This window comes from Tenrec ecaudatus, chromosome 15 (assembly GCF_050624435.1).
Source record: "Tenrec ecaudatus isolate mTenEca1 chromosome 15, mTenEca1.hap1, whole genome shotgun sequence".
NCBI lineage: Eukaryota > Metazoa > Chordata > Mammalia > Afrosoricida > Tenrecidae > Tenrec > Tenrec ecaudatus.
The window spans coordinates 66,471,853-66,543,941 of NC_134544.1; the positions used below are offsets into that span (position 1 = coordinate 66,471,853).

Sequence of the window (72,089 nt, forward strand, 5' to 3'; positions counted from 1 at the left end):
TTATGTGGATAAGACATTACAGCGTGAAGGTAGTTCAGAGCCCAACCCATCAATTATGCCATAGCCTGATGGCACCTCCTTGAGGGTGTGGCCTTTTGTTTAAGAGAGATCCAGAACTAAGCTGAGTGCTCTCCTTATACTGGATCTGGATCCTGTCTTTAGTTTGTCAGTCTCCTGTTCGGTCACCTGATGATCCCAGGAGCTGTCAGCAGACTATCCGCCTCAGCTTCATTTACTCTGCATCCATCAGCCTGTGGCCTCCTGCTTCATCATTGTGCTTCCTGTTCAACAGCTTCCACAGCTTTATAGGTCAGGAGAAGCCTCTGTCTTACATCTGATCTATGTCTAGAACTGAACTGGCCTCACTGCCTTCTACAACTATGTAAGCCATTTCTTGATATAACTCTCTTCTGATGTACATACATACACACACAAGCACCGCTGGTTTGGCTTCTCTAGAGAACCCACCCTGACACATCTAAACTGTAAAAGAATACATTTCTATCTGTTAAAATGATCCAGTGGTAGTATTTCTGTCATACAAGCACTAGAAAACCAAGATACAATGTGTTGATCTCACTGCCATTGCTGAGGGCTTTGATTAGATATCTTAGTCGTTCCCCTGTTTCAGAGACTTGGAGTACCCAGATGCTATGTCAGGGACTGAACCCCTGGATTAGACATGGAGGGTGTCTAGGGAAGACGTGTTAGGGGAGAGGGAGGAAAGCAAGAAGAGGTGAAGGACAGACGGAGGAGGTGTTGAAGTAGAGACAGGTGTCAGGAAGGGGCAGCTTCACACATGCTAAGGAGTCCTGGTGATACAAATGGTTAACATACTCAGTTGCTAACAAAAAGGTAAGAGGTTTGAGTCCATCCAGAGATGGCCTTGGGAAAAAAAGGCCTGGTAATCTCCTTCCGAGATACCAGCATTGAAACCCTGTGGGCCCCCAAACAACCAGAAAATGTGTCTGGTTGCAGAAATTAGTATAAAAGTATATATGCATATAGGTATCAATATGTATGCACAGATAGATAGGCATATATATACAGGTATGTGTATGCATGGATATGTATGCACACATATATAATAAAGCACATTATTCATACTTTTGAGATATAATTAAATAGCTTGTAAGATTGGTTTTCTGGGTTTGCAGGGTTAGGACCATAGTCTTGTCAGACAACTCAGTTAATGGAAATCGTATGGATAGTGGCTACAAGTGAGGCTGCTAACTGCAAGGTCCACAGTTTGAAATCACTAGCTACTCTGCGGGAGAGAAGCTTTCTAGCCTAGTAAAGAGTTATTGTCTCAGAAACCCAAAGGGGCAGTTCTACCCCATCCTATATAGTTGCAATGAGTTGGCATCGACTCAGTGGCAGCGAGTGTGGTTTTTGGTTTTATTCACATATTAGATATTCTGTGTTATACCTCAATATAGTGAGCAGTGTCTGGGGTCTTAAAAGCTTGTGAGTGACCATATAAAATACAACTATTGGTTTCTATTCACCTGGAACAAGAGAGAAACAAGGAACCCAATGACTCAGAGGAGAAAGTCTACCGGACTTATAGTCTTTATGAAACACAGCCTCAACTATCCTGACCATAAAGACAACCACTTTGACCAGGGATGCAATAGATGGGTCAAATTAGGAACATGCAAAACAGAATTCAAATTCTTAAATAGAAAAAAAAAAGCCAGAGTTATTGAACTGGTTGGGACTAGAAGATTCCCAGATTCCCTGAGACACTCTTTAAACCATACGCCAAAACGATCATTTTAGGGTATCTTTCAGCTAAGTAACAGATTTGGTTCATAAAATAAAGAATATCACTTATGAGTAATGATTTTTTTAATTGTCTATAAGAGTCAAAAAATAATTTTCTCAAAATTTCTCTAATTTTCTCCACTCTTAGTAGGGGCTACTGTTGCCCTGCCTTCTCCTTCCAAGCCTCACCTGAGGAAAAGATAAGAAAAGTATTAATAGCTTTATTTCATATAAAAATAAGTAACTTTCCCAAACTTATGTAGAGGGATACAATATATATGGCATTCTGGCAATCTGAACCAGTTCTGCAAGTGACTGTTTTGTGTTACTGTAAAGATATGAAAATATAGCTAATTATAAGCTACATTTCTCTAAGGCAAAAATGAAATGTCAAAGTGGCAGGGAAACTAGAGTTCTAGAAATAGTAAAACCAGAGTGAAATAAGTAAGAATGATGGCACATTGAGAAAGTTTTAACAATACCACTGAATAATTCTTGTAGAAATTATTAAATAATTTAGGTTCTTAAATAAGAAACTAATTTGTGGTATAAACATTTACCCTAAATACAGTAAGACATTATTTCTCTTGTAAGTGAATTTTTGTTGGAAAGGGAAGTTATCAAAGTAAACAACCGCAAATAAAGAATAAGCAAGACCAAACACCTCTTGGTCCAGAAACACTCAATGCTTTTCCATTCAATCTAATACTTTTGGGCTCCAACCAAAAAGGAACACATTAAGAGCATAGAAAAGTTCCTTACTGAAGGGAAAGCCCAAAAGAGTAAGGGAAGTAATGTAGAAATTAAGAAACTATGCAGAACTCCCTTTTATGATAATTAGCTAATTTTCATATTTTTGGTGGTGGTGGTGTTTTTAATTTATTTTTTAAAATTTTATGTTTTTTTATTTTATTTTAATAGATCATTTTATTGGGGGCTCGTACAACTCTTATCACAATCCATCCATCCATCCATTGTGTCACGCACATTTGTACATTTGTTGCCATCATCATTTTCAGAACATTTGCTTTCTACTTGAGTCCTTGGCATCAGCTCCTCACTTTTTCTCCTCCCTCCCCGACCCTCCCTCCCTCATGAACCCTTGATAATTTATAAATTATTATTACTTTTTCACGTCTTACACCAACCGTTGTATCTTCACAATAATACAAAACACAGTCACTTGAAGAACTGGTTCAGATGGCTTAAATACCAGATACATTGTATCCCTCTACGTAAGTTTGGGGAGTTACTTATTTTTATAGGAAACAAAGGTATTAATACTTTTCTTATCTTTTCTTCAAGTGATGCTCAGAAGGAGAAGGCAGGCCAACAGTAGGCCCCACTAAGAGGGGAGTGGTCTCCATTAGGCCTGGTCAAAAGGCTCTCCACTGGGCCAGGCCTTGGTTAAGGTTTGGAACTGGGAATCTGGAATAGGACAGAACCCGGTCTGGCCCTAGGGTGTGGTGGGGTCTTAGCCCAGGGGTGGTTAGGAGTTCAGGTTGGCCCTGATGGTGGCCTTCGCCTGGGCGTCAAGGTGAGTAAAGGGCTGGGGGTGGGGGTGTCTCAGTCTTGGGCGCGGGTCTCTCTGTGTCCCTGCAGTCTCTTTGCCAGGGCAGGGCTCCTGGCTTCCAGGGTCTCCCAGACAGTACCGGGGCTCCACAGACACATTTGCTGCCCTGCACTGCTATTAATACTTTCCTACAGCCGCAACTGCACACCAGGAAGGCTGAGATAACACAAGTCAAGGAATGGAGTTTTCCCAAAACTGCAGTGTGAAAAAAAAAAACACACACCATTGTTTTAAAACATATACATATATTACATATCCATACCCAAGGGAGCAAAGTTGTACCCTGACCCCCATGGGGTAGCCATGAGTTGGAGTTGACTCCATGGCAACTAGTTTTCGTTTCCACTATTTCCCGATGTTGGCCAATGTTCAGCAGAAGTCTGCAGACATGGCAGAGAGCAGACAGCTTAGCTTTCCTGGTTAACCTTTACCCTGGGACTAAGGGCAGGCCGGCCAGAGTCTTCGCTTCCCCTGTGGAGAACTGGATGTTCTGCCATCATGAGCACTGAGGAAATCTTTGGAACCTGGGCTCACTGAGGGAACATTGGCTATTCATCTTGGGTGCACAGTTCAGGCTAGTCAAAGGGCAAATTGTGTGGCTCCAGACCTAGTAAAGTATAACCCAAAAGGGGAGGTTAATAAAAGGTCCCGACTGAATGCTGTATCTGCTAACACCTCAGGAATCAGTCACAAACAAGATGTGCCTTCCTGCTGATGCACAAGCCACAGCAGGCGTCTCTTGTCTCTGAGCCACTCTGAGCTAATGTTCACACTAACAGATCGCCAAATGGTGCTGGAACGCCAATTTGACCACGTTACTTTTGACCAGTCATTTCTGGTCCAGTTTCAAACACACATCCTTATCCTTGCAGCAGATGAACTAGTAGAAAACAAGCAACATTGCGGGACTGGCTACTCAAATGTTTCAGGCACAAGCTGAGCCTTGTTCCTGCACTGAGGCTGTTGGTAGTAGGGACGGGTTCCCCTTTGTTGCAGGATCAAATACGTGACAGCCACTAGAACGTCTTGATCATTTACAAGAGTTTTTATTCAGTTATAACTGAATTGCTAGAATCTAAAGAGATTCCTTTATTGCAGTCATGAGTGGACATTTCAGTCTATCTTTAAAGGCCCAAAACTCACTTATCATTTGTCTAAGGCGTAAGCAAGCATGGACTGAAGCAGAAAGCAAATTTAATGTTATTATTCTTTAGAGTTAGCATTAGAGGATAACGCATTGATTATAACATCCTGGTTAATAAAATAAAAATAGTAATGTCCTGGTTACAACATCGAAAGAAATAATATTATTAATTACAATGTTCTGATCTCGAGAACATCAGAGTACATTTTTTAAGGCTGTAAATCTTTTTTTTTTAACATTTTATTAGGGGTTCATACAACTCTTATCACAATCCATACATATACATACATCAATTGTATAAAGCACATCTGTACATTCTTTGCCCTAATCATTTTCAAAGTATTTGCTCTCCACTTAAGCCCTTTGCATCAGGTCCTCTTTTTTTCCCCTTCCCTCCCCGCTCCCCTCTCCCTCATGAGCCCTTGATAATTTATAGATTATTATTTTATCTTATCTTGCCTTATCCGGCATCTCCCTTCACCCCCTTCTCTGTTGTCCGTCCCCCAGGGAGGAGGTCACACGTAGATCCTTGTAATCGGTTCCCCCTTTCCAACCAACTCACTCTCTACTCTCCCAGTATCACCTGTCACACCCCTGGGAGTACATTTTAAAATCAATCACTACTGGGACTTTCTCAAATGGGAGGAGGAAGGAGGCAGGTCATTCAGCAGTCAAGATGAAATTCCACTGGCTAGTGCTAGTCTGTCATTCCCTGCTGTTTTTCTTTGGGAATCAAATCATTGATTAATCAGCATTTTTTTCCTGAGACTATGACTGTATGTTGAGATTTTAATATCTTAACAGTTCCTATCAGTTTTGGAGTAGAAAGCCCAGTGTTTCTTCTGAGGAGTGGCAGGTGGTTTCAAACTGCTGCCCTTGCACATAGAAGCCCAACCCATAGCCACTACACCACCAGGGATCCCCAACTCTATATCGTGTTGTATGAACCCTACTAATGCATTAATAATGAATAATGGGGACCAGTAAGACCAGTAATTAAGATAGTGACCCAAGGAGACCAATTAAACATTTTTTATACCTGTTGCCTGTAAATTTTTAAAAATCATACTTTTTACACTTTTTCTGACTAAAGCGAGAGTTTCTTATACAATCCCAGTTTTGTTTGAATAAAACGTTTTTTAAAAGTATGGTGCATAGTTTACCTTGTTTAAGGACTAACAAATTCAGACCTTGTTTTTTCTCCAAGGCTACTTCGGCTAAGGATTTAATTTTTCTGACAATTTTTAAATGGTGGCTTTTAACCCATTAATATTTACATTAATTATACTGCAGAGGCCATTCAAACCGTGACTCTGGGTGATGAGTGCAGAGATACCTGTGGCTGCAGAACCTGCACTACCTACTTGTTAAACATACAAGTAGCTTGACACACTGGATGCATGTATGGCTTGTGATAAGAGATGGAAGAGCCCCCAGTAAAAGTGTTTAATAATAAATAAATAACATACAAGTAGACAAGCAGGTGGTAAGGCCAAAAGAGCAAGAAAGCCATGTTTCTGGGAAAGCCTTAAAATACACTTGTCACCTATTGTAACACATTTTAATAGTTTGATTACACTTTGCAGAAAAGCTAGACTGAGATAGTTTTAGTTTAAGGAGTTGTTTTGTTTTTTTTTACCAGAAGAATGAACCTTTTATTCTGCATCAAGTCTGTTCACCTTGACTGTGGTCAGTCGGAGTTGTGAGCATGATAAAGAGCCTTTAAAAAAATCCTTTTATTGGGGGCTCTTACAATTCTTATCACAATCCATCCATCCATCCATCCATCCATCCATCCATCCATCCATCCATCCATCCATCCATCAATCCATCGTGTCAAGCACATTTGTACATTTGTTGCCTTCTTCGTTCTCAAAACATTTGCTTTCTACTTGAGCCCTTGGTATCAGTCCCTCATTTCCCCCTCCCTGCGCCCCTCATGGACCCTGGATAATTTATACATTATTATTATGTTGTCATGTAACGTGGCATAAGTCCAATGGACATGAACCGCTGTACCAGGGCATAGTCATCATGTTGCAATGGATGCACAGGTAGGCTGTTTGCTGGAGGCTGGAGTACTGCCTTCCTCAAGAATTTATGGAGTTGGTGCTGGGCAATCTGTCAGGTTGGCGAGGACTTCAGCAAATGATGATGATGAATCTGTGCCTGCAGCATCCTTGGAACAGTCAAGGGGTCGGTGTCCGATTAACATGACACCCTTACACAACTTTCTAGCCACATACAATTTTCAACACAAGACAATAGTTCTAACAAGATAAAGCTAAAACACATAGTTTGAAATGTAATAGCCTTATTTAAGCACAATATTTTTATAAATTAGCAAACCAAAATATTTTCTATTTTTATTTATGAAAGTCTGTAAAGTTACCTTATTATGCCTTTATCCCCCCCAATTTTGGGCATCCAATTTTTATACTGCCTACTCATATTAATCTAGGCATCTGAGGAGACAAGCATGTTCTTTGATGTGAAGAATCTTATTCTGATTGGTACCTTGTGGGTCTGCATCCATAAGGAAAGTCAAATCAGGACAGGCTGTCCATAAAGTCAGCAGCAATATGCACCAGTTCACAGGCTCAAACACCTTCTCTTCATCTGATCAGGTTTTGGTTAATTCAATGTGGGTTGCCTCACTTGGCTCCACCAGGGTGCCCATTGGTCACCTTGCCTTTTCACCATTGGCCCAGTCATAAATTTTTAAAATAACTTTTAGCCCCATTGGGCTAGGCCATGAACTTTAGCCACCCTTCTCCCTCTAGTCTTCTTTAGTTCCTATGAACCAAGTTCATGGGTGTTAGCGACCAGACTGAACATGTTTCTTATTGCTGCATTTCTTTCCATTTCCATGCAACAGTGGACCCAGGTGGTCACTTAGAACACATTTCAGGCTCCTTACAGGCTCCCTTTAACGTTAAGTCCTAGACATAGAGTTTCTTTATGGCTTTCAATTTTTTTCAGCCTTAGGCACAAACCACTAGTTTAAACTTTAAAAAACCAAAAGCAGTCCTTTTTGTTTTCAGCATTTTATTTATTTACTTATTTTAAAATCATTTTATTGGGGGCTCATACAGCTCTTATCGCAATACATACATACATTGTGTCAAGGACATTTGTACATTGGTTGCCATCATCATTTTCAAAGTATTTTCTTTCTACTTGAGCCCTTGGTATCAGCTCTTCATCTTGCCCCCTCCCTCCCCTTCCTTCCCTCCCTACTTCATGATCCCTTGATAATTTATAAATTATTATTTTGGCATGTCTTACACTGTCTGACATCTCCCTTCACCCACTTTTTTGTTGTCTGTCTTCCAGGGAGGGGGTTATATATAGATCACCGTGATCGGTTGCCCCTTTCTCCCCCATGTTCCCCTTCTCCTCCTGGTATCACCACTCTAAATATTGATTCTGAGGGGTTTATCTGCCCTAGATTCCCTGTATTGCGAGCTCTTATCTGTACCCATGTACACGCTCTGAATTGTAAGGTAGAATTGGATCATGTTCTTGCATTGAGGGAGTACTTGAGTAGAGGCTCAATGTCCATCTGCTACCTTGATACTTAACATATAACTATATGTATAAAAATCTATTTCCCTGTTGTTATATATAAATATATTTACATATGTACATGACTAAATTTAGACCTCTATAAGTGCCCTTTGCCTCCTAGTTCTTTCTTCTATTTCCTTTTACTTTCCTCCTGTCCCACTATTATGCTCAGTCTTCATTTGGGTTTCAGTAATTCCTCTCAGTTACATTGCTCTTGATCAATCCCTACCAGGCCTCTTACACCCTCCTTGCCACTGATTTTGGATCACTTGTTGTTCCCTTTGCCCTGGGTTTGTTAACACCACTTCCTTTCCCTGCCTCCCCTCTCCCATGTCCCCAAGCATTCCTTTTCCTTCAGCCAACAGTAATCCTCACCAGAATCTGCAAATGTCCAGAACACTCAAAGCACTGGGTGGGGCTTACCTTTGCAGAGCCTTCTTTGCAGGTGTGTCCTATACCCATTTTAAAGATTTAAATTGATGGCTGAAAGCAAATAGGCTTACAAACTCTCTATTTTTTACTTTTCAATCATTATTTTCATCAATCACTGTATTAATAACAATAGTCAGAAGAAAAAAAATATGAACCTAGTAAACCCAAATTCTAAACTTAATTTTAAACAGTTAAATTTAACTTTTTAAAATTTTACTTTTACCCTTACTTAAATAATTTTATTGATATGAAATATGGCTTTAGGCCTTTGCAAGATTTAAGCCAGGGCAGGGCCCCTCATCAGCTACATTGACTTTTCATCAGCCACTTTAACCAAGCAGCATGGTTTCTGCCAGAGTTTTAAGGGGCTTTTATGCCCCCCCCTAGCTTAAAATGTACATTTATTACCTTTTTTGTGACATTTTAGACAATATTAACCAGACATAACTTTTAAGAGTAAAAACTAATTTTTCATGTTCTTTCCAGAAAACAATTATGTAAATAGTGTGGCCTTATCTGACCTACAAGCAATTTTTATGAGTCCCACTGTTCAGGTTAACAAAAGATGGAAACAAAAGAAGAGGTTGAGGAGGGGCTAATCCACCTTCCCATTACGTTATTAATATTTTTAGTATTAGCACAATAAGAAGATTCTGTATAATCCCAAGTAGCATTGTTTACATAATTACAAATAGTTTCCTATACCTATAGAGCAATTTTTATGAGAATTCCAATTAACGATAGTGACAGAATTAGTAACAATTTTTTAAATGTAGCCTTAGTGTAATCAATGCCACTCCTTTTACACAATTTTATAAGTGAAAACTTTACAAAATTTATTATTTTCTTTGCCAAGCTGTGCAGTATTATTTTATATTTAGCAGAAGTTACTCCTGCTAAGCAGAGAAATCTATAATTAATCTGATTAGCAGATAACCAAGACATTTACACTTGTATTTTAGCTTTAAGACAAACTTTTGCAGATAAGAGTTATAACCCAAGTTAAGTTCAAGGCACACCCTTTCTTGTTGAGAAAGTGACCTTTTCCATCTGCTCATGGTCCTGGAGTCCACTGAGTACTGGTGAAAACCGCAGGTCCTGGTAAATGCTATCTAACCACTTGTATGAGGAATGTAAGCTCCATCAGAGGGATCTGCACATACTTTGGATGAACTAACGAGCACTGCCTGCTTGACCAGAAACATGTGTTCAGAAGTCTTAGTTGAAAATATTAGGTCTGTGACTGAGGCTGTCCTTGTAGGAATCTCTGGAGACAATCTACTTAAGGTAGACACACCAAAGAGAACCTCATGTTTTAAAATTATCATTTAAAAAAGTATTTATTTTAAAATTATTATTATTAAATTTTAAAATGATTTAAAATTATTATTTGTTAAAATATAAATGTTTTTCTTGATTGAGCAAAGGTTTTAATATTTAATTGTTACTGTTTGTTCTGCTTTTCTTCTTTATAATACATGCATTGGTTCCTTCCTAAAGGTCGCCTGTTCTGAATCTGAACTCTGTCTTGGCTTTTATAGGCTTCTGAGGGGTCTGCCCTGCTTCTCTGAAGGCTCTTATTGCAGTTTGGGTTACAGCCCTTTTTGCTTGTTTCTTCGGACATCATAAACCCTTGAGCAATTTCTCTTAACTTTGATTTTCAAACATTTAAAAAACTTTGTTTCCTTTCATGTTCCATCCCCCCTTTCCCCCTTCCCCCCTGCTTGGGCCTAACAGCTTTTTGGACCTCCTGGCAAATATGGCTGTGCTCCCTTGACATGAAAAGCACATGTCAAATGTGTCGTCATTTCAAGCAGGGTGATGAGTTTAGAAAAAGAAAAAGCAGGGGCTTTACCATAGTTCTGCAGAGCAGGGAGCCAGCATCTACTGACACTTTCTTGTCTTTGCAGGTGAGAGCAGGCAGGCAGTCGGCACTGTGACTGCTCTTTGCTCTCCATGGATGGGGTGTGTGTGTCAGGGTGGGGTGGGGGTAAGGGGGGGCTTGTTGCCTGTTGGGGAAACAGCAGCCCCAGCAGAACGACTTAAGCAAGGCAGGAGGAAACTTTGCCCAAGAAGCTGCAGTAGGCAGGAGGGGCTTGGGGCCAGCGCAGCGAATTTTTCATTTTACAAGGAGATCCTATAGTACAGGCTGCACTAGGGCTGTACGGAGAACACTTGCGCCAGCGCGGAGAGAGCGCGTTGCAGGGGCAGAAATCCCTTGCACAGAAAGTGTGACCCAAAACGTAACCTGAGAATTAACCAGATGGATGAGACCGCATTTCACGGAGAAGTAGGAGACAGACTCGTCAAAGCAGCGATTCTCAACCTGTGGGTCATGACCCCTTTGAGGGTCAAATGACCCTTTCATAGGGGTGGCCCGATTCATAATAGTAGCAAGATGAAAGTTATGAAGTAGCAACGAAAATAATTTCATGGTGGGGGGGGGTGTCAACACATCATGAGGAACTATCTTAAAGTTCCTAACTGCATTAGGAAGGTTGAGTTATTTGAGCTGATTTTTAACCTTCTCAGAATGATGCAGGCAAATAGGAGGGGAGGAGTTCCATTTAAAGTGAAACCATTCAGGTGCTGGCCTGACCGGCAGGTTAGAGCTTTAATTAGATGCAAACACACACCTACCCTGTTTTCCCGAAAGTAAGACATGCCCCGAAAATAAGACCCACTTAGTTTTGCCTCTCGCCGAAATATAAGGCACACCCGAAAATAAGACACCCCCTCAAAATAAGCCCTCCCCCAAGCTACCGTGACTCTGCACTCTCGACAGTAGAGGCGGGTGCTGCTGTGCTCACTCTGCAGCTTAGCTGGAGCAGACAGGAAGTGCGAAGTCTCAATAAAAACAATAAACAATAAATGTGTACTGTATTCTTCTTCATGGAAAATTAAGACATCCCCTGAAAATAAGACCTAGCGCATCTTTGGGAGCAAAAATTAATATGACACTGTCTTATTTTTGGGGAAACAGGGTACATACTTACAAAAAAATTTAATACCATTAATTCACTTCTGAAGAAGAGAAAATATAAATAGACAGTTACCAGAAGAAAAAAAATAACCAAAAGAAAGAAAAACTTTTATGGTCTAAACTTACAGAGTGTTCTTGGAAGCAAAGATTAATCACCCATTCAAAAACACATTCCGGTTCCCACACCTCTGGGTGAAACTACTTAAAGTCCTGCAACAGAGACACAGAGCTAGCCAGGTCATCTATTTTAAACAATACTGCAAAGCAGATAAAACAAAAATTCTAAAAAGGCAAAAGATCTTCGGAGGCAACAGGTAGAGTACAAAAAAATTAAACCAGGAGAACTGAAAACGAAATCAGACCTTTTCTATATGAGTGGCTTAAAATGGTTATTCATTTTTACAATAAAAACACAAACGCAAACAAATCTACCTCCCAAGGCTTAAACTTCTGCCAAGGGCTCTGTCAGGTTAGATTAATAATCAATTCACTCCGTCTATCCAAATCCCAGGTTTGTGGCTAAAGCCTCTCAATGGTCTTTAAAAAATACCACCCAAAGGTTTTAAATTTCTAAAACAAAAATGTTATTTCCTGATTAAAATTTACTCTTGCCACCAATTTAAACCTACCAATTGAAAGTACAAAAATAACAACTAAAAGAAGTTGGGTTTTTTTTTTTTTTTGTCCAGACGTCCAGTCAGCCTGGTCAGTGACTGCGAGGCTGACAGCCAGCAACTGGGAGGGAGGAGAGGAAGGAAAATTAAATGACAGAACCAATGGGGAAAACATAAGGACACCCCCCCCCCAACACACACACATACACACTCACTCAGATTGGCCGAGTTACACAAAAGACAATCAGCCCTGGTTAACCAAACCAAGTTCCCAGATTTGTTAAGTGAAGGTCTAAAAAGACAAGCCACCAACTTAACAAGCCACTAAGCTTGCTGCCCATACAACAAGCAACCAAACTTCTCAGGCAGCGTCCTGGTGAGAAGCGTCCGGTCCCCTTCCCTAGTCAAACCAAAGGGCCAGTCCCACAGACCTCCAAAGGAATGGGAGACTCAGGCTGAATTCCAAAGTCGAATCCCAGGCAGCTGCTCCACTGGGAAGGTGGGGGCCCTGGTGACACCAGGGGGCGCCTCCCCTAGAGGTCCTACACTTCCAGGAGCAGATGCCAGATGGAGGCATCAAGACACAGTGACTTCCCACCAGATGTTGCCGGTTCAAGTAAATGACAGCCATGATGATGTCTTGATAATTTAGAAGAGTCTTTATTCGGTTATAATCTGACTGCTAGAATCTAAAATTGATTCTTTGATTGCAGTCCCAAGTGGACATTTCAGTCCTTCTTGAAAGGTCAAAAACTCATGTATCATTTGTCTAGGACTTAGGTAAGTGTGGACAGAAGCAGAAAGCAAAATTAATGCGATTATTCTTTAGAGTTAGTGAGCTATTGATTATAGCATCCTGGTTGATAAAATAAAAAAATAATATCCTGGTTACAACATCAAAAGGAACAATATTATTAATTACAATGTTTTGTCTGGAGAACATCAGCATACATTTAAAAATAATCACTAGTGGGACTTTCCAAGATGGGAGGAGGAAGGAGGCAGATCCTTCAACAGTCAACAAGATGGTGTTACAGTAGCTAGTGCTGGTCTGGCTCACTTGCGAGCTGGACAGAAGGCCTCCTAGAAGCCAAGTTTTGTGTTGCAAACACTTTTGATGCCCCTCCATTCCCTGCCTCCCTCACTCTGGTCATTTCCCATTCCCAGGATCTTGTGACTTTGGGTCCTTCTTCCATGTGAGGGGCAGGGGCAGGTCTAAGACCACTGGATAAATGGGAAATGAGAAGAGAAATTGAATGACCTTGAATCCCAGATGCTTTTCTGTGCACTACTCCAGACAAGAAAGCACTGAGAAGTAGACAGCAGAGAGTAGTGTGTTTTCAAGAGAGCTCTGTGGGCCAAGCACCCACTCTGGAGCCAGTATCCAACAGGAGGGTCCCCCAAACCTCTAAACTGTCCCTTGATACTGAGCTCAGGAGCTTTATCTCCTCTGCCCTTTTTTGGTGTGGGGGATAAGAGGAAAAAATAGAGGTGGGGATCCTCAACCAAATAAAATTTGGCTTAGATTTAAATGATAATTCCCTGAATTACTGAATGTCTGCTTCTCTTTTTGTCCTTAATCTCATTAGCATTACTTCTGACTATGGGAGTAATTTCACTGTAAGGCAATAGACCAATGTCAAGGGGATCACTGTCCTTCTCATGTGTTCCATCATCTAGAAACAGTCAGCTTTACACAATAGAGTTGGTTTTCTGTAAAAGGCGTTTTGGTCACTTGTTCTGGGAGAGAAAGCTAACGACTGGCCAAAACTGAGAACACCGAAAAAATATCGGAAAAACAAAGTACCATATATACTTTAGTATAAGCCGACCCAAATATCAGCCAAGGCACCTAATTTTACCACAAAACTGCATTAAAAATGTGCTGACAGCAACCTTTGTGATTATGAGGTGTTGAAGGGAATCAGGTGTCAGGCATCAAATAATAAAAAATCATACAATTGTGAAGGAGGGGGAGTGCAGATTGGGGAGTGCAGATTGGGGACGCAAAGCCCATCTGTAGGCAACTGGACATCCCCTTACAGAAGGGTCACGGGGAGGAGAGGAGCCAGTCAGGGGGCAATGCAGCAATGATGAAACATATAACTTTCCTCTAGTTCTTTAAGGCTTCCTCCCCCTTATAATGACCCCCATTCTACCTTACAAATTTGGCTAGACCAGAGGATGTACAGATAGGAACAGAAACACAAGGAATCCAGGACTGATGATCCCTTCAAGGCCAGTGGTGAAACTGGCGATACTGGGAGGATGGAGGGAAGGTGGGGTACAAAGGGGGAACTGATTACCAGGATCTACATATAACCTCCTCCCTGGGGGACAAACAACAGAAAAGTGGGTGAAGGGAGATATCAGACAGTGTCAGGTATGACAAAAAAATAATTTATAAATGATCAAGGTTTCATGAGGGAAGGGGAGCAGCGAGGGAGGGGAAATATGAGGAACTGATACCAAGGGCTCAAGTAGAAAGCAAATGTTTTGAGAATGATGAGGGCAACAAATGTACAAATGTGCTTGATATACAATGGATGTATGCATGGATTGTGATAAGAGTTGTGCGAGCCCCCAATAAAATGATTATTTTGAAAAATGTGTTGAAAAACCACCTGGCTTATACACGAGTATATACAGTTTAAGTTCTAGTGAATGGCTTTGTAACTAGAATACTGCAGTTTTAAAGATTTACTGGCTCCCTTTTATTGTTGTCAGGTGCCATCAAGTCGGTTCCAACCCATTAGTGACCCTGCACTCAATGGCATGAAACACAGCCCAGCTCTGAGCCATCCTCCCCACGGTTCCTGTGCCAGCCCCAGCGGTACAGCCACAGTGCCAATCCACTGTATCTGGAGCCTTCTTCTTTTTCTTTGCCCCTCTGTTTTACCAAACATGATGTCCTTCTCCAAGGACTCGTCTCTTCTGACGTGTCCAAAGCATGTCAGATGAAGTCTTGCCATCCTTGCCTCTGAGGAGCACTCTGGCCGTATTTCTATCAAGACAGACCAGTTTGTTCTTGGAGTAACTCATGGTTCTTTCTGTAGTCCTTCTTCGGCACCGCAATCCAAGTGTATCGATTCTTCTTCAGTCTTTTTATGGTGTATACTAATAATGATTACAAAGGTAAGAACATTTCTTTGTTAGTGTTAGCTAAATTGGCCAATATTGGTTTTAAATAGTTGAATGTATTATTTATATATTGCAGATTAGTGGCACAGTGGTTAAATGTTGGGCTGCGGTCTACAGAGTTGGCAGTTTAAACCCACCAGCAGCTCCATCAGAGAAAGGTAGGACTTTCTACTCCTGTAAACAGTGACACTGTCCGAAGCTCCGAAGAAGCAGTTCTACCATGTCCTATAGGGTCGCTATGAGTCTGTATTGACTCGATGGCAGTGGGATTTTTAAAAGAACTCAACAGGAGAGGAGGAAGATCCCTTGCTTAGATAAGATACCTTATTTCAGATGTGAGGGCGATCTGGCTGCAACATCTGTCACCCCATTGATTGCCAGGGTTGATTCGGCTGATCTGGCTGGCTAGGCGGGTGTCCCCTTCCTCCCTCACCGCTCCATGTGCGTCCCTCCCCCGCGCTCCGTTGAAGAGGACGACCTTCCCCGATAGAAGGAAGACCGTCCTTCTGGTCAAGGGTATACGAGTAGCTGCGCTCCCCTGCTAGAACCTCCAACCAAGTCTCAAGATACCTTATTTCAGTATTCATTCAATAGAAGTTGATTGTGTCTTTGGTTGTCTCCTTACTGAGGAGAAGGTAAGTATGTTTACAAGTACATTCATGGGTGAGGTGGAAGCAATTTGGAATTCTGTGTAGAGAAAGAAGGCTGAGTGTTTTTGTGGGGGAAGGGTGTGTTTGTTCTCAGCAGCCAAGGTAGATATCGCATTTATGAATTTCCCCAGAATCTTTCCATTTGCAGGCCAGCTTATCCCTTTCTCTATGTGGTTCTGGGGGCTGCCAGTGATGGACTCCGGATTGCTACTCCTCCATTGTAGGGGAATATATGAGAACTATGCTGGCTACAGAAAGTGAGGGGAGGGATCTGGTACTGCCTGTTGCTTGTCACTGTCCCTCTTACTGCCTCCTCTCCTGAAGTGAGCACATACCTGAACCCTGATCCAGACCTGGGCCAAGGATGGAAATAGTTAGTCTCCCATGTTCACCACTGCCCTGCTATCTGTCTCTGTGGCATAGACGTGGAACAGTGAGGAGCCTGCTGGGGTGTGAAAACGATAGATTGCTTCACTGGGAAAAATGAAGGACAAGGGCTCTCCCAAGCCAAGTCATTCCAGCCCTTCAGGCATCTGTTAAAAGGGTTGGTGGCTAGTTCAAGGGCAAGGGGAATTCTCTCAGATAGTTCAGCTTCTGTCCCAAACCTGAAACCCATCCAGCAGGGAAAAGCCAACAGACATGCTACCACCAGCAAGTACACTATCCCCTCACTCCTCACAGGACAGGGACTTGGAATGCGACTGTCTGCATGGAGCCCCAGCTCTGCCCGTTCTGCGACACTGGCAAGCCATCTCCCTATTGAGACCTTCATCTTTGAATCAGAACCATTTTTGTGTTAAAAATCTGGGCACACTGATTTGGAGACCCATCTTAGTCTGTCCCAGCCCTCCCCATCTCAGGTTCTACCATACTCTCTCACTGCCATGTTTGTTAGGCTGGGCTCTCTAGAGAAGCAAAAACCAGGGAAGCTTATAAAAGTACATATGTATTTTAAAAAGAAAGCAAGAAAACCTCACTGCCATCCAGTCAGCACTGATGCACAGGACAGGGTCGAACTGCTCCTGTGAGTTCCTGAGATTGTAACTCTTTATGGGAACAGAAAGCCCATCTTTCCCCCAAAGTATATATTTAGAAAAACTTACATCACGACATGGCCCACACTGTTGTAGAAGCAGAGCAAGCCCAAAGTTGGGCAGGTTCCCAGCTGGAAGGTAACAAGCTGGTAGCACCAGAAGTGAATGAATACAAGGTAGGCAGGTAGGTAAGATGTCATGCTCCTGATGTTTCCCAATATCAGTAGGAATGTGGCAGGCCATTGGCTCAAGTCCAAAGATTGGGAGGTCAATTAACATCTTGTAGGATCCAGACACATCACAAAGCAAGGAAGCCTTTTGAAAATATCCACTTATATTTGACACAAGCCACAGCCCTAAAGACAATTCTTTTCAATGGACTGCATCAAGGTTGTGATCTAAGTAAGGGCATAGCATCTCACTCTAATCTTATAGTTAATTGCTTCTTACAATTAATTGAATATCTCATTATAGAAGTAATTACATTGTGTTAGGTAATATGATGAACATCGAATAAGGAAGACCTAACAACTCCATGCATTTGAATTATGGAACTGGTGAAGAATATTGAAAATACCATGGACTTCCAAAAGAACAAACAAATCTGTTTTGGAAGAAGAACAACCAGATTCTTTAGAGGCAAGAATGGTGAGTCTTCATCTCACATACTCTGGACATGTTGTCAGGAAAGACTAGTCCCTGGAGAAGAATAGCAAACGACCTGGATGAGATGGATGGATTGACATGTGATTACAACAACTGGCTCACACATAAGAACAATTGTGAGAGGGTGCAGGACTGGTTTGTGTCTTGTTCTGTTGGACACAGGATTGCTTTCGACTGAAAGTGATCCCACAGCACCTTGGAACCTGTTGCAGCACAGGAGATTACTGTGTTTTAGCTGCCAAAGCACTGACAATCTTCCTGACCCAACCCAGTGGACACAAAATCTAAATGTCTGTGCAGGAAAGAAAGTCTAACTCCTCTCCTAAGGACTGCCAGCTATGGGTGAGCAGATGGAATCACAGTACACACTTGTGCCCCCTCAAGGTCATCTCACTCTGTGGTTGGGGTCACAATGTGCTCCCAAGAGGCAGGGCAAGTCCCACGAGCTATCATAGCTACCCTCTGTGACCTCCTCTTCCCTTCCCTTCCCCACTTTCTGCCTCTCCACCTCCTTCCACCCTTTACTCATTAACCAGGCTGCAAGATGACATGGGTTGGTGGTCAGAGAAGCCTTGGCTAGCTGCTCAAAACTGACTGGGAGAGAGTTCCAGCACACAGGGTGGTCCAACCCAGCTTGAGATGGACAACTTGCAGGAGACAGGGCCCTCAGCCCACAGGCACTGGTGCCCTGCCTTCCGCGTGCTGTTCCCTGTGGGTTTTGTGGCTGAGGCAAGGTCACTCTTTGTCCTTTCCGGACCCTTGGTAAGGAGGTGGGGTTGGAGAAGCAGCAGGGGTATTGGGCAGGAGGGCAGCCGCTGCCCAGGCAAGAGACAGGAATGTGCCAGGGACTGCTCACAACTTTCCCTAGAGACTGCCAATGCTGGTGTCTGACCAGCACCTGGCCGCCCCGATCCTTGAGCTGGGGATAGAAATATGGCCCCTATGGGCCAAGGACAGTGCCTTGGTGGCGGAGTGTCAGATGTCCTGAGCCTCGCTCAGAAGGAGCTAGAAATCCATGAAAACTCTCGTACAAAATATTCCAAGAGGGTGAATGGGATCCACTGATGCCCTAAGCGTGTGGACCTCTCCATCAGGGGGGAAAGAGACTCTGTCCATCCCATTTCCAAGAGAAAATTGTCGTGTATGTATATTTTTGATCATAAGGGTAATAAATATATGTTCGCTATAAAAATTTTAGACAACATCCAAAGTTAGAAGAAAGAAATCCATCTCTACTCTAACAGTCTGGAAATCATCATTGCTAAGATTTTGATGTATTTTGTGGCACTCTTTATTAAGAATCCAATCAAATTCTCCACTTTGCTATAGTCATAATAGCGACAGTAGTGCAAAATGCTCGTAGTAAAATGTGTGCTGAGTACCGAGCAGAGCGCTTCCCAAGGGCTGTCGCGGTTCGAGAGGAGGAAGCAGCAGCCCAGGGTGTCAAGATAACTTCAGAGCACACTGATGCTGGAAGGGGACGAGAGCAGGGCCGAGGTCTCCTGGCTTCAGCCCTTGCCCCTTGCAAGGCTGAGCCGCACCGCTCGGTTTCCAGGTCTGCCTCTGGGTAGAGGAATGTTTGCCCGGCGAGTGGTAATGTTTGTGAGCGAACCCTGCAATGACAACCCTTGGGAAAATCTTGGAAGCACAGAGAAGCTTCTTGCCCACTAGCCTTGAGGAGGGGCCTGGGCTATGAAAGCTGAGTGTGATGGGTTCTTTGCTGGGCCGAGAAGCAGGACTGAGCAGGGTGAAGTTTGGGGGTCTCCCTTGAACAGCAGGAATGTCACATGCAGGGGCTGACATGTGGGGCCAACTGGCTGATGTGCTCCCTCGGCTGCACCCTAGTTCCTGTTCCAGATGCTGACCTTTCTGATCTACGTGGTGAGCACGGTGTTCTGCGGGCACCTGGGCAAGGTGGAGTTGGCGTCTGTGACCCTTGCCGTGGCCGTGAGTATCTGCCAGCCCCAAAGAGGGCCTGCTGCTGAGCCATGGAGCGAGGCAAGTCGTGTGGCTCAGACAGACGCAGTCCAGAAGCAGGGAGAGTTTTGTCTAAGGCATAGCACATTACAGCAGTCAGAGGGAAGGTGCCAGGCTCGGTTGCATTCAGATGTTCCTCAGACACAATCTATCCTCCTGTGACTCAAAACCAAACAAACCGCACTGCCATCAAGTTCATGCCAACTTGGCGAGTCCTCTGCAGGTTTCCAAAACTGTAACTGTTTATGAGAGTAGAAAGCCCTTTTTCCCAAGGAGCAACTGGTAGTCTCAAACTGCCGACCTTGTGTATCACAGCCCAACACGTAACCACTCCACCTCCTGTGATAATTTCCCCAATGTCCATTCAACCCGATGTCACCCCTGATAATGGGTCTTTTCTTAAGTTTGAACCTGACAAACCCTTCTTTTTCCTCCCGTGAATGGCTCCAGTTTGTCAATGTCTGCGGCGTTTCCGTGGGATTTGGCTTGGCGTCAGCGTGTGACACCTTGATGTCGCAGGTAGGAGAACATCCCGGAGACAGGCAAATGGTTCGGTAAGGCAAGAGCAGTGCCTGCAAATACTGCAAGAATCATGGGAGGAGGGTCCCCGGAACGCCTCTCTTTCCCCTTCTGCACCTTGAATCTTAGTATTGCAGATGGATCCTGGGGTCAGCTGCCCCATCTCCATCCAGGCAATGATCAAGGGTTGGCTTGATCTCTCAAAGACCAGTTGGCTGGGAAGAGGAGTTGTGGAGAAGAAAGGCATAGAAACAGTTACCTGGACTGTTGTCTCAGTGGAAATCACCAAGAAAATAATAAAAAGGGAGGGGGACCCAGCATGGTTAATTCACATTCTCCCTCGTTATTATACCCCACTCCCTCTCCACCGCTGTGCCATTAAACTGCCTACACGCGGCATTGTGTCAGACATGACGACACAGGATGGGCCCTTCCTGCTCCTGTCTGAGCCTGGGGCGCTTAGCTTGCAGTGGGCCACAAGGCAGGGAGGACTCAGTTCTTTAAAGGCTCTGGGCACCCGCTGCAGCACTGTAAGGACCCGGTGGCTTCCGTCCTGGCTTATTAACCGTTCTCTGAGCTTCATTGACCTTAATTGCAACATGGAATGAATGTTATCATCCTCATTACACAATTCTGAGAACAGCGGAGACAATGCGGTGGACAGTTGAAGGGCCCAGAGATATTGCAAGTTATGGTGACAGGCCTTTCCCACTGCTTCTGCAAGTTGTCAGCCGTCAGAGTCCTACGGAGCAGAGCTGACTGCACACATCGGCTGCCTGGAGTGGACATCAGCAGGACCACCACCATCACCACACAGTGCACCGAACGGGCACGCACTCTCAGTTGCCCTCCCACTGGCACGCACCAGCACGGCTGTGTCTGGTGGGCACAGTCAGGATTTTCACTGAACACCCCCTGAAGGGGTGCGCCAGGGAGCGGGCAGGAGGAGGGGGGTGAGCAGCCCGGCCTGGCCTGACCGTCTCTGTGTTGCAGAGCTTCGGCAGCCCGAACAAGAAGCACGTGGGCGTCATCTTGCAGAGGGGCACGCTCATCTTGCTACTTTCTTGCTTCCCCTGCTGGGCATTTTTCCTCAATACCGAACAGCTCTTGCTGCTCCTCAGGCAGGACCCAGCAGTGTCCAGGTATGTTCGCGCCTGCAGGAAACCCTGAACTCTGGGACATCTGGGGCGGGAAATCTAGGGGTAGCCCACTTCACAGGTCCTCGCCTCTCTCAGCCACAAGTGTTTCCAAGTGCAGTACCTGATGCCACAGAATGCTGCTCCATTGGTGACCAACAGGGACAAAAGAGTGACCAAATAGAGAAATGTCTTGTGATGTGTAATTGTGTTCTGGCACATACCAAATCCATGCTCTCTGAAGGTGGAAGAGACCCGAGCCATTTCTGAGGCCAGTATACTATTGAATACAGAAACACCCTCTCGTTCTGACGCCATGTTCATTTTATATTGCATACTCTTTTCTTGGCTAGTTCGTGATAAAATATCACATTTTTATGCCCCTTACAAATTACATGTTATGATACATCAGGTTATCTACTCATGAGCCCAGGTGCACTGGGCACCAGCTCCTACCACTTTCTAGCATCTCGTAGCAAGCAGCAGCCTCGAACTGCTCTGGCTGTGTTTGTAAGGCCTACCAAGTCCTCTCTCAAGCTGGGTGCCCAGGGAGTCCCTTGGGCAGCAGCCAGCCCCCAGGCACAGAAGTCAGAACTGAAGAAAACCTATCTTTTCCATGCATTTTCTTTTGCAGACTAACGCAGGAATACGTGACGATTTTTATCCCAGCACTTCCCGTAAGTGGCCTCATCTCTGGACTTTTTATTCTCCTGCGAGAAGAGGCAGGAATTATTCTTATTAGAATTTCGCCTTTCTGCTTTTCCATCTTTCTGCGCTGGAGTCATCTCTCAGACTAATGGCACTTCTGTGGGCCCTTGAGAAAGGTTGATGTGGTAGGGCAATGGATTCCAATTAATGAGTCCAGTTGCCGCAGATTGGATTTGAAAATTGACACAGCCAATTCTTTTGATTAGAAAGCTGTTTACTGGACTCCAGGTGGCATAGTGGTTGCATTGAGCTGCCATCCACAAGGCTGCCAGTTCAAAACCATCAGGCCCTCTGCAGGAGAAACCCAAGGCTTTCTACTCCCATAAACAATTATAGTCTTGCAAATGAACCAGGGCAGTTTTACCTGGTCCTATAAGGTTGCTATGAGTTGGCATGGACTCAAGGGTGGTGAGTTTGTTTGGTTTTTGGTTTTTTCCACTGGGAAAAATTTGGAGAGCATGGAGATGAAAATTTTCAAGTCACCTATAATTGGATTAAGGTCCATAGATGCTACAAGAGGTTTGTTCTCCACTGGTTGCTGAAAGGCTGGTGGTTCAAACTTATCCAGCAGCTTGAGAGGAGACATGACTGGCTACTTCCCTTAAGATTTTCCAAGAAAACCTATAAAGCAGAACTACTCTGTAACACATGAGTCAACAAGTCAGAATTGGTTTAAAGGCAGTAGGTTTCAAAAAGTAATCCTATCATTCAGAGAGAACATATATTTTTTCCAGGACTGCTTCTATTCATCGGTGTGTATTTAAACACATTCATATACACTCCTAGTTTGATATGTAATCACTATTGTATTCTGAGGCGCTTATTTCCAGATGCAATATGCCATTAATCTTGTGATGTAATTAAATGGCCTTCTCCAATATCAATTTTCAAACCATAAACAAACTCATTGTCACCTTGTCGGTACCAACTCATAGCGACCCTAGAGGACAGGGTAGAACTGCCCCTGTGAGTTTCTGAGACTATGACGATTCATGATACTAGAAAGTCCCATCTTTCTCCAGTGAAGCGGTTCTAACTGTTGATCTTGTGGATCACAGCTCAACTGCATAACCTCTACAGCCACCAGGGTTCCTGTATCAGCTTTAAAGTCTGCATAACATTGCATTATCTATTGTTGTTGTGTCAGGTGTCATGTAGTTGTGCCAAAATGATTTAGCAAATCTCTATTGCTAACTTATTTGAGTTGTTTTCAGTATCACTATTCTGAACGAGATTGTGATAAATATGGTTGAAAATCTTGGTGGGCATTCATAATGCTTTCCTTAAGGCACAGTATTGGAAGTGTTTGATCAATAACTTCTGATACACTTGTACTAAGTTTTACTCATTAGGGATATATGAAGGTTTCACTTTCCCAACAGCCGCACGGGATATTTTACTTTTTTAAAAACCAATTTGAAAGAAATGATTTTAATGTGTATTTCATTATTTTTAATTAAATAATTTTATTGGGGCTCTTACATCTCTTATCACAACCCATACATTCATCCTTTGTGTGTGTATTTCTTATAGTGTAATGAAATTGAATGTCTTCCACGAACTGTTTTTCTTTGTGGTCTGTGTTTCCTCTGCTTCCTTTGAATTATTTAGTCTTTCTCTAAATATTCAATTTTCATTAAATACTATTTTAACCCATTGTCATATATGCTACAAGTAGTTTTCAGTTTGTCAATTTACTTTTAAATTTTAAAGTATTTTTAATTAAAAAATTTACTTTGTAAGTAATTGAATCATTAATCCTTTAATTTATGCTTTTTTGATGTCTGTCCTTGGTGAGTTTTGAAAAATTATTGCAATAGAGTATATAGGTATTTGTCTATTAAAAAACTTATTATTTCTGTTTTTAAATCTAAGGCCTTACTATTTTGATACTTTCAATTTATAAACTTAAAATTTTTTCTCATGCTGAGGGTTGAATATTCTCTTTTTCTACATTAATTTATTGAATTATAAATTCATAAACAATGCATATAGTTGGGTTCATTCCTGGGCTTTCTAGTCTGAAAGTCATTTGTATGATTCTTATGGAGCCTAAAATTATATTGTTTGCCTGTAGTATAATGATACAAGTTAATATATGGCACTACTGATCACAGATGACGTCAATATATGGCATTACTGATCATACTCATCTTCCTATCTCTGCATATGTTAACACACACATACAAGTTTCCACTTGCTGTTGAGTAGACACTGAATCATTGTGATTCTACATGTCTGTGTAGAATTACATTCAGTGAGGTTTTCAGTGGATGGTTTTTTGGAATTAGACCTTCAGGCCTTTATTGCAGATCAATTTTAGTCTGTTGCCCCATGTCTGACTATAAGAGGCAGGATGTCTCCAGCACAGCCTGTGGATTCAGGCTCCAGTGGCCCTTCTCTGAGTAAGCCCCATCTTGTCTTCTCCCCTCCTCATCAGCCTCCTGAGCTGAGAGGAGTGTCAGTTCCCTGTGAGAATCCCCACGTGGTGACCCCAAACAGCCCTGTTGTCTGTGGCTGACCAAATGTTCTCAGACCCCAAATTTGTTCTCTTAGAACCACACACTTTGCCTGCTTTTACCCCACTGACAAAGCAGAACTGGAGTCCCTTCTCATACAAACAGGTCCCAGCACCTGATCTTTGGTCCTACCCTAGGGTACCAAACTTGGGTATCTATCCAGGAAAGAAATGTCTGTTAATGTTAGTCTGGGTTTGTTGTTATTTGTTGATTTGATTTTTCTTTTTTTTTTTTCTACAGGCAATTTTTCTCTACTGCCTGCTGGCAAAATATTTGCAAAATCAGGTACAGGTCTCTGGCTGGAGGAGAAGCTTCACCCCTCACCTCACACTCCTTGGTTTGCCACGAGATTCCCACCCACTTCCAACTAAGCGGGACAGGATGAACACCTGAATGCCTACCCACTTCCCACATGCAGTCTATCAGAGGAGAAAGGCTCACGTCACTTCTAATCTACCATCACATGTCCTGACCAGCAAGAAGCAGCATGTCCTCCTTGGCTTGCTACAAAATTGACGTTCCTGGGCTTGTCCACATTCCCCCAGTCCTACCCACACCTCAGAAAGGAAGCCTTTTCCATTTAAGGAACAGAGGTTACATGTGGCCTTATCCCAGTGGCCAATCTTCATTTTTTTCCAGGGGATCATCTGGCCTGAAGTCCTCAGTGGCATTGTGGGGAACTGTATAAATGTCTTGGCTAACTATGCTCTGGTTTCTGTGCTGAACTTGGGGGTCAGGTAAGTACCTCCTACCATGGGCACAGGGTATGGTGACCTGAAGGACCTGGTCAGGGGGAACTGCCGACTGAGCTCCATCTTGCAGGCAGAAGACAGTTACTACCATTTCCTCATCTAAGACGAGGACTTGTAGGAGGTTTCTGTGCTGTCCTTAAGTGGGAGGGACCATGGGGAGAGGGTTTGCTGGTCCTCAGGTACAGTGCAGCACTTCTGCTGTGGGCCAATCAGGTATGAGGAAGACCCTCCCCATCAGAAAGAGAGGGAATGGACCACTGCACCGTTCTCTGCAATCAGCCCACCAGGAGATACTAACAAGTTGGGGCCTCTAAAGACTTGTCCCCAGGACCAGGTGGTAGTTGTTGTCGGTGTAGCACTGCAAGCCCAGAGAGGCCCTAGCTATCAGATGAGGTCAACTCTAGAGACTTGCTGCCCCATGCTAGCTGGGGGCTGGGAAAGTACTCTCACCCCACAGGAAGGGCAGCTCCAGAAGACAAAGGCTGGCTTCGGGCAGTCTGCCACAGCCTGCCTTCCCTCCTTTCTAGGGGCTCTGCTTATGCCAATACCATCTCCCAGTTTATGCAGACCATTTTCCTCTTTCTCTACATTGTACTTAAGAAGCTGTACCTGGAGACGTGGGCAGGTACGTGTGAGGGACGACTAGCACTAGACTAGAGTGGGCACTACCCAGGTGGAGGACCAAGGCCTTGTCTCTGGTCATTCTCCGTTTCCCTTTAGATTTACCTCCTCCCTGCTTACTCCACACCCTTGGAGGCCCAGCGTCTGCTCCAGGCTGTCAAAATAGTGCACAGCCTTGCTGGGGACAGAGTGAAACTGGATTCACCAGACAAAGCTGGCTCTGGGAGCTTCCCATCGTGTTGATCAGTATAATAATACAGGCAGAAATCCTAAGTGTCAGCAGCACGTTGAGTGCCTGATGTTCCTTGCCTTGTTTGAAATCTCCCTATTGTATATTGTGAAAATGGAGACATAGCGAGATTAAATAATTTTAATTAACATATCTCATGTCCTAAATGGTGGTGCATGGACTTGAATCTGTTGGGTTCTCAGGTCTTGGGATCTGAGCATTGCATTTTTCTGCCTCTTGAGAGCTGCCTGTTGAATATCAGCTCCTCTGAGACCTGGGTCCTGGAAAGGTCAGGGAGTCCTTCAGACTGACACCCCACTCTTAGTCTGTACTGCCCTAGCTGTTTTGAAAATCCTTCATCATCATTGACCTCAGACTATCCTTCAACAGCATTTCAGGATGGAGACTAGGCCTCTAGGTTTTCAGATGAGAGGATAGGGTATTGCCTGAGGCCCCACAGGGTCGAGGAGCAGGACGGTGAGTGATAATCCTTACCCGTCCTAGTCCTCAGTTACCCTCTCATCTTGCTCTGCTTCTGGCCAGGAGGCCTCTGCCTTGTGCCTCGTATATCCTCCTCCTCTGCCCACCCCATCACCAGCTTCCAGGCCAGCTGTCCCCATGTGTAAAATGACACGTGCTGAACCTTCACTGTCTGTGGTGGCTGCTGCTCAGCTTCCAGGCTTCTGTTCCTAGGCTGGTCCAGCCAGTGTCTGCAAGAATGGGGTTCCTTCTTCTCCCTGGCCATCCCCAGCATGTTCATGATGTGCATCGAGTGGTGGGCATACGAGATCGGCAGCCTCCTCATGGGTATGTGGAAGAGCACAGGGTGGGACACCAAATGTACATGCCTTCCCAGACCAGACGCCCTTTGCCCTAGATCAATAGTTCACATTCTGAGTCCACAGGCAGGTTCCGCCACAGCTCTGCTGGGGGTGCTGAATCAGCTTATTGTTCGCCTCATTTCCCCTGATGGGCTTGGAGTTCTTTGAAGGCAGGTTGTGCACTGTCTTCCATCTTCTATCTCTGGGCAGAAAGCACCAGCGAGCACTAGGCTTGGCAGCATGTGGGCCTCTGTGAAAACAGTCCATGAAAGAGTGAGGGAAGGGATGACTAGAGGGTGTCTAACAATGAGGGCTGCATGAGTGTGGAGCTCTCGACTCGTGCTTTTTATTTATCACGGCACAGATCGGAAACATCCCGAAAGTTACAAATTAAAAAGCCTAGCCTGAAGCAATCCCTAGAGACCTGCCAGTTTAACTCCTGGCCCCACTTACTGAGGATAAAATTGAGTCCCAAGGGTAAGTTAAATTGTCCAAAGTCACCTAAAATTGATAGCAAGGCTAAGAAACTCAGATGTGGATTATATCCTAACAAAACTAGCCCAGGCTCTGGGCTCCTCCTCAAAGGGTAGGACAGCAAATGACTAACACAGCAATGGATCCCTCATCACCTTTGGCTCATGGATTTGCCTTCTGCTCCTCATCGCCCACGCCAATAGGCCTGCTCAGCGTGCTGGACCTCTCTGCTCAGGCCGTCATCTATGAGGTGGCCACAGTGACATACATGGTGAGAGTTCTTCTGGGGGTGTCTTCGTAACCCCCCCCCATCACAAACTTTATTGAGCATTAGAGGGTAGACTGTTAGAACACAGGACATATTTGTCTCCTGAAAATTCTCCCTGAAGATTATCAGGTGCCTCAGGTTAAGTGATCTTCCATCTCCTAAATGCGTCAGGCTCAGGACCTGCTTGGCTGAAACCCATCCTTGTGCATAAGTGGCACATAGAAGTGTCATCTTCAAATCACATGACAGTAACATTTATAAAAAACTGTTAACATCACTTATAAATTTGGAGTTAAAACATAACCATCTGGATATTTGGCTTTTCTTCTTAAAAAGTGAAAATCTATGTCGGGATGGGCTCAAGTTCTTGACACCCAGTATGCCAGTGCTGACAGATAGCAATCCCTGCCCCGCACTTTCTCAGATGGGCATCTTCTGCCCGAATCCTGAAAGTATTGAGCTAGTGACCCCTGATTTTTGCAAAGGATTAGCCAAAACCTGCATTTACAAAACTGATTTATCAGATCATTATTATTTTTTAATAAATTCTTTCAACTCAATTTTGTTTTCCTTCTCGAGCTTTCCTGATATATGCAAGACCACATTCACATTATTCCTGCATTTCTGGCAACATTTATTTTAGTTTCAAGGCTGCCATCCATGTGAGGTTTCTGATAAAATGCGTAGGATGGGCTTGGCGAGGGAATGATTCTGTAGCTCACATGGGGTAGCCCCACAAAACCTCCCCACCTCAAAACGCACTGCCCTTCCAACTGCAACAAGAAATGACCTCGGCTCATATCCAACCTGCTCTACTCTCTCCCTCCTGCCCAGGCTCCACTGACTGCACTGTCTTATCTTTGCTCTAGATTCCAATGGGACTCAGCATCGCAGTCTGTGTCCGAGTTGGGACAGCTCTGGGAGCTGCGGACACTGTGCAAGCAAAGCAGTCAGCCATCTCAGGTGTACTCTGTGTAGGTGGGTGGGAGCGCTCCTTGTAAGAAATTGGCATGAGTGGGTCAAGGGCCTGAGCTAAAGGAAAGCCTGGCACATTTGGATCCAGAGAGCCAGCCTGCCAAACATGCTTTCCATACAATCCAACCTAGAACAGCCACCACTGATGGGAAGATGACATATGTTTCTCTCCCAAAGTACTCAGTTCTAGAAGGTAGGCCCCAAAAGGCAGACCCAAATATATGTCTCCCACTTACCCGGTCTCCTCCACACCCCTACCCTGCCTTCTGGGACTCCTGAAATCTAGTGAGGACAGCTTATCAATTCAGCTTCCACTGTGAACAAAACCATGACTCTTTATTTTCTGCAAGTCTGACTTCCCAAGCACACCTATGAGCTTAGAACCTGGTGTGTTCCCCAATGCCATGGCTCTGCTGTTTGTTATTAATAGATTCAGACAAGCTCATCTGCAGCAGCGGTTCTCAAGTGTCAGTCTGCATCAGAATTACTGGGAGAGCCTCATTCGGCAGAGTTCAGATTTAGTGGTTTGATATCTAACCAAAAATGTATATTTCTACCAAGTCACCAGGTGATGCTGAAGATGAAGTAAAGACATTTTATATGTTGACCTTCCAGGGTAACTGCCAAACAGCATATATCTTAATCTGATGAATAAGCACTGCATTAGCTTCTGTGATCAAAACACCTTCGTGTCGTGGGCTTGGGAGATTTGCACTGATCCGTCTGATCTAAGTTGGGCTTCTTTTGGGTTTGATTCTATCAACACTGTTCCCTTGGTCTCTTTCAGTTGGCACTTCTTTGGTCGTGGGCATCCTGTTGAGCATCCTGAAAAATGAGCTGGGGCATATTTTTACCAATGATGAGTAGGTAATCAATTTTCATAAGAGATTCCTGGAAACTGTCAGTGTGATTCCCAGTTGATCCTCAGAGCCTGCTTCCACACCTGACTGGGTATTGGGTCTATAGGAAGCAAGAATAATTCAGATTTGTTCAAACTGGGAGAAAGCCCTGCATGGTGCAGTCACCTAATATTTGCCCACCCAAGTCCTATCGTCCACTATTTGTCTAATTTAAGAGTAGTAGCTAATGTTGTGGGGGAGGGGCTTCTGGAGTTTAATATGTGGTTCTTAGAGATATAACCTAGTGGTACCAGTTATGTTTGCATGGGGGAAATGACTTCCAATATAAAAATATGGGGGGGGGGGAGAGAAATAAAACCAATTGCTATCAAGTAGCTCCAACTTCTGGCATGCCATGTGTATCCGAGTTGAATTGTGATCTGGAGGATTTACAAGGCGGATTTTTCAGACTTTGATGGCTAGGCCTTTCTTCCATGGCACCTCTGGGTGGGCTGGAAGCCCCAGCCTTTAGGTTAGCATTTAGCATCTTAACTGTTTACACTACCAAGGGCTCCTGGTTGGAAAAAGAAGGGATATAAATGGGTATCTAAAGTCAAAGTCTTTTCTTAGTGCTCCAACTGAGTACCCTTTCCCCCTTCTTCTGCAGAGAAGTCATTAATCTGGTGAACCAGCTCTTGCCCATTTACATCATCTTCCAGGTCTTTGAAGCCATCTGTGTGAGTACCACTATGATCTGAAGCCTGACCACCAGAGCACATGAGTCTGTGTTCACTCGCAAGTCTCATTTAATATAAATTTAAAATACATGACTTTTAAAAAAGACAAATGCAAGACATAAAAATACAGCACTAATCTTTAATTTTACATGCATAATTTGAAATCATATGGCTCCTACCTTAGTTACAGGAATTCTTTAGGAATGTATCAAGTGATGCCTAAAATCCAAAAACTACCTTATAGAGAGATATGCCTTTAATTAGCAACACAAAACTCCAGGCTTTCTTTGCTGGGCTAAAGGGAGGGAGAGTAATAATTGTCATCAGCCCATATAAAATCTGGTTGAGAGAAATTATATTTATGAAGATTTTTCTAAAGCGCTCTAAGAACTCCACCCAATTCTCTAAATAGTCTAGGTTAACCTTTGTACCAAGCTGGTCATTCAGAAAACAATATTGGGCCACGTGTTCTTAGTTTCACCAGAATGGCTTTTTCTGGGCTATGTTTTGGTATCATATTCATAGCTTTTATCAAAGAACATCAAAAGAAACTATTTTAGAGAGACCATTATTAAAACTAATAAAATAATTGCTGCATTTGTCACAGGATATTTTTAACAAGATGTCATAAAGGACACTATTCATGTTTTTCTCTAGCGCCAAGATAAAGCCAGGTGAGAAATTGCCTTCATAATTTAAAACTGGCATAGCTTTGCATTTCTCAAGGATTTAAGAACGCTCTCCCCTCCAGTGGGAGTAGTGGTTGTTCAGTGGTAGAAAGCTCGCCTTCTATGTAGATGACCCAGGTGTGATTCCCAACCCCAAACAGCTCATGTGCAGTCATCAGTGGAGGCTCGTGTGCTGTTATGATGTTGAACAGGTTGCAGCAAAGTTCCCAGACTAAAGCAGACTAAGAAGAAAAGATTAGTGATCTACTTCTGAAAATCAGCCTATGAAAACCCTCTGGATCATATGGGTCCAATCTACAAGTACTGTGAGGATGGTGCAGGACTAGGTAGTGTTATGTTCTGTTGTACATGTGATGCCATGAGTGGGGCCTGGATCAAAGGGAGAAAACAACAATCACTCCTTCAAAGGACAGCACTTGTCTGCTCACTTTGGCTACCGGAAAATTCATATAGCAAATTTAGGGGCTCTTGTAGCTTACATAGCAACATTCTGCCAATTTTCTTCATGGTTATTCTATTTGATTCTTAATTTTTGTTTTACATGGACTTTATTTTACTTCATATTTTATAACTTAATTAGGTATAATTTACATGTCATAAATTCATGCATTTTAAGTGTACAATTATTTTTAGTAAATCCAGTCTGTATAACTATCCTCAAAATCCACTCTAAGAATATTTCTATCGCTTCCTAAAATTTCCTGCAGCCTGTATTGTAGACAGTCCCCGATCTCATCTCTAGTTTCAGGCAACCACTAATTTGCTTTTGTCTGTATGAATTTGTCTTTTCTAAGTAACTTATATAAATGGCCTTTTCTAAACAGCTTATATAAATTGAATCATATAATGTGCAGTCTTAGTGTAATATTTTTGAGGTTCATTGATGCACATTTCATAGATCAATACTCCATTTACAGCTGAACACTATTCCATTGTCTTGACAGACTACAATTTGTTCTTCTATCTACTTTTTGTTTTAAGTATGAGCTCATTGTGACTAATGGGCAATGACCATTCATATAAAAGTCTTTGTGTAGGTATATGTCTTCATATATTTTTATAGTAAGCTTTGAAATTAGTACAAATTTTCCCACATCAATTTCTTTCTTTCTTTTTTTCAAAATTGCATTTCTTCCTGCAGGACCTTTGCAGTGATTTTAAGAGATCTTAGGGTCAGCTTGTCAATCACTACTAAAAAGCTAACAGGATTTCCTAAGGACTGTATTGAATCTGTAGATCCATTTTGGGAGAACTGAAATCTCAGTAATATTGAGGTTTCCAGTCCATGGAAATGAAATAACTCTTCTAGTTTGTTTAAGTGGAAGCTTAGATTATTGATTTCAGATCTTCTTTTCTGATATGCAGATACAAGCAAAAATCTTTCACTTCCATTGAGTTATTATTGACTCATAGTGACCCTGTAGGACAGGGTGGAAATTCCCCTGATAGGTTGACACGACTGTGACTGTTTACTGGAGAGGAAGCCCACTCTTTCTCTTGCAGAGGTGCTGCTGGTTTCAAACAACCAGAAGGCAAAGAGACAGAGAGAAAAGGGGGTTACTAATTTCCCTGGTTATATGAAGACTGCACTCAAAGGAGGTATCATCAGATTGTACCTGATTGACAAGTTGGATTTCACCCCTAAACGTCCATACATCGTCAAGTTGACATAAAATCATCAAGCTACCACATTGGCCGTACTTCTGGTCACCAGGAGAGTGTGAAGAGCAAAGGGAGGACAGAACCTTTCTGGTTTCTACTGTGTAGGCACTCGAAGTCCTGGGTAAACAGAAAATGATCAGATTGATGCCTCAATCAGAAATTTGTTTGCAAAAGTTCAAAATGGCTGCCTACTGCCAAGCAAGCTGACAATTCACCACTCTGTTCTTTGTGTCTTCTTGTTATCTCCCCCCTCCTTAGGGGATTAAAATTGTGTTCCTTTTAAATGTTTTTTGAATTTTAGGAACAAAAATAAGTCCAAAGGGGCAAGATCTGGGCTAAAGGGTTGATGGAGAAAGTTCTTCCAGTGAAATTCTCCCAGTGTAGCCCTTGCTGCCCTTGCAGAATGAGCAGGTGCCTTGTGATGGAAAGAGGTCCTCGCTGTAATTTTCCTCGTCTTTTCTCACCAATGCAGCTTGAAATTTCCTCAAAACTTCTTCACAATAAAGCCCAATGATTTCCTGTGCCCTTCAAGAAAATCTATCAATATGACTCCTTTGGAGTCTCCAGAAATAATCACCATAATCTTCTGAGCTGACCTTTCAGCTTTGAATTTGACTGGCCCTGCAGATTTTCTCTGTTTTGATTGTACCTTTCTTCTGAAGGCACCTTTAAGAGACTAAAACCAGTGTATACTTGAGATCATTTGTCTGTAGCCACCCCTGATAACGGTTTAAACACTTTTTGTTCTAAATAAATCTATGTATGCATGAACTAGTTACCCAGTAGCAATACTTTTTGACTTATCTTTGTACATGTTATAATTTCTCTATTTATCGAGTCATTATTGTAATGTTATTTAATTCTTTATATAAGCATTTCTTTAGTTCCTTAAACATGTTTATAAAAACATTTTAAAGACTTTGACTTTAAAGTCTGTACACAAAGTTTCTATTGACTTCTTTTTTTCCCTAAGTATGTGTGACACTGCGTTTCTTTTCATGTCTCCTAATTTTCTGTTGAAATAATTGTTATAGCAAGTCTGGATTATGGGATTTTATTTATTTATTAACTTGTCTGGGCTAATTTCTTGAATCCTATCTTCTCTAAAGCATATTCCTGTTTTTTTTTTAATCTCTAATTGTTTCTTCTGTGTTAGGCAGGGTTCTCTAGAGAAACAAAACAAGGACACCTAAAATTATAAATATATAAAAGGATAGATTTATGCGAGAAGGAATATAACAGCTGATTAGTCTACAGAGCAGCACAGAGAACTCAGTTCAACTCACTTTTTTGAGGCAGTTAATATACTGGAGGTCCTTAAATCCATGCAGGCTGCTGGTCCAAGGTCAAGGAAGCTGACAGCAGAGCCTGCCCTCAGGCAAGACATGTAAGGTGGGGCAGCAACAGCGGGAAGATGAGAAGCTGAGGTGCAGCAGAAGCCATAGCGTGGGAGCATAGTGAAGCAGTCCCGGAGGACCCTCAAGAAGCTTGGCTAAGCAGGTCTTGATGGAACCACAAGGGATGTATACACAGCAAGGTGACAAGATTCACAGGTTGGCTCAGCCCACAGTAGTACAGCACACAGTTGAGGCAAAGGACTAGCTGAGAAAGCAGTGCACTGGTTCAATAATGTTGGCAGTTCAAAGTATTTATCACAGTCACCTTCCAATCAAACTCTGACCTGAATAAACTCTGCCCACATGTTCCTATGTAGGCCCATTTGGCACAATAAACCTATAACATCTTCTTGGCTTTTAATTTTAGGTCGAGTTTTCTAGAGAGTACCCTGTCTCTCCATAGCTTAGTGTTCACACAGTGTTTGCTCATAGGTTGTGTTCAAACACTTATGCCATCTTCTAATGCTTCCATTCTCTGGACATCTGTGTGTGGACTGGAAGTATACTCAAGTTCCGCCCACCCCAGCAGTCATTTCTTCTCACTCTCTTATAATTCTGCTGCCCACATGTTGGCGTTCTACTTGCAGGGATGTGTGAGAAGTTCAGACCTGTTCCAATTTCTGCTACATATGTACAGAGCCTCCAGCTAACTTAGAATATGTGAGAGCTTTTCAAGCCACCTCTGACTTACTTCATGGAATTCCTTGTTAAATCCCTGGTTAAAACCGGTTCATTGTTTCTCTAAAATAAGCCCATGCCCTCAGACTAGTGGGGGCACTCGCCTTCCATTTACCATAGAAATGTTTAGTTTATGATGCTCGAAATAAAGGGTTCACAACACTACCATAATTGATCATTTGAGTCAGATAAATCTTTGTTGTATTTTGTTTCACAACATCCCTGGTCTTTAACAACTAGATGCCAGTTGCCTACTCCCCCACTCTCCCACCCACTGCCTAGTTGTTAATCCAAAAAATGCCTCCATACATTGACAAATGTCCCATGGGAAGCAAAGATCATCCTGTAGTTGAGAACTGCTGCTCCACAGTATACCAATCATAAGTTGGTAGAAGTCTTTTTAAATAAAAAAAAATCATCTGTGCCATGAATTGTGCAGAACTGTGCACACCTTACTTCAAATTTCATAAAGTATACATCTTCTAACCTCATTGAATACCATACTTCCTTGGGCAAATAAGTAAAATCAAATCATTTAATATTTCTTATCCCTTATATTAACATAATAAAAATCTACTCATCATTAATGCTGGCAGAGGGTTTCCTACAGTTCTGCAGTTCATTAGAACTGAGAACATGTTGGGAAACTGAAACTAATAGAAGCATAATTTCTACTTTTCTCAGAGAAATTCCCCTCTGTGAACATAATCTCAGTGTGAGAGTAGGCAAACACTTCCTATATCATGTAGAGTGAGAGACCCCCTTTGCACAATGCTTGTGGTGGACAGAATAATGGCCTCCACAGATGCCTCCAGATGAAGAGCAGAGCACAAAGAAGGAACCAGCTGTTTGATTTAGAGGGATTAGCCACTGCTAACCTTATGGATAACAGCAAAACTTATGTCAGACACTGAAAGGCTAATGAAAAGAAGCAGAGCATTGTTGGAGATAGAACCAGAAGCTTAGGCCCTCAGGTCTGAAGGCATCACAACATGACTGAGGAAGGGCTCCCTTCTCAAAGTAGAGTTGACCATAATGACAAGGATGGAGTAAAGTCTTTGAGAGGGAAGCCTTTAGGACCTTCATTTGCTGATAGGGCATGACTGGCAATGGAAATAAATCATTGCAATAGTTGAATTTAGGAATGTATGAAGTATGAATCTAGAAAAATTGGAAATAGTGAAAAATGAAATGGAACACATAAAGATCAATATCCTACATTAGTGAATACATTAGTGGGCTGCAATTGACTGATATTGGCTATTTAGAATCAGGCAGTCCTATGGTTTACAAACCTATGGATGACATATTCAAGAGGAATGGGACTGCATTCACTATTCAAATGACTTTTCAAGATCGATCTTGAAATGCAGAGTTGTCTGCGATAGGATAATATCTATCCCAAACCCAGGAAATCCACTCAATACAAATAACTATTATTCCAATTTATGCACCCACCACTAATGCTAGTGATGCAGAAATTGAAGAATTCTAACCACGTCTTCAGTGTGAAATTGATCCAAACATGTAATCAAGATGCATTGAAAATTATTGGCTCTTAGAACGCAAAAGTTCAAAACAAAGAGGAACAGTAGTTGTAAGATATGGCCTTGATGATTGAAATTAAGCTGGAGATAGCATGATAGAATTTTGAAAGACCAATAACTTCTTCATCACAAACGTTTTTAAAACTCAAAAGGCCATACACAGGGACTTCTCCAGATGGGATACACAGAAGTCAAGTACATCTGTGGGAAAAGATAATGGATAAGCTCATCATTAGCAGCAAGAACCCAGGCCAAGGACTAACTATCAAACATAGCATCAATTGCTTGTATGTAAGTTCATATGTATGTAAGTTCAGGTTTAAATTGAAAAATACTAAAACAAGTTCATGACAGCCCCAATACAAACTTGAGTCTATCCCACCTGAATTTCTAGAACTTCTCAAGCATAGATTTGAAGCATTGAACACTAATGATCGAAGACCTGATGAGCTGTGGGAGGACATCAAGAACATCAAAAAGCCATTAAAACAGAAATGAAGGAAAGAAAAGATCAAAACAGATTTCACAAAAGACTTGGAAACTTGCTTTCAATCATAGAATAGCAAAGGCTAATAGAAAAATGATTAAGTCAAACAGCTAAATAGAAAAATTCAAAGGACAGCTCCAGAAGAGAAAGTAACATATTTTGAAATGTGCAAAGAGTTAGAGGACCAAAAAGTGAAACCATGCTTAGCATATGTTAAACTGAAAGATCTAAATAAAAATTCAAGGATTGAGTTGCAATATTGAGAGGGTCTATGGGCAAAATATGAATGATGCAGGAAGCATCAAAAGAAGATGGGAAATACAAAGCGTCGTTGAAATGCAGCCATTTCAGGAGCTAGCAGAGGAGTCAGAATCAATGGTTCTGAAGGAAGAAGTCCAAGCTGCACCAAAGACATTATCCAAAACAAGGCCGGAAGAATTAATGAAATACCAATGGAAATGTTTCAACAAGCTGATGAAGCACTGGAAGCACTCATTCATTTGTGCCAAGAAAATGGAAAGAACACTATCTAGCCAACCGAATGGAAGAGATCCATATTTGTATTCATTCCAAAGAAAGATGACCTAACAGAATGTGCAAACTATAGAACAATATCATTGATGCAAGCAAAGTCTTTCTGAAGATCATCCAACAGTGGTGGCAGTATTGACAGGTAGGTGACAGAGATTCAGGCTGGATTCAGAAGAGGACGTGGAACAAAACATGCCATTGTTGATATCAGCTGGATCTTAGCTGAAAGCAGAGAATGCTAGAAAGATTTACTTGTGTTTATCTATGCCAAGGCATTTGACTATGGTAGTTACATAACCGATCATCAAAGTGAGGCTTCTGAGTGAATGGGGTGGAGTTTGGCCTGTCAATCAGATTGCAGCTTGATGACCTCATTTGGAGGCACTAAGGAGATAGTTTGCAGGAGGTGGGACACGTGCTTACTCCCTGAGAGACCCTTTATTGACAAGACACATGGATCCACGCTGATAGCAGCGAGAGCCCTGGACCTGGAGGAGCCACGGGGAGCGCTGAGATGCTTCCAACATCACTGGATCCATAAGACTATCCAACCACTTGCCTGTGCTCTCCCTGCATTCAGCATCATTGTATGTGTTTCATGAGTCTGAAGAGGACTTTAGAGATTGGTATCAAACACAGGGGTTAATATTGAACTTACAGACTTAGGAACTTCTGGACTGGGCTGGGTTGGTTTCTCAATATTCAATTGCTATTGTATATAAAACTCTTTTCTATACACATATGAATGTCTATGAATTTTTTCTCTACTTGGACTAACATATTTCCAGAACCATTTGTGGTAATTTGCTACCGCAGTTATGGGAAACTAAAGCATATGCCTTTGCCATATAGTTATTCCAGTCTTCCAGAGTCCTGGCCTAGTGGCTTGTCATTAATTCTACCTATGGTTTCTAGCACAGCAGAGTACTAGTACCTAGGAAATTGCAGTTTTGTGTGTTTTATAACACTGGGAAATATAACTTTCTTTAACTTAGTTTCCTCATGGAGTGAAAAGGGCTAAGTATATCCATCTGCATTAGTTACCCAGGACTTCCAAAACAAATATCTACCTCAATGGCTTGCAGGAACAGAAAAGTATTGCGTCCTGGTTCTGGGAGCTAGTAAACCAAGTCCAGGAAATGTGAAGGTCTAGCTTGCCTCCAAAGTCTCCTGACCTGACATCTGGTAGCCCAGGTGTTTCTTTGCTGTTGGCACTTGCAAACTATTATCACTTGGCCATCTTCTCTATATTTATCTTTCTCCTCATTTATCATTCAGATTGGATTAGGACCTACACTACTCTCATATGACTATTTTCTTTCTCCTCATTTATCATTCAGATTGGATTAGGACCTACACTACTCTCATATGACTTTATTTTAATTTAATTAATTATATTTTCAAAGACCTTATTTCCAAACAAGATCATATAGACAGGTACTAGGACTTAGGACTTCCAACATATTATGGGGGAATACACTTCCATTTATAACACTGTTGTTTTCACCTCACTGCCATTGAGTCAATGCTGCCTGATAGTGACCCCATAAAACAGCATAGAACTGCCCCTGTGAGTTTCCAAGATGGTGACTCTTTGCAGGGTAGGATTCCCTGGTGATGTAGGAGTTATATACTGAGCTGTGATCAACATGGTCAGCAGTTCAAAACTACCAGCAGCTCCGCAGGAGAAAGACTGGGATTTCTACTCCTGTAAACAGTCACAGGCTCGGAAATCCACAGTGAGGTGGCTATGAGTCAGCAGTGACTCGATGGCAGTGATGATTATAATTTATTATTATTTAAAGTTCATTTTATTCCATATATCAATTGTATCAAGCATATTTGTACATATGTTGCCATGATTATTTTCTAAACATTTACTTTCTATTTGAGCCTTTGGTATCAGCTCCTCTTTTCTTCCTCGATTCCCCCCTTGTACCCTTGTGACCCCTTGATAAATTGTAAATTATTATTATTTTCATATCTTACACCGACTGGTCTCCTTCCCCACTACGTTGCTGTTGTTCATCCCCCTGGGGGTGGGGGTGGCGGTGGATTTATGTGTCAGTCATTGCAATTGCTTCCCTCTTCCTTCTCTCCTCTCCCCACCTTCCCCCTACCCTCCTGGTATTACTACTCCCATTCCTGTTCCTGGATTCCATATGTCATGAGCCCTTATTTCTTATCTGTACTTGTGTCCATGGTCCAGTCTAGCCCGCAGTGAAAGGCAGGACTGGGGCCATGCTAGTGGGAGGTGAAGAAGCCTCAAGGAATCAGAGGAATAGTGTGTGTTTCATCAGTACTACACTGCGCCCTGGTTGACTCATCTCTTCCTTGTCTACAGATGGGTTTGGGGTCTCTGCTCTGACCCCTCTCATTCTCAACAATATGTTTGTTTGTTTGGGATCTTCTGCTGCCTGTTATGCAATCCCATCGACACCTAATTATTTTAATAGAAACAGGCTGGTATGCTTCTTCTATGTGGGTTTGTTGCTTCTTTGCTAGATGGCTGCATGTATAACTTCAAACCTTTAAGTTCCCAAATGCTATATCTTTTGATAGCTGGGCACCAACAGCTTTCTTCACCATATTTTTTGCTTACGTGTCCATTTTCTCTTCAGTGATCATGCTGGGAGGGTGAGCATCACAGAGTGCCAGATTGTTAGAACAAAGTGTTCTTGCAGGGCTTGAGCAGAGGCCCAAAGTTCATCCACTACCTCAGGGTATTATTGCCATATAAATATATGTACATAGGCCAATACCTCTTTTTTATGAAATAATGTATTTATACATGACACACCTATGTTTATACCTCTATCCATTATTTTCATTATTATTAACTCTTCATGGGAGTAGAAATCTCATCTTTCTCCCACAAAGCTGGTTGGAGGTTTTGAACTGCTGACCTTGAGGCTAGTAGACCAATGTGTAACCACTACACTCTCAGGGATCCTTAGAACACCATTTGCAAAAACTAAATGAGACAATAAAATGTAAATTTCTTACAAAAGTACCTGTCACTTATGTTATAGCTATCAATCTCATCCTTACTAATCTCTAGTCCCTTTCTTCCTTTCTTAACAGTGTGTCTATGGTGGTGTGCTGAGAGGCACTGGCAAGCAGAGCTTTGGAGCCATTGTGAATTTCATCATGTATTATGTCATCGGCCTCCCACTGGGTGTCATTCTGATCTTTGTGGTTAGAATGAGAATCATGGGTATGAAGTTCGAGGAAAAGATGTGGAAAAGCCCGGGGTTCTCATTGGACATGCTACCTATTGTCATTTGTCTCTTATAGGCCTCTGGTTGGGCATGTTGGCCTGTGTCCTTTTGGCAGCAGTTGCCTTTGTTACCTACACTGCACAGATTAACTGGAAGCTAGCAGCAGAGGAGGTGAGTCAATACTTCTTCGCTCATGAAGACGTACTCTCTACCTGGTACAAGACAGGAACATGGCTGCGCAGTCAAAAATGCCTGAGCACACCAAGATTTGACAGCAGAGAGAGCTTTGTTGTATAAGCAAAGGGTAGGGCATGGGAGAACTGGGCGACATGAGCCTCAACATCTACTATCATTCTAATTCAGCCTGCGGCATACTAAACATACTCCACAGCACAAAGAGAAACCCAAACTTTCCTGATCAAATCTTCCCTCCTGCACTCCAAATAAAATCCAAATAAAAGTTCAATCAAGCCAACTTAAGTTCAGAGGAGCCCACAAAATATTTCTTGACTTTGGAAGAGGTCATCCTCTTAGATGAAATCTTAAACAGAGCAAACCAGCATTTGTAACTCCCACACAACAAAGAAAATGTGTTCAAAGCTACGCACAAGGTTTTCAGCAGCTTCTTCCAATGAAGTGGGGAGCCAGGTTCTTTGTTGTCTGTTCTCAGTCTGGAAGCTCCGCTGAAACCTGGTCACTCTGGATGACCCTGCTGGCATGTGAAATGCCTGTGACACAGTTTCCAGCATCACAGCAATGCACAAGTCACCACAGTACAACAAACTGACCAAAAAGTGGTGGCAGAGAAGATTATTGAAAGGACCATGGACTGCTTAAAGGATAAACTGATCTGCATTGGAAGAAGTAAGGCCAGAGTGCTCCTTAGAGACAAGGACGGCAAGAGTTCATCTGACATACTTTGGACATGTCAAGAGAGACCAGTCCCTAGATAAGTACATCATGTTTGGTAAAGTGGAGGGGCAGCGAAAAAAGAGGAAGGTCCTCAGTGAGCTGAATTGACACAGTGGGTGTCAATAGGAATGATTGTGAGCATGGCCCAGGAGCATACAGTTTTCGTTCTATTGTGCATAGGGTCGTTATGGGTCAAAGCTGACTCAATGACACCTAACAACAACAACACATAGCAAAGAGGTAAGTTGTCTCTCAAAGACAAGGGTATGGTTTTGCTTTGTGTGTGTGTGTGTGTGTGTGTGTGTGTGTGTGTAGATAAAATCATCTTGGCACTTTAAAGACAGAGATTTAAAACAACAACACTAAACACACACAATAAAACTACCATTAAAGCAAAATCATACAAAGCTAATAATAAAAATTAATTGAAGGTTGCTGAATATCAGATTTTAAAATAGGGGTAGCATTTCAACTAGAGTGCCCAAATGTTCTGAAGATGAGAAGAATTTCCAAATTTTGTATACAAAATCTTATCAGTATTGCCATGGGAAAAAAAAGGGGGGGGGGAAACAGAACGTATAAACAAATTTATGTCAAGAAGGATTTCCATGAAGCATTGTTTAAAAGTTAAATAACTACTTATTTACTCAACATAGCTGACCTTTGGAGTCTAAATTCTGAACATAATTGAATTCTTTAGAAGAGCATAGGCAGGCTCCAGAAACCATCACCAGGACTATAACATACAGCCTAACACAGACCCTGGAGTTTCTACTTCTCAAAGCTGGATGCCCATTGGTAACTTCCAAAAGAAACCGATAATTCTGGATCTCAGAGACTAAATAGTTAAGGAAGTAGAAAGTCACTTGGAGTGATTGATGGTTTCAAATTGCTGCCTTTGAAATGAGCAGCCCAAATCATAGCCCTTGATCCCACCAGGAAAATATAAATATGTTCTGCTTTAGTTTACGCTACTTCCGAGGCAGGAGGTACAGCAGGTCAGTGGTGGTGAAAGGGCTAGTGGACTGACGCAGATAGTTCTTTCTCCTTTAGGCTCAGAAACACGCCGGCCTGCAGCAGCAAGAGACAGAGGGCACAGTCCCCAGACCTTGGCCCGAAAAGGTGATTGTATCTTCAGGTAATGTCATAGTGTATTTTACTTGGTATGCACAAAACTGTCATGGATACAGGTTTCTGTCTTCTATGTGACAACCAGCTTCATTCATTTAATATTATGGAGCACTTATTTTGTGGCAGGCTCTTAGCTTCCCCATTAAGCCTCTGTGTGGATCATGTGATTGGAAACCATGTAAACCCAAGCTGTTTACTTTCCTAGAATTATGAAAGTGATGTTCTAGGTGCCAGGAATGAAACAGTAAATATCCATTATTTTACAAGCATGCAAGTTCGAGAAACCGAAACCAGTAGTTTACAGGTCTAGGTTTGCAAAAAAGTGACATATATTCCCAACTCGAAGTGAGAAACCAAGTCTCAGCGAGATTAGGTATTTCCCCCATTATTCTACCACTGGTAAAGATAAGAGATTAGACACAACCAGGAATCTGTCTGACTCCTACACTCACATCTCACTCATTTAAGGTCCTCCAGGATAGAGGGAACAGGAAGTCCCTTTGTCTTTGCACACAGGGGGCCAGCCTGTCCAGAGATGTCAGCTTTGGTCATCAAATAGAAGAAACCGCTCTGGTTTACATTCGCTGTCTATGCAATAAAGTGGTGGCCCCAGCTCTGAGGCATAGGGGTTCACGTCTACCCCAGAGCTGGCACTGAATGCCAGGTGTTTGCATATGTAGCTCACAGCTCTTACAGACTATACCTGAGGCATCATATCTCATCTAGGGCTTCTGACAGGTGTAACTGTGAGCCCATTGACTAAAACGCTGTTACCTAAAGTGGTCATGAAAGAATTTTATAAGACAAACTTAAGTAAGCATTTGCTATTCTGAAATAATACACAGAATTAACATTCTAGGTGACATATGTAATCACAAGGACAGGTTCAGACAAAGATACATCTGATTGAGTAGTAATCTGTAGCACCCAGCCAGCTGGGATCCACCTGCGATGCACAGAATAACTACTGAAGACACATAATTGAGTCATGAGAGAAAGGGAGAGGGATTCAAGAGAGAGAAGACTCCTGGGTTTCTCTGCTTGCCAGTTTTTATTAGCGTGCCACAGCAAGCACCAAACGATGACGTGTACAAAAGTGCAAACTCCGGGGCTGTACTAGGGCACAACCACTTCAGGCCTTAAGACGTCTCATGACAGTTAACTACCAAACATCATTGTACATCATTGCACATTGCATTTTGCTATAAGGAAGAGTCCTGTTTATAACAAGGAATCATCTTTTCAATTTGTGTTTGTGCCAAGTTCCTGGCACATGCGTCAGCCACTCAAGGTTAATCAAAGTCTGCAACCAAGGCACCTCCCAGGGGGAACAGGGCAATGTTCCCTACAGCAAACTTTACTAGACCAAGTCATATCCATTTCCCCATATATTCCCTCATCGGATGCTACTAATAGAATAGACAAAGCAGGTGTTTTTCTGTTGCACAGAACTTTTCTATTGAAAGGCATAGAGATTGAAAACCAGTCTATAGTGGAGTTAGGCAGTTAATGTGTACCTTTCAATTCCAGCGTTAAAATCTTTCACCTGTCCCCAGCATTGCCTGACTTTGTTCCTGCTTGCTTCTGCAGTGGCCATGGGAGGCTCCCCTGGCATTACTTTGACAACATACTCAAGTCCCGAGTCCCAAATGGATCTCGTTAAGATGCCAGAAACATCTCTGGACCTTTTGGTTTCTGCCAACACATTATCAAGGAAACAGCTGGCTGTCCGCCGCGGGGCTGCGCTGGGGGCAGCATCGGCCACACTTATCCTGGGGTGTGTTGTCAGGGCCCTGACCACCAGGCACTAGCAAGTAGCTTGAAAACAGGAAAGGGAAGGAAAAAATATGACTGTCCCCGCCTCCATCCCCTGTTCCCTGCACACACAGAGATCTGCCTTACAAAGCACCCATGAGATTCAGTACAGGTGGATACTTAAGACCATTCCTAATAAAAGAGCTGGTACCTTATGGAAATGTTGGGTTATCTGAATTACAAATTAATAGTTGTGGACCAGTTGCTTTTTCTTTTGACCTGGATTCTGCTTAGAAGATACCAGCCAACTGAAAAGTGAAAATCCCGAGTGTCAATATTCTTCAGTAATGTAAATAGCCTCAAATTAAAAAATACAATATACTCATCTCCGTTTATTGATGTGATCACATTCCGAAGACCAGTACTTATTTGAAAATCAGTGTTATGTGAAAATTACATGACTTCCTTATCCGCTGCCTTCTGCCACCTTCCCATAGTCCCAGCTTTAGTGATGCCCACGCAGAGGTGGCAGGAGTGGATCCTACAGCCTTTTCTCAGGCAGTGTCTTGCAACTCTCGTTGGTTATCAGTATTTTTCTTGCCTCTCACCCTCCCTACATTTGTGCTACCTTCTGGAATGGAGATGTCACCTCCACCTCTGCCTGTGCCTCCAGGTCCTGTGCCCCTTGGAGGGACCCTTCTAGGTACCACTGCCTCCTAACTGAGGTACCAGCTGCTCTGCCAATATTGCTTCCCCTGTTCTTAGAATTTTGAGCTCCTCCATATGGGCCCACTGCCATCTACGGATTCCAACTCAGGGAGACACTATAGGGGAGAGGAGAACTCCCTCTACGGGTCTCCGAGACTGTGACGCCTTACCGAGCAGAAAGACACGGCGGGACTTGGTGATAGTGAGCACGGGAATTAATCCATGTGCTCGCGAGAGCTGAGACTGGGGAGCTTCTCCAGACTGCAGCAAGCTGTGTGCCCTGTTTTCGAGTGCAAAAGGAACCCCCAAATCTCAAATATAACTTAAAGAAAACATCTACTAAGTCTTAAACACAAAAAGGCAAGACAAAGATACATCATCTAGAGGAGAGAGATGATTGGAATGATGTTGCAATTGTATGGAAGGGTTTACAGAAAACCAGAGGCTTAAGTGAGACAGGGGAGGGCAAAGTAAACTGTCACAAAAGCATGATTGGCAACAGACCAATCCATCACAGTTGTAGATAAGACCACAGAATCAGGAACGGGACCATGATTGGGACATGTACACTATGCTTGGCAGAAGAGCCTACAAGGTTGGTTCAGGGCCCTCTAACCAGGCAGTCAGGGTGTGACTCATGGTCATGGAACCCTAGCACCCCAGTTTCCATGGAGAGCACACCCAGGTGAGTCCCCAAGGGTTATGCTGTTTCTTTTTGGAAAGGCTAGGGCTTAGGCTCCCAAAATGATTGACCTATCTTCCACTTTTCAGGAAAATTTACTCAGTTCCCCCTTGGCAATTCAAAACTTCGGTCCGTAATCCCGGATCAGTTTTTACAACCACCCCTGGCTTGTTCCAGTGCTCCCAAGGACAGTGTTGCCCACTTGGGGAAACCCTGGGCTAGGAGAATGGCAGCAATCCACCTCTACTGCACTCTGTCCGAGGGCAGAACTATTCCCGCTGCTGGTTACGGGGCAAAAGGAATTCAATGGAGGCTGAATGTATGTGGAGACTAATAAGTGCCTTTCAAGCTTTCACTGTACACCACAGCCTTCCTCAACCTCAGTGCTCAGAAATGTAAGCTCTCATATCATGGATCATGTTAACAATCTTCTGGTCACACACAGTAATTTTTTCACGTGGGCTTGTCAATACCTGTTCTTAGATAGTCACTTATCTTTAACACAGGCTTTAAGAACCCAGCCATTGTTGTTTCTGATAGCTGACTACTTCACTGTAGTCAGTGAATGATACCCATATCTTCAGTGATCATCCACAAGTGAAAGCATTGATCAGGGCTACATTATAAGAATTGTTCTCAGGTTAGAGTTTGCAATTAAATTCAAGATCAAAATCCATTCATATACGAATGGATACCACCCCCAAAACAGAAAAAAAGCTCCACTGGGCAGAGCTTTCTTAGTATATATTTGTCCCACTATGCGGGCATCAAGAAACTCACTCTGAGTTACTGCGGCCATTGGCATGCCCTATTAAGATTCTCTCTAGTCTCAGTGAGCTTTTTCATAAAGGTAGTTTCACTCACACCTCATTTCTTTGTGATGGCTGGTTTAAAAGAACAGCATGTGGCTGTGAAATTTTGTTTTCTACTAGGGAAAAATGCCAGAGAAACAGCTGTGATGTTGAACACAGCTTCCAAGGACAGCACTATGGTCAAAACTCAAGTGTATGAGTGGTTTTCTCATTTCAACAGAGGTGAAATGTGGATGGATGACAAACCTCGTTCTGGTCATCCATCAACTTCCTGAGTGGATGAAACTGTTGGCAATATTTGTGCACCTGTGCTCGAAGATCTAGGAAAAACCATTGAAGAAATGGGAAGTTCTCTGGACTATCAGTGAGTTTTAATGGAAGATTTGAGAAGGGTCGCCTTTAGGAGATGGGTTGGGGATTGAGTGATCTAGGGCACTTCCCTCAGGTAGGCAGGTGGGAGGGGGGCCTGCGACTGGTGTGCAGAATCACTGCTTGGAGCCCAAAGTGAGCAGGGAGAAGGGGGAATGCAGTGAGCAAACCCCAAAGGCTTGGGTTCCTATGCTGCAGCTGCGGAAAGTTCTGCCAGACTTGGGTCCTCTGCCTGGCAGGCCTGAAGCGGGGTGGCAGGATGGGAACCTCTGCGTGCATGAGGGGAGGCCCAGGGAGGGGGCTGGCTGGCGGATCTATAAGGAGCGCAGGGAAGGGGCGGGCACCTCCGGACTGAGCCCTCTGAGCTTGCGGGCAGGTCTGATTGGCGGTTTGCACGGAACACTAAGGCAGGACCTCAGCCTCTGCCTTCTACCTGGCTGTGGCAGCGCGTGCCTCCAGGGATAAGGTGGGAGGGTCTAGCCTACAGGGTGACTGGGTGGGGCCTGAATATGCGGGGGTTGGGGGGTATGCCAGCTGGAGCACCCACACGGACCCCAGGCACCCTGAGGCAGAGTGGGGGTTACTGACTGGTGATTCTGCATGGAGCGCCGAGGCCGGGCGCAGCCTCCGCTGGGCACCTGGCTGCCCTGTGGTGCTGGTCCAAGCAGAGCAGGCGCGTGGAGGCTGCACAAGAGATCGCAGGTGTCTGCATGGAGCCCTGGTGATCTGGTGGGAGTCCACCTCTGGGTCTGAGAGATGCTCTGAGTGGTCTTGGGAATCTAACAGACATATTCGAGACCCGTATTTCGCCCCCAACTCTCCCCACTCACCGATCTCCACGGATCTCATGAGCTACGTATCTGGCAGCCATCTTCCCTGGAACTCTTTGTTTTTGTGTCATTGTTTTTGTTGTTGTTGTTGCTGCTGTCATTGTATTGTTTTTCTGTGTCGCTTTGTTTGGCACTGTCTTGTCTTTATGTGCATATTATTATCTCTGCAGGTCTCTCTAGGTAAGGTAGGCTGGATAAACAATGTGGAGAAGAAAACAACAGCACTGATGGTTCAGTGGGGACATGGGAGAGAGGGAGATGGGGGAAAGGAAGTGGTGTTAAGCAACCCAGGGACAAGGGAACAACAAGTGATTAAAAACCAGTGGCAAGGAGGGTGTGGGAGACCTGGTAGGGAGTCATCTTGGTAGGCAATGTAACCGAGAGAAATTCCTGAAACCCAAATGAAGGTTGAGCATGATAGTGGGACAAGAGGAAAGTAAAATGAAATAAAGGAAAGAAGTAGGAGGCAAAGGGCATTTATAGAGGCCTAAATACAGGCATGCACATATGTAAATATATTTATATATGAGGATAGGATAATAAATCTATGTGTATATATTTACAGGTTTAATACTAAGGTAGCAGATAGCCATTGGGCTTCACTCAAGTACTACCTCAATACAAGAACACTTTGTTCTATTAAACTGACATTCCATGATGCTCACCTTCCTGACACCATAGCTGAAGACAAATGTGTGCACAAGCAAGTGTGGTGAAGAAAGCTGATAGTTCCTGACTATCAAAATATATAGCATCTGAGATCTTAAAGGTTTGCAGGTAAACAAGCAGCCATCTAGCTTAGAAGCAACAAAGCCCACTTGGAAGAAGCACACCAGCCTGTGTGATCATGAGATGTTGAGGGGATCAGGTGTCAGACATCAAAGAACAAAAAAATCATCATTGTATACTCACTTTCCCCATACTAATGCTAAAGACATAAGCATAAGCAAGTGTGGCGAAGAAGGCTGATGGTGCCCGGCTAACAAGAGATATGGCATCTGGGGTTTTAAAGACTTGAAGGTAAACAAGCGACCATCTAGACCAGAAGCAACAAAGCCCACATGGAAGAAGCACACCTGCCTGTGTGATCACAAGGTGTCAAAGGGATCAGGTACCAGGCACTCAAGAACAAAAAATCATATCATTGAGAATGAGGGGGAGAAAGGGGTGGGGATACAAGCCAGTGAGGGTGCAGGGTAGCATCGATGAAACACACAAATTTCCTCTAATTCTTAAATGCCCCCCCCCCCACTATCATGATCCCATTTCTACCTCACAAACCTGGCTACACCAGATGATGTACACTGGTGCAGATAGGAACTGGAAACACAGGGAATCCAGGATAGATGAACCCCTCATGACCAGTGGTGAGAGTGGTGATAGTGGGAGGGTGGAGGGGTAGAAAGGGGGAACCAATTACAAGAATACTACATATAACCTCCTCCTCCTCCATGGGGTATGGACAACAGAAAAGTGGGTGAATGGAGACGTCAGAAAATGTAAGACATGACCAAATAATAATAATTTATAAATTATCAAGGGTTCATGAGGGAGGCGGTGTCCGGAGCCATGAGGCCCGGCCATTGCTTGGAATTTATTAGGACTTGCATGGAGCCATGAGGCCCGGCCATTACTTGGAATTTATAAGCCTGAGCTCTGGGCATTCTTCTACCCCAGCCTACGTGACAGAGCACTGCAGCTGTAAAGCTTGAGCAAACAAGGGGTAATGCTCTTTAGATAAGCACCCGTGTCCTGCATCCCCATGATTGGGCAAAAGATCCTCTTCCCCTATGCTTGATTTGCATGTACATGCCACTCCTCTGCGTACCTAATTGAAGACTGTAAGCCCTTACTGACTCATGGGCAGGGCACGCTCCCCTGAACTCCCTGATTGGCCTGTTGCCAAGGTAGCCTAATCTGCATGTGCGGCTGAGGCTCCCCCCTTGGCTGGCCCTTATAAGATGTGACTCTTTGTTCATTAAAATGGGACTTGATCAGGATATTGTCTTGTCCTAATTCTTTGTGCCTCTTGTACCCCCTCCCCCCCAATTCCCACTCTCTCCTCCAGGACCCACTGTGAATGTCCCGCGGGAATGGGACAACTGGAGCCATGAGGCCCGGCCAAGGCGGGAACGGGGAGGGAGGGAAAAAATGAGGAGCTGATGCAAAGGGCACAAGTGGAAAGCAAATGTTTTGAGAATGATGAGGGCAACAAGTGTGCAAGTGTGCTTGACATGATGGATGCATATATGGATTGTGATAAGAGTTGTACGAGTTCCCAATAAAATGATTTTTTAAAACCACAATATTCCCACGTAAGACTGTAGTAATATTTAATCTATTTAATGCTTAACTTTTACTTTTGAAAATATTCAGATATTTTGTAATTCATGAGCCTCATCACCTTCCAGGGTTCTAGAAATGTTGACTTATTGGGGTGGGGGGTACCAATCTTGGTCTTTTTTATGAGTCCATTCAATATAGTCCATCTTATGTTGTAAATGTTTGGTCAAATTTCCTAGCAGGTCAGCCAAGCAAAGCTTTTATGAAGATAATAAAACTGTGTGGCCATGGTTAATTCATGATTATATGTATTTTTAAATGAATTAAGTAATGGGAATTTTGAAACTAATGCAAAGGCAAAAGAAGTTAATTCAAAGAAGGAATGTTAAACAGAAGTTATTTCAACACATAATGATAAGTCTTATTATTTAAAAATTACAGATGTAATGACAAACCTTAAGGATACTAAATGTTTTGTTTTTCAATTGTATAGCTGAGAAATAACTTGGAGTGATCTTCCTTTGACATGATATTTTACATTTACTTGCATTGATCATTTTCATAAACTTGTCATGCCATAGGGCTTTGGCCAGCCTCACTTAATTCTTTTTAAAAACTTTGATCTCACAGGTACTCTAGTAGAAAGTATGACTTTTTTCTTTTACTTTCTTTTGAAAATATATTCGTTTCTCAAGTAGTTTCATCAGTGTGTAACTCATATATCATACAATTTAATTATTCAGTCATAGTAGAAAAGTTGTGCAATCAATACCACAGTCAATTTCAGAAATTTTTCCTTTGTCTCCTACTTACTGTTGTTAGCTCCCTATTTCCCTGTGTATTAGTTTGGGCACTTTAGAGAAACAGAAATCCACAGAAGCTCATGTATAAAAGAGAGTTTTATATATAGGTTAAGTGCTCATGAAGAAAACATCCCAACCCAGTGCTGCTCAAGCCCACAAGTCCAACATTAACCCATATGTCCAACGCCAGTCCACAAAGTCCTCCTCCATCTCACAAAGCAGATGCAATGATGCTGGCTGCAGGAGGAAAGCTGAGTCAGTGAATGTGTAAGCATCTCAGTGCTGGCACGGGTCTCCCCACGGCTGCTCCAGCACCCAGGGCTGCATTGGGGTAGGTCCATGTGGCTTCTCCTTCTGGATGTCTTGCAGGAAGTCAGCCTTGCAAGCTGAAGCTGGGAACTGCTAAAGCAGCTGCACCCTGGTCCGACCATCACAAAGCAAGAGACCTGAGAACTAGAAAGGCGAGGCTTCCCAAGCCATTCATCCCTCCGCCCTTCAATTAATCCTACATGTGTTTATCGGCCAGGTTGGCACAATAAATGAACTCACCCCCATCTACCTGGCCATATCCCTAAAGTAATTATTAACCCGGTTACTCTCCACAAATTTACCTATCTTGTATTTCATATTCAGAAAATCATGTCAAACACAAACAAAAAAGCCAACAAGGACAAAACAGAGAAAAACCTCTCAAAAATAAAAATGAGCTTGGTCAGAAATAAAGAGGATACGCTCTCTCTTCTCTCCTGGTCCTCCTGCTCTCTGCGGGGACCTGGCTGCTGAGATCATGTCCATCTGGGAGATGCATCTACCCAGGACTACCAGTCTCAGGAGCTGCTCCTGGCTCCTGGGTTGGGTCTGGTTGCCTCCAGTCCCATCGCTGACCAGTTGGGAGTCCTTGGACAGCCGTGCACTTCACCCACACCACACTTTCACCTTTGCCAGGGAATGAAGATAGGGTGCTTCGATCTGTTCTCTGAAGACATCGGACCCACACTAAGAAGGACACTGTGTGCCTTCTTGACACCGCAAAAGCCACACACCCTCTTCAAACTATTAATCGTTTTGTTAGACCGGGTTGTCTAGAGAAACAAATCCAGAGACACTCAAATATATGCAAGAAAGAGCTTTATATCAACAGGTCGTCTTAGATCCAAAGAAAGCATACAATCTCAACCAACGCAAATCTGTTAAGTTCAATGCTAGTCTATCAGTCCCTCTTCAGACTCATGAAGCTTCATGCTGGTGATGCAGAATGAAGCAGGAAGATCACAGGTTGGTGGGTGCAGAGACTGGTGGATCCCAGGTCTCTGGGAATATGGCAGGGTGCAGGAAGATCGTGGAGGTTGGGTGGCTCACATGGGGCCACCCCTGGAGGCAGGCAGAGTTCCAGCAGGCAGGAAGTTGGAGAGGCAGAGAGAGGGATGCCTTAGTTTGCCTGTTAGTTTGTTTCTTTTTTACAGAAGGCTTATGACATCAAGGTGTCATCAGGCTGCGACTTGATTGACAGGTTTAACCCCACCCCCTAACCAGGAGTGTCTAATTGACCTAATTTCTGACCACCACAATAGATAAAGCTCAGGACTTTGAAAGGATTTCCTAACAGTGGCTGTGTAGCATGCCACGCTCATGCTAGAAACTCATCAGGCTGCATCCCCAACCCTGCCCAGAACTGGCCCCAGACAGCGTGTCTGCCTTCCAGCCCACCACCACACCTGTCCCTGTCAGCCCTTGCTCCAGGGGCCTGGATTGCTTCTGTCGGTGTGTCTGTGGGTATCTCTAGCTGAACGCCTCTACCCTCAGATCTCCTACGACCCACCCAGGTTCCCGAAGCACCCTCCAGAGACCTACAGTTTGTGCAGGGGCTGCCTGAGAGGCCCTTCAGCGAGGAGGGCCTGCACTTCCACAGCACATCCGTGGCTGCACCTGCGTCCCTGAGCAGGCCAAGGACGCCGAGAGCATCAACTCCAGCCTGGACAAGCATAGGGGCAAGCTGCTGCTGGGTGTCAGTGACCAGCCCTCCGTCCCCTGAGGCCTCTGGGCCTGGGTCCCTGTGGAGAGCCCCTTCCCCACCCCCACCCCCACCCCCACCCCTGCACAGCGCTTCTGGAGTCAGGGCGCCGTGCAGAGGACACAGGCCAAAGGTAGAGGCCTCGCTCTAGAGCAGCCAACTAAGTGAAGCATCAACTAAGTCCACCACTTAAATAATAAACGAAACTAGACTTGACCTATGGTTAGCCTGGGTGACGGAGGAAGAGCTTTTGCGTAGGCAGCATTGTTTATGTTATGGTGGTGGAATAACTTGATTGTGGCAATGATTGTACAACTCTTCTAGATGCGATTGAACTGTTCAATTTTTATATGTAGATAAAGTGTCAATAAATTTTTTTAAAAAAAGAGATGACTTCCAGGCAGCAAACAATTATATTAAAAAAATCCTGAGATCAGTAGCTATAGGATAAATACAAATTAAAACATAGATTAGATACCACACATCAACATTCTTAGCAATATTAAAAAAAGGCAGGGAAGATGTGGAAAGATTGAAACATTTTAACATTGCTGGCAGGATTTCAGAATTTTACAGCCACAATGAGAAACAGTATGGGACGCCCATAAACATTTCCAATAGAAATATCATATGACCTTGTAATCTCTCTTCTCAATATATATGCCAATGAAATAAAGAACGAAATATGAACAGAACAGATATATACACACTCATGTTTATCGCAGCAGTAATATCTTTAATAGCAAAAATATGGACACAACCAAGGAATGGATATGAAGGATTGGATAGATAAACTCTGGTACATATCTACAATAAAATATGCATTTTAAAAAACTAATGAAGCTGTCTAAAACTTCACAATTTGAACAAATTTGAAGACATTATGATCAGCAAATTAATCACTTTCTTTTTTTCATGAAAAAATTCCATTAAAATTTTATTCTCTTTATTTTTGTTTGTTTTTTAATCATTTTATTAGGGGCTCATACAACTTTTATCACAATCCATACATACATCAATTGTGTAAAGCACATTTGTACATTCATTGCTCTCATCATTCTCAAAACATTTGCTCTCCACTTAAGCCCCTGGCATCAGGTCCTCATTTTTTCCCCTCCTTCCCCACTCCCCATTCCCTCATGAACCCTTGAAAATTTATAAATTATTATTTTGTCATATCTTACCCTGTCCGACATCTCCCTTCACCCACTTTTCTGCCGTTCATCCCCCAGGGAGGAGGTCACATGCAGATCATTGTAATCAGTTCCCCCTTTCCACCCACCCTCCCACTATCCTCCCAGTATCGCCAGTCACACCACTGGTCCTGAAGGAATCATCTGCCCTGGATTCCCTGTGTTTCCAGTTCTTACTGTACCAATGTACATCCTCTGATCTAACCAGACTTGCAAAGTAGAATTGGGATCATGGGGAGGGGGGGAGGCGCACTTAGGAACTAGAGGAAAGTTTTATTTTTTATCCTTGCTACATCGCACCCTGACTGGCTCATCTCCTCCCCAAGACCCTTCTGTAAGGGGATCTCCAGTGGCCGACAAATGGGCTTTGGGTCTCCACTCTGCACTGTCATCTCATTCACTATGGTAAGGCATTTTGTTCTGATGATGCCTGAACCTCATCCCTTTGACACCTTGTGATCGCACAGGCTGGTGTGCTTCTTCCATGTGGGCTTTGTTGCTTTTGAGCTAGATGGCCATTTGTTTACCCTCAAGCCTTTAAGATACCAGATGTTATATCTTTTGATAGCTGGGGACCATCAGCTTTCTTCGCCACATTTGCTTATGCACCCATTTGTCTTCAGCGATCATATCATGGAGGTGAGCACACAATGATATGATTTTTTGTTCTTTGATGCCTGATTCCTTCGGCACCTTGTGATCACACCGGCTGGTGTGCTTCTTCCATGTGGGCTTTGTTGCTTCTGAGCTAGATGGCCACTTGTTTACCTTCAAGCCTTTAAGACCCCAGATGCTCTATCTTTTGATAGCCGGGCACCATCAGCTTTCTTCACCACATTTGCTTATTCACCCGCTTTGTCTTCAGCGGTTGTGTCAGGAAGGTGAGCATCATAGAATGCCAATTTAATAGAAGAAAATATTCTTGCATTGAGGCGGAACTTGAGTGTAGACCCAATGTCTTTCTACTACCTTGACACTAAACCTATAAATATATGCACATAGATTTATTTCCCCATCCTCATATATAAATAATTTGCATATGTACATGTCTTTATCTAGACCTCTGTAAATGCCATTTGCCTCCCGGCTCTTTCCTCTATTTCCTTTGACTTCCCTCCTGTCCCACTATCATGCTCAGTCCCCACCAGGGTTTCAGCAATTCCTCTTTGTTACATTACCCTTGTTCATGCCCTGCCAGACCTCCCACATCCTCCTCACCACTGCTTTGGATCACTTGTTGTTCCTTTGTCCCTGGGTTTGTTAATACCACGATCTTTCCCCCACCTCCCCCTCTCCCATGTCCCCCTGGAACTGTCGGTCCTGTTGCTTTATCCCTCAGATTGTTCATCTAGCCTGTCTTATTTAGACAGATCTGCAGAGATAATAACAAGCACAAAAACAAGACAGAGCAAAACAGAGCAACAATATACAACAAAACAACAACAATAAACCAACGACAAAAACAAAACACAACAAGAAAGAAAAAGCTTGTATGTTACTTCAAGAATTGTTTGTTGAGCAGTCTGTTGAGGCACCATGCCCAGCCCCAAAGTCCACCTTCAGCATTCTCTGGGGACCTCGCCACTCCATTCCCTTGTTGTTCTGTTGCACCCCCTTAGTGTTTTGCCTCGGTGTGGCAGGATCAGATCAGGCGCAATTCCCATATTGTGTCTCTGGTGTTGCCCTCTTTAGGGACATGGGTCAGTGAGGGGAGTCTTGTTTCATAGTGGGGCTGGCCATGTGGTCCTCTCTGTGGATTGGCTGCTCTAATCGGGAACATTGTCCTCACGGCCTGGTGGGCCAGGATTTGCTCCACTCTCTCCTCCTCCCCCTTCATCTGTTCCCTTGTGCTCTGATCAGATATGTCTTTCTCCCAGAGCTGCATATTCAATGTCATCCTTTGAAATAAACTCTTCTGAGGGGAGGGGCAGGTGTCCACTTAGTAGTTAGGATTGGGGCCGGCACCCCAGACCTCTCCACTGGTTCCCTATTCCACTCTGGCATGTTGCATTCACATCTTGGAGTACTGGGTTGAATTTCAATGACACTTTCAATGACAATCCTTTCAATGACAAATAATAGAACAGCACTATTATTTTTAAAAAATAAGAAAAATTATTTTAAACCCAAATCAGCAGAATTTGAAGCTATGGGGGAAAGAATGGGGAGTGGGGAGGAAAGAGGCACAGGGAAGGTTCAAGGGAAAGAAGGAAGGGAAAAAAACAGAGCAACATTCACAGGGTAACTGTTCTGATTAGTTGTGCTGTGCCACACTATTTTATATATATATATAATATCTAATCAATCTCTGACATTAGGTTTATTTGGGAAGACATCCCAAGTAGGGCTCTTCACACTCCAACAGAGATTGGGAGACAAATCTCGGGAGCTGTATTAGAGATCCAAGTCTTGACACCCCAGTTATTTAAGGGCGATGGATGGCAGTGACAGCCTAAAGCCCATTTGAAGGGTTTCCATGTCGATTAAACCTCCATTGAATTATTGCTGATCATTAATCAGGGATATATATTAAAGTTGCCCTGGGCAGAACTTCCACTCTTCTCCAGCCAATCCAGGGGGTCCCATATTCATGAATGATGCCTATTATAGTTGAGTACTGATTGTGTGGGTCAGATGGCCCTGGAACAATCTTGTATCTTCTATCTGCCAATGTAGGTGCCCTAATTATGGTCCTGTCCCTGCTTCTGTAGTCCCATTTGTAACAATGATGTGCTAATCTTCCACCACTCATGGACTTGTGACAGTTTCTTTTGTTCCTATATTATATAATTAGATTCTCGACTTGAATGCTTCCTTGACTTGTGCTAATGATCTCCTTCATCTGGGTGAAGTGTCTATGCCTTTGTATTCTCTTTGTCTCTTTTCAGACTTAGTAAACGTTCTCCTTCAATTAAATTTGAGTTTGGAGTCTCTTTTGCAGTCTAAAACAGAGCACAAGTTAGTTTCCGATGGCAGAAATGATTCAGGAGGAACACGTTGTCAAGATTCTCTTGGGATGCTCACTCTGGTCCTTCTCAGTCAGAGGAAGTGCTGTGCAACATACTAACGGTAGAATTTAATCTCTTTGCACTCATTGAACATGGGAATTCTTCCATTATTTAAATCCAAACTTATTCCTAAGTATTTTATCTTTGGGGTAATTATTGTTTTAAATTTCCTTTTTTCGGAGTACTCTTCCTTAATATATAAGAATTCAATTGATTTTTGTATGTTGAACTTGAAGTCCACTATTTTGCCAAATTTTTCAATTAGTTCCATAAATATTTTTGAGTCTTTGAATTTTTCCACATATAAGATCTTATAGTCTGTAAGTGGAATTTTGCTTCTTCTTTACCAATTTGGATGCCTTTGATTTCTTTCTTTTTATGATGTCTAGTAGTTCTGCCTAAGACTTCCAGTACTATATTAAATAAGAGTGGTGATAAAGGGCAACTCTGTGTCTGGTTCCATTTGTAGTGGAATTGCTTTCAGTTTCTCTTCATTGAATGAAACGGTAGCAAATTGGAATAGTAAGCAATCATGACCCATAAATATATTGCTTACAAAATACACACTGTAGATTCAAAGACAAAAACAGACTGAAAAAAATCAAAGAATCGGAAAATATGTCAAGCAAATGGTAATAAACATAGTGAGAGTAACAATACTAATTTCTGATAAAGTAGACTACAAAGTAAAAGCCATCGTGAAAGGCAAAGAATGACATTCTATAACGATGAAAGCTACAATGAACAAGAAGACATAACCATATAAAACATCAGCGCACCCAATGAAAGACTCAAAATACATGAATCAAACACTTAGAGTTGCAGAGACAAATAGACAATACTGCAATTATAGCAGGAGATTTTCATACACCACTTTCAAGGAAAAATAGAGCAACTGGAATGAATATCAAGAATGATATAGAAGAACTAAATAAAACAATCAAGACCTGATGCCAAGGGCTTTAGTAGAGAGCAAATGTTTTGAGAATGATGAGGGCAATGAATGTAAAGATGTGCTTTACACAATTGATGTATGTATGGATTGTGGTAAGAGTTGTATGAGCCCCTAATAAAATGATTTACAAAAATAAAACAAGCAAGTTGATCTCTTAGACATTTAAAGAACACTTCACCCAACTACACAATTGGGTGTATACATTGTTTATGTATACACGATTTACAGTACATTGTTTTCTAGTTCTCACGGATGTGCTGTTGTTAGGTGCCATCTAGTCAAGTTACGACCCATAGTGACCGTATACACAAAGGAATAAAATATTACCCAATCCTGCACCATCCTCACAATTGTTCCTATGCCTGAGCTTATTGCTGCAGCCAAGGTGTCAATCCATATCACTGAGGGCCTTCCTCTCTTTCGCTGTTACATTACATAAGGTTACCTCTACCTTACACAACATAAGGTCCTTATCCAGGGACTGACTGGTCATCCCTGACAGCAATCTCTCCTGTAAAATGAAGTTTCACCATCCTTGCCTCTAAGGAGCACTCTGGTTGTATTTTTTCCATGAAAGATTAGTTCACACTTCTAGGTGTCCAGGATTCTTTCAGTATTCTTCTCCAGCATCACAATTCAAATGCATCAATTCTTCTTCAATCGTCTTCACTCAATGTCCAACTTTTTAAAATGTAAAATAGCATTTTGTTTTATAAATCATTTTATTGGAGGCTCTTACAGCTCTTATAACAATCCATATATCAATTGTATCAAGCACATTTGGACATGTGTTGCCATCATCATTTTCAAAACATTTTCTTTTTACTTGAGCCCTTGGTATCAGCTCCTCTTTTTCCTCTCCCTATCCCATCCTCCCACCCTCGTGAACCCTTGATAAATTATTATCATTTTCCTGACTTATACCGTCTTCTACCTCCCTTCATGCTACCCTTTCTGTTGTTTGTCCCTCTTGGGGAGTGGTGATGTTATAAGTCAGTCATTGAGATTGGTTCCCCCTTTCTCCCCCCACCCTCCCCTTACCCTAATGGTATCGCTACTTCAATTATTGTTCCTGAGGGGTTTATCTGTCCTGGAGTCCATGTGTTGAGAGCTCTTATCTGAACCAGTGTACATGTTCTGGTCTAGCTGGATTTGTAAGGTAGAACTAGGGTCATAATAGTCAGGGGGAGGAAGCATTAAAGAACGAGAGGAATGTTGTATGTTTTGTTGGTACTACACTGCACCATAGCTGACTTGTTCCTTCTTTGTGATCCTTCTTGGGAGTGGGGTGTTTGTGTCCAATCGTCTATAGATAGGCTTTGGGTTTCCACTCCGACCCCTCTTTTTCACATCAATATGGTTGTTTGTTTGAGCTTCTGATGTCTCATACCTGCTCCCACTGACACCTCCTGATCCCATAGGCTGGTGTGCTTCTTCCATGTGGGCTTTGTTGCTTCCCTGCTAGATGCCCACTTATTTATCCTCAAGCCTCTAAGACCTCAGATGCTATATCTTCTAATAGCTGATGAGGTAGTTAGTTTATTGTGCCAACCTGGCCGATAAACACATGTAGGCTTAATTGAAGGGCGGAGAGATAAATGGCTTGGCAGCCTTGCCTTTCTTGTCTCTTGCTCTTTGATCATCGGACCAGTGTGTGGCTGCCTTGCTTGTTCTGTACCTCAATTTGCAAGCTACACTACCTGTGGGACACCTAACCCGTGGACTGTGTTGCTGTAATTTGAGGTTCCTTCAAGACCTGCTTTGCCACACAATTGGGATTTACATCTCTTGAGCTGGGGTCTGTCAGACCCTGTCATCTGGCTGACTGTTGGAGACCTGCTTTACTGTTTGCTGCCTGTGCCCGGATAGCCTGAATTGCTCTACAGAGGACTACCTGGTGGCCCTCAAGACTTGAAGGACTGCCAGTGTCTCAGAACTGTTTCACGGGAGTGAGTTGCACTGAGCCATTTGTACTGCTTTATAATTTAACTGTTTATTTCTTGTGTTATCTATCTGTATAAATATATACATATAAAATTGTTAGTAATCTGGTTTTGTTTCTCTAGAGAACCCTGTGTAATACATTTTGGTACGAGGAGTGCTTCTAGAGAAATAAAATCATTAATATGGGCTTCTTAAATGGACTCTCCTGCCTGATTAGTCTAAACAGCATTAAGTCTGCTACTCCTACTAATCCATGGTGTGAAATAGCAGAGCTAATACCTACAGTAGCACCACCGATGGATGAGGTGCTGGTTAAAAGAGAGGCTCTGAGTGATTGTACGTTTGATATTTTCCAGGAGTTTTGTAAGGATGACAAGTATAGGGAAATTGGTTGGCTGTTTCTTCTTACAATGGAAAATGTGATTAAGGAGAGGGATGATCTCAGAGCCTCAGAAGCACGCCTCAGGTGCAGACTAACAGATTTGAAAGCTTCCATCTGTACTACAAAGGAGAGCCTTCTCTCCTCTAGTAAAAGAGCTGACATTGCTGAGAACCAGGTCCAGAGTCTCATTATGCGAATGGCTGAATTACAATGGCAGCTGAATTTCAGATCTGGAGCAGTGTCTGACACCAAAGTGAGGGCATTGATTGGGAAAAGTTGGGACCCAGAAACATGGGATGGGAACATATGGGCTGATGATCAGAAAAAGAGGATATTGAGCCCCTAGAAACAATTGACCCACCCTAGTCAATAGGTCCACCCCTCCCAGCTGAAAGTATTAATTCACAAACCACACCTGAGCAGATTAGCCAAACTGTTCAAGTTGATATGCCAGGTGGGGCTGCATTGGTAGCATTACCCGGAGGGAGATGCCTTACAAGATATTGCTGAGAGCGCCCAGGAAACACCCTCACCACCTATTGTTTCTGCTAGACCTGTCACTAAAATTAAGTCTCAGAAAGCTCCTACACAGGTGAGGTTGAGATGATTACCCAAAAAGAAGCGCGCTGCACACATAAAGACCTGCTCGAGTTTTCAAATACGTACAAGCAATATCCTGGAGAATACCCCTGGGAATGGTTACTAAGGGTGTGGGATACTGGTGCACGAAATGTAATATTAGACCCGTCTGAGTTTCTGGATATGGGACCCCTAAGCCCAGACTCTTCTTTCAATGTCTCTGTGAGAGAGGCTAAGAGAGGATCTAATTCTTTATTTTGGCTGGTTCAATGAAGAATGAACTGCCAGATGGCCTAGATTAGAACAGCTTGAAGTACCTGACCTGCTTTGATACACTGTAGAGGAAGGCATCCAAAAGCTTAGAGAAATTGGTATGTTGGAATGGATCTATCAGGATATTCCCATAGACCCAAAAAGGGGGTGTCCTGAGGACATACCCTTTATCACAACCATAAGGAACAAGTTTGTGAAGTGGGCCCCAGCATCTCTCAAGGCTCCTGTAATTGCTATTTTATGTGCACCAGGATTAATAGTGGGCAATGCCCTAAGCGAACTCCGACATTTGCCCACAATGGGGCTGATTGGTCCCCGTGATGGTAGAGGGCAGGTGTCAGCACTGAATCAACAGAGACAGGGTGGATGTGGTTATAATAGACAACAAGGTTTCCATAGTAATCAAAGCACCCTGTCTCGTGTGGAATTATGGCATCGGCTACTTGGCCACGGTGTCCCTAGGAGTGAACTAGATGGGAACCTACTAAATATTTACGTGATTTGTGCAGGCGAAAGAATGGTAGATCAGGTGAACAGCAGAATAGACAGTCATGATTGTTCAACCAATTCCCAGACCTCAGCCAGTTTACGGACCCACAACCCCTTGAATGAGGGGAAGACTGGGTCCCTTTGAAGGAGGACCCTGCTACATCATGGAAGGTCTATACTATTAGTTTTCTAGCCTTCCCCAAAGGGACCTGTGGCCTTTCACAAGAGTGACTGTTCACTGGGGAAAGGAAATAATCAAACTTTTCAGGGATTACTGGACACTGGCTCGGAACTGACAGTAGTTCCAGGAGACCCAAAGTGTTTCGAAGGCCCACCAATCAGAGTGGGGGCTAATGGAGGTCAAGTTATTGATGGAGTTTTAGCTCAGGCATGCCTCACTGTGGGTCCAGTGGGCCCCCGGACCCATCCTGTGCTTATTTCTCCAGTTCCAGAATACATCATTGGAATAGACATACTTAGTAACTGGCAGAACCCCCATATTGGATCCCTGAAATGTGGAATAAGGGCTATCATGGTAGGAAAGGCCAAATGGACACCATTAGAACTGCCAATGCCTAGGAAAATATTAAACCCAAAGCAGAACCGCATTCCTGGAGGGATTGCAGAGATCAGAGTCACCATCAAAGACTTGAAAGATGCAGGGGTGGAGATTCCTACTACATCCCCATTTAACTCACCTATTTGGCCTGTAAAAGACAGATGGATCCTGGAGAATGACAGTGGATTATCATCAACTTAACAAGGCGGTGACTCCAATTGCAGCTGCTGTTCCAGATGGGCTTTCATTGCTTGAGCAAATTAATACTTCTCCTGGTACTTAGTATGCAGCTATTGATCTAATGCCTTCTTCTCAATACCAGTCTCAAAGGACCACCAGAAGCAGTTTGCCTTTACCTGACAGGGGCAACAATATACTTTCAGAACTCTCCCCCAGGGGTACATCAACTCTTCTGCCCTGTGCCATAATTTAGTCTGAAGGGATCTTGACCACCTGTCTATTCCACAAAATGCCACACTGGTCCATTATATTGATGACACTATGCTGATTGGACCCACTACGGAAGATGCGTCAAAGACTCTAGATTCATTGGTGCAATATCTGTGTACAAAAGGTTGGGAAATTAACCCAATGAAGATTCAGGTACCCTCCACATCAGTAAAATTTCTAGGGGTCCAGTGGTGTGGGGCATGTCGAGATATTCCTACTAAAGTGAAGGATAAGCTATTGCATTTGGCACCCCCAACGACTAAAAAAGAGGCACAACGCCTAGTGGGCCTCTTCGGATTTTTGAGGCAACATATTCCTCACTTGGGTGTTCTACTTCGACCTATTTATCAAGTGACACGAAAAGCCTCCATTTTTGAGTGGGGCCCAGAACAAGAAAAGGCTCTTCAACAGGTTCAGGATGCCCTGCAAGCTGCTTTGCCACTGGGACCATATGATCCAGCTGACCCAATGGTGCTAGAGGTGTCACTTGTAGATAAAGAGGCAGTGTGGAGTCTTTGGCAGACTCCTATTGGTGAATCACAGCGTAGACCATTGGGATTTTGGAGTAAAGTCTTGCCATCCTCTGCAAACAACTACTACCCCTTTGAAAAACAGCTGTTGGCCTGTTACTGGGCCTTGGTGGAGGCTGAACGCCTCACCATGGGCCACCAAGTCACCATGAGGCCTGAATTACCTATCATGAACTGGGTATTGTCTGACCCACATAATCATAAAGTTGGATGTGCACAGCAACACTCCATTGTTAAATGGAAGTGGTATATATGAGATCAGGCCAAAGCAGGACCTAAAGGGACAAGTAAGCTGCATGAAGTGGCCCAAATGCCCAGTCTCCACTCCTGTCACATTACCTTCTTTTTCCCAGTCTGCACCTATAGCCTCCTGGGGAGTTCCTTACCATACTTTAACTGAAGACCAAAAAAGTCATGCTTGGTTTACTGATGGCTCTGCATGATATGCAGGTGCCACTTGTAAGTGGACAGCAGCAGCACTGCAGCCCCTTTCTGGGATCTCCCTAAAGGACAGTGGCGAAGGGAAATCTTCCCAACGGGCAGAACTTCGAGCAGTGCACCTGCCATTCAGTTTGCATATAAGGAAAAATGGCCAGATGTGAGATTATATTCTGATTCATTGGCTGTGGCTAATGGGCTTGGCTTGAAGGTCAGGGAATTGGAAGGACCATGATTGTAAAATTGGTGACAAGGAGGTGTGGGGAAGCGGTATGTGGATAGGCCTCTCTGAATGGGCCAAGAAAGTAAAGTTAATTGTATCTCACGTGAACACTCACCAAAGGATTACCTCTGAAGAGGAGGACTTTCATAATCAAGTGGATAAGATGACATGCCTGTGGAGACTGGTCCTCCTCTGTCTTCTGCCACTCCTGTTATCGCCCAATGGGCACATGAACAAATTGGACATGGTGGCAGGGATGGAGGTTGTGCATGGGCACAGCAACATGGACTTCCACTCACCAAGGCTGATTTGGCCACTGCCACTGCTGAGTGCCCCATTTGCCAGCAACAGAAACCAACATTAAGTCCAAGATATGGGACAATTCCTCGGGGAGATCAACCAGCAACTTGGTGGCAGGTTGATTACATAGGACCACTTCCATCATGGAGGGGACAGTGTTTTGTTCTTACTGGAATAGATACCTATTCTGGACATGGATTTGTCTTCCCTTCAGTCGATGTTTCTGCCAAAACTCCTATTTGTGGACTTACAGAATGCCTCATCCACCGGCATGGCATCCCACATAGCATTGCTTCAGAACAAGGAACTCACTTCACAGCAAATACAGTGTGGCAAAGGGCCCGTTCCAATGGAATCCACTAGTTGTATCATGTTCCTCATCATCCTGAAGCTGCCGGCTTGATAGAACGATGGAATGGGCTCCTAAAGACACAATTATGGTGCCAACTAGGTGGCAACAACTTGCGGGGCTGGGGCAATGTTTTCCAGGAAGCTGTATACGCTCTAAACCTACGCTCTAAACCAGTGGCCAATATATGGTACTGTGTTTCCAATAGCCAGAATTTATGGGTCCAGGAACCAAGGGGTGGAAGCTGGAGTGGCACCACTCACTATTACTCCTAGTGATCCACTTGCAACATTTTTACTTCCTGTCCCAGCAACCCTGTCTTCCTCAGGCTTGGAGGTCCTGGTCCCAAAGGAAGGAACTCTCCCACCTGGAAACACAGCACGGATTTCACTGAACTGGCAGCTGAGAATACCCCCTGGCCACTTTGTACTTCTCATGCCTTTGGATCTACAATCAGGAAGGGTGTCACTGTACTGGGTGGTGTGATTGATCCAGATTATTAAATAGAAATTGGACTGGTATTACATAATGGAGGTAAAGAATATGTCTGGAATCCAGGAGATCCCATAGGCTGACTCTTAGTGCTACCATTCACTGTGATTAAAATAAATGGTAAATTACAGCAACCCAATCCTGACAGGATTTATAATGACTCGGACCCCTCAGGAATGAAGGTCTGGGTCACCCCACCAGGCAAAACACCACAGCCAGCTGAGGTGCTTGCTGAGGGCAAAGGTCATACAGATTGGGTAGTAGAAGAAGGTAGTTTTACCTATCAGTTACGACCACATGATCAATTGCAAAAGCAAGGTTTGTCAGTGTATTTTCTTTATATGTGCTTATTGACTATCTTTCCTTTGTTCATGTATGATATATCAGCTACAATTGAACTCAGTGTGTTTTCATTTATATGTATGATAGATGATTAATGATAAGTATAAGTGTTATTTCATCAATGTCCAGAAATTATATAATTATATATGGCTAAAGAATTGTGTACAGATGCCAAGTTGGCAAGGGGTGGATTGATGTACTTTATTGTGCCAACCTGGTTGATAAACACATGTGGGATTAATTGAAGAGCAGAGAGCTAAATGGCTCGGCGAGCCTCACCTTTCTTTTCTCTTGTTCTTTGATCATCGGACCAGTGTGAGGCTGCCTTGCTTGTTCTGTGCCTCAATTTGCAAGCTCCACTATCTGTGAGACACCTATGCCGTGGATTGTGTTGCTGTAATTTGAGGTTCCTTCAAGGCCTACTTCGCCACACAATTGGAATTTACATCTCTTTAGCTGGGGACTGTCAGACCCTGTAATCTGGCTGACTGTTGGTGACCTGCCTTGCTGTTTGCTGCCTGTGCCGGATAGCCTGAATTGCTCTACAGAGGACTGCCTGGTGGCCCTCAAGACTTGAAGGACTGCCAGTGTCTCAGAACTGTTTCACGGGAGTGAGTTGCACTGAGCCATTTGTACTGCTTTATAATTTAACTGTTTATTTCTTGTGCTTGCTATCTATCTATATCTATCTATCTATCTATCTATCTATCTATCTATCTATCTATCTATCTATCTATCTATCTATATTTAGCAATCTGGTTTTGTCTCTAGATAACCCTGTCTAACACAGCCGAGCACCATCTGCCTTCTTCACCCCATTGGCAATGTCCAACTTTCACATGCAAAGGAGGCAATGGAAAATATCATGACCTTTGTCCTCAAAATAACTTCCTTGTTTTCCAACACTCTAAAGAGTTCTTACACATCAGATTTACCTAATGCAACATCTCCTTTGATCTTTTGACTGCAAATGCCATGAGCAATGATTGTGGAGCCAAGCATGACACAATCCTTGACAATTTAAATAAAGAGGGTTGTGCAATTTTGTACTGTATGTTTTCCCTTATTTGTGTTATACTCCATAAATGAGAGGAAAAATTAAAGAATGAGAGAGAGGGATAACAGCCTTAAAACCCTCCTGTTTCCTTCCCTAGCTGATCTAAACACTGGCCTGGGTAATTACAAAACAGAGGGAAAGTGACAAGAAGCTGATTTCAATGCTTTTGGTATGCATGGTCTAATTTCAAAGAGTTAAGAGTAAATAAATAGCCCATTGCATTGCAAATATACATGCTCTAATGTTGACGTCCAGAAGGGAAGGTGGACGACAGTGCTAGAGTGTCCAGGCCACCTTCACTGTGCACAAGAAGCCCTGAGGGTGGTGAGAGGAGGGTGAGAGAGTGGCAAAGGCAGCACAGTACCATCTGGAGGGCCCTGTCTGTGAGGCCTCAGGGTCAAGCCAGGGCTCAAGGCTAAGCCAGTATTCATCTCTTCACTCTACTCCCCCACCCTCCAAACAGGCATGCAGGCTCAGCTTGTGTGAGCAGTAGCCTCAGTAGGTCCAGAGTCTTTCTCACCTGAGGCCCATAGCAAGAATACTGCAGGATCCCACAACTGTAGACTGGCCCACCTGCTTGCTTGTTGTGCAGGAGGAAGATCTGATGTCCTAGAAGTCCAGAAGAAAGGGGAAAACAACCCCAAGTTGCAGGTGTGTTTGTGTGTGCATGTGTGGGTGGCGGTGGTGGCTGTATTAGAGCTTACATTTCTGCTCACTGTGGTTGCAAAGGGATAGTGGTTATGCACTGGGCTGTGATCTGCATGGCCAGCAGTTCAAAATCACCAGCAACTGTGTTGAGAGCCATTACAACCATGCTGTTTAGCAAAACTCCAGCCTAGTGGAAGGAGCATCTACAGAGCAGAGCTTCCCAGGGAGGGTTTCCAACATCCCTCAAATATTTACTGTTGTCAAATCCATTCTTGGGAATTTTGTGCATTGTCATGGTTACCACACCTGGAGTGGATTCTTTTGGCCTCCCTGATATAGAGGACCTTATAGACTGCCTCCCCCAACTGACACCCCTTTACCTTGGACAGGGGCTTACATAGAAGGAGAGAGAATGGTTAACATTAATAGGAAACAAGTAAAAGGGGAAACATTAAGTCTTTGGCAAAGAATCAGATGGTTTGGCCCCCCCCCCCCATGGTGCCTCAGGAGTACAAAAAATAAGAGACATAGGTAGACAATGAACAGTTACCATAAGAGAGCTGATAAAGGAAAATATTTGAGATGCATTTAACTCTCTTGTAGATATTTTTAGAATAATTTAGGCTTTGAAGTAGTACATGAGGTAGTTTCATTATGTTAAGTTAGTGAAGCAGGAAAGGAACATTGTGAGCAAAAAATAGGGCAATGAATAGGATATGAGTCTAGACAAATTTTCTGAACACCTCAATCAAGAATAGTATGTGAAGGATAAAACAAACAATACAGAAAGAAAGAACCAGGAAGAGGACAGAAAGTGACAGAAAAAAGTACAGACTTTATAATGCTCTTCTATCAGGTTTTAGTGGAAACAATAAGGCATTGTTTTTATGTAGTGGTCTGCAAAACTTTTTATGGTATAAATAAAGCTGTTTGGAAGAACTCAGCAGAGATTGCTTCCACCAGAATGTCTCTCCTGCCTGTCTCGTCTGTGTTTGCTGACTCCATACCTCCTTCAGGTATCCAATTCAACCCTCCTGGAGCTAGACTCCTGGGCTTTCTTGCTCCTGTAAACAGTTACAGTCTGAGACCCCCAAGGGGTTGCTATGTGTCAACACTGGTTCAAGTGGCAGTGAGAGTGAGTGAGTGAGTGGTTGCGGAAGGCCATGGTTTACAGTGGAAGCCTGAAATCCATTTATGAGTCTCCATCTGAATTCAGCCTCCATTGAATGGAGGATTTGACTATCAGCCAACAGCAGGCAGAGCTTTGCTCTGAGGCAGAGTGCATCAAGCGACTGGATTGTTGCCACAACCCTAGCCATAGAGAAGCTGCAGGGCCCTGAAGAACTTGCTTGAGTAAGTCCTCAATGGAAATTGGAGTGCTAGGATCGGATAATCAAGACTCATCCCGACTGCCTTGGTCAGAGGGCCCTGAACCAATCTTATAAGCTCTTCTGTGTAGCATAATGCACATTTCCCAATTACAGTCCCATTCCTACTTCTGTGGTCCTTGCTACAACTAGGGTGTATTGGTCTGCTGCCATCATGTCTTCATAAGTATCCTTTGCCCTCCGATGTGTTATTTAAGAAACTTTGGTTTTCTGTAAACCCTTCAATGCCATTATGATCTCTTGTTAATGGTCCCCCTCACCTAGATTATGTGTCTTGTCTTATCTTTTTGTTGTTTAAGATTTAACAAATGTTCTCTTTTAAATTATATTTTAAAGATTCCTGCCTGTCACAAAGGCTGTACTATGTTGAAAACGTGCAGTTGTTAACCTTTATAATATTAAAAGGAAGACAGGCAGTGAGTGGTTCTATGCCTGTTTGAGTGTTTGACCTTCACCCAAATCGGCACTCACTCGGATGAAAACTGCTTGTGAGTCAAATAGGAAGGTGGATGAGAGCCCTCTATGGGCTTCTCTTTTGATCTTAAGAGTTTGTTTTTAGTTTCTTTTTTCCCCACTCCATTAACAAGCTATCTTTTAATTAGACAGTTATTTAAAAGAATGCATTATAGAAAAACTTACTAATTATTTAATTGATAGTAAAAGGCCTGCTAAAGTGAAATGCTTACAAAATATAATTTTTACTTCCAGATGGTATTATTATTTAGGTAAAATACATGTATATTTTTCCAAAGAGCTCAACTTTTATTTCATAATACATGTATACTTATTAATTACATTGTTTTCATTGATAGATTATTTCTTTTGAATCTATCCACTTATCTAGAAGTTTAATTAAGATTTAAAGTTTGGTGCCTTTTCAAATGTTCATGCCTTAATGAATCTTTGGAGCTCTAGTGGCATATTGGACTGCCAACTACAAGGTTAGTAGTTTGAAACCACCAGCAGTTATCTGTTCCCATTAAGATTTACAGTCTCAGAAACCCAGGGGGGAAGTTCTGCCCTGTCCTGTAGGATCATTGTGAATTTGAATCAGAATCAATTCAACGGAAGTGTGTTTTTTTAGAAGGTATTTATCCTTGACATATGTGTGATATTGAATTATTAAAATGCAGCATTTTGGGGTTGAGTTAGTCTGGGTAGACTAGAGAAATAAAATTCATATACACTCATGTTTTATATAAGAGTTTTATATAAAGGGTAAGTGTACATTAAGAAATCATCCCAACCCAGTGCTGTCCAAGCCCATAAGTCCGACATTATCCCATATGTCCAACATCGACCTACAAAGTCCTCCTCAAACTCACAAAACACATGCAATGATGCCGAATGCAGGATGATCACAAGCCAGTGGGTAGAAAATCTTTGAATCCAGTGGCAATGTAAGCATCTCAGTGCCGGCAGGGGTCTCCACACAGCTGCTCCAGCACCCAGGGCTGCATCAGGGTAGGTCCATGTGGCTTCTCCTCAGGGATGTCTGGCAGGAAGTGAGCCTTGCCAGCTGAAGCAGGGAACTAGCTAAGGCAACAGCACACTGGTCTGGCCATCAGAGAATGAGAGACCAGAGAAGAAGAAAGGCGAGGCTCACTGAGCCAATTATCTCTCTGCTCTTCAATTAATCCCACATGTGTTTATTGGCCAGTTTGGCACAATAAACCTTAACTATCACTGGGACAGTGAACATGCATGAAATTGACAGGAGTCTGTGTTCTAGACTACTGAATGAAAACTACTTTAACAACTAAGTTGCAAGTGTTAGCATGGGCTGAAAAGCAGGACAGAAGACAAAATGACCAAAAGTAATTTTTTGAGGTTTCTGTTTTCGTTTTTAAAGAGGGAAACAGACAGTTGTTTTATTTTAAAGCAGAATGTCTTTTTTACCAGAATGTGGAAGATGGTAAAGCAAAACTCAGGGATGCGGGGTGAGTTATGGAAGGCTTGAGGGAAAGTTCACTTCATTTGATTTGGTTTAAAGTACAAGAAACCATGAATGTTTAACATTTTTAACAATATTAGATCAATTTCTGGTGGCTCATTCATAAGGTGGAATAAAAACTAGTGGATCTTTCGTTGCAAAATATCATATGAGAGGGAGACGGGGCAACGTGGCCACCAGATGACAAGCTGAGGAAGATCTCCTCTACAGCTCTCAGAGAGGTTCCCCAATAGGAGGGATATCCTGCACTCGGCAGGGAGAAAATCAGCTTAAAAGCTAAGTAGACTTAAGTTTCTTGAAGTAGGAGAGCAGCAACGCCTGATGACAGATGCCCCTTTATTAATTTAGAAGATCTCAGTCCTTTATTTTGTCTTCTATAGTGAGTGTACATATTTTTCATGATGTTCAGCAGTGTGTTTATGTCTCGTATTAGGGTCCTTAAGTGTATCTCTACAGTGATACCTCAGTTATTGAATAACTAACTTCAAGCTCAAACTTTCCACTAGAACAGCAAAGTTCAGAAAAATTTTCCCCAGTATTTGTAACTTTGCTCCATAGTCCAACTGAAAGTCCAAATTGAAAAAAACCTGCATGTGCTGAGAATGACTCAGACGTCTCAACTAGCCGAGGATACAAAAGGGTGATGCCTCAGTCTAAGGACTTCTCCCACTCAGACAGGATATAGTGCTTGTGTTAGTATGTTAAAATATTCATCATTGTTGGATTAAAAAAAACTCTGGGATATATACACAAAATGGAATAGTACACATCCCTAAAAAACAGCGATAAAACACCTCACGACATGGAGGGACCTGGAAACTATCATGCTGAGTGAAGTTAGTCAATCACCAAAGGCCAAATACTGTATGAGTCCACTGCTGTTCGGATGGGCACAAGCTCAGGTTTTCAGGGCATCCAGTATGCTGGCAAGGGTGGTCAGGCAGCCTGGTAGAGAACCTACTGATGCCAATGAACTAACTATACACCAGTCTCCCTAGGTATGTATCTTGAAGGGCACTTTGGTGGAGGTCTCCTCACATGATCTGGGATCAAACTGTCAAGGGAGGGGGAGGAGATGTTGACTACTGAGTTGCTGGCATGAAAAGTAATGAGGAGGTCCCCTTTGGGCAGAGAGACATTCCTAACAGAGGGATGAGGGATACTGGTGGGGAAGTCAAGTCACGAGTGGGGAAAGGGACCAGACATGTCTGGGAGAACAGAAGTACATGACTATTGGTAAAAGAAGTGGGAGAACCAACCTCCAAGGGTGAGGAGGGAAATGACTGAAAATACTTTCAAGACCCTAAGAGAGGAGGATTCCTGGTAATATGCACCAAATAAGCCACATTGGCCCATGTTTCTAGGCACGTCCTGGGGACCCAAGTCAAGTGACATAGAACACAAGGACTAGACCAGAGAGATCCGAATTGGAAACTACACTAGGTAAACTAGACTCTACCTCAAACACAGCTGTAACCTGAGGATTTCAGACTGAGAATTCATGGTGTTTGAAGAAGCAGAAGACAGCTAGACCAAGAGTACTGAACTGTTTGTAGGTGTACAATCATTGACTTACTACATCAATTCCCTCTATGCTGTATTAAGATATATATTATTCTCAGTGAATATTATTTTAAAATTTCCCTGACAATCAGCTCTCATTTTCGTGTAAATAGCATCCAGCCATGCAAGGATTTATTCTGTACAAGTGAATATTGTGATCCTCCATTGTGAAACAGGTCTACACTTGCATTTCAATAATGGCATTATGATGACATGTCCACTTCTGGGGGACCTGTAGGTATGTACAACCATATGGAAATCGATTTGGCAATATCTAAAACAGTTGGAAATTGAGCTACCTTATGATCCAGCAATC

The 72,089-nt window shown here is 43.1% G+C and overlaps 1 protein-coding gene and 1 pseudogene across 1 annotated transcript; both read left to right on the top strand.

Moving 5' to 3' along the window:
• Positions 1-18,213: 18,213 nt before the first annotated feature.
• Positions 18,214-44,215, top strand: SLC47A2 (solute carrier family 47 member 2). Its single transcript, XM_075532941.1, has 17 exons — positions 18,214-18,336; positions 19,420-19,521; positions 20,002-20,070; positions 21,064-21,212; positions 21,841-21,883; positions 24,674-24,718; positions 25,073-25,170; positions 25,713-25,810; positions 26,729-26,842; positions 27,534-27,601; positions 28,468-28,576; positions 29,361-29,436; positions 30,080-30,149; positions 40,225-40,357; positions 40,438-40,532; positions 42,327-42,411; positions 43,995-44,215. Exons 1-17 carry the CDS (start codon positions 18,214-18,216, stop codon positions 44,213-44,215), a joined length of 1,698 nt encoding a protein of 565 aa, XP_075389056.1.
• Positions 44,216-52,275: 8,060 nt separating this feature from the next.
• Positions 52,276-52,678, top strand: LOC142427489 (interleukin-17D-like; annotated as a pseudogene).
• Positions 52,679-72,089: the final 19,411 nt, after the last annotated feature.

Bases quoted from the DNA above. Each gene is read 5' to 3' on its own strand.
- SLC47A2 (XM_075532941.1), top strand. From the start codon at position 18,214: ATGGACAACTTGCAGGAGACAGGGCCCTCAGCCCACAGGCACTGGTGC. The intron at 21,213-21,840 runs GTATGTTCGCGC...TTTCTTTTGCAG, and splicing joins CAGGACCCAGCAGTGTCCAG to ACTAACGCAGGAATACGTGA. The intron at 29,437-30,079 runs GTAGGTAATCAA...CTTCTTCTGCAG, and splicing joins CATATTTTTACCAATGATGA to AGAAGTCATTAATCTGGTGA.